Consider the following 70097-nt stretch of genomic DNA (forward strand, 5'->3'; position numbering starts at 1 on the left):
GGTCATGTCCCCGGGATCTGGAACCAGCCAGACCACAGGGAACAGGGACCTCAGGGGCTTCGGGGAACAGTGCGGGGGGAACACCTGGCCACCAAGGGGACGTTCATGGTGGGGCCGCTGGTCCAGGGCCAGAGGGCCCAGCTGGTGGCTCAGGGAAAACCCAGGAGCTGCCCAGCCCACGGCAGAGCTGTCATGGAGGCCGACGGAAAACACCAGAATGAAAATCGACTCTGTCACACTGGATGTCTGAGGTAGCTGCCTGGCATTGCGTGGAGACCGGGCCCTAAAGACGTCAGCCATGGAGATGCCCTGAAGACCGCAGGCCCCGTGCGGCTGGATTCTGCCCCGCACAGAATGAGCGACGCACCAGGTGAGGGAGGTCGCAGGTGCGGGAGGGAGACGTCGGGCTTTGTGATAGAACATGTAGAAGTAGGATGTAACCTTTGTGGAGCTGGACTCAAACAAGCCAACAGTTAATTATTTTTGAGACAGCCAAGCTAATTTAGAATAGAGAGCAGGCATTAAGTGACCGTAGATAATAATTACTAGTTTTGTTAGTTGTAATGATGAATACCAGTTCGATTAGTAAAAAAAAAAGTGTGGCTGGTGATTGGTGGATTGTGTTTGTAGTGGTGGATGTATACTGAAGTATTAGGGTAAAAGTGTGTGATGGCTTGGATTTCTCTCTCTTGGAATGAACAGATGAAACAGTGATCAGAAAATTGTTCTAATTTTTCCTGCTGAATAAAAGGACTCCCATGAATTCATTATGCTGTTCTGTCTCTAAACTTTCTGTCTGCAAAATTTTCCATAATCAAAGTAAAAAACAGAATGATTAAGAGATACTGTTTCTTGCAGTCATCAGAACCCAAAATATCACGGAGTGTGTACTCGATGCCAGGGACTTTGGGACGGGTGGAGAGACAGATGCTCGTCTTCTGAGAGGGGATTGTGCGTGTATTAAGGTAAAATGTCCTAGGAAGGAGTCCAGCAGCAAAGAGCACCCACGTGAAGTCAGGCCGACTGACTTTTGAGCAAGGGAGACAGCACCTCAGGAGAACCAAATGGAGGGGCAGCCGGATGATCAGAGGACATGGAAAATGATGGGTTGGGGCAAAATTCAATGGAGCTGGGGTAGAGATACTCTCTGCAGAGCAGATGTGCATGTAAAAGGGCTTAACATTGGGCCCGCTGGGGAAGCTGACTCAGAGTCCCCAAAAGTAAGATTAATGTGGGATGTTGTGTCCAAGGCACCCCCCCCCAACACTGAAGCTCTGCATGTAGTTGGAAACGGAGGCTACTTCTTTGTGTCAGAGCCCCCCCCCCCCCCCCCACCCTCTGGCTCCGATCTTGCAGGCAATAAAGGGATGTTCCATTCTTAATGACACGGCTTCAGATGGCGGAGATTTTACGGTGGGAGGGACTCTCAGCACAGTGTCCTTGATGTTAACAAGAACCACTGCCAAGTTCACGGTGGTATCCCCAGGATTCACCTGCCAGCCCTGCTCCTCCTCGAGAGCATTCCCCACATGCACCCCTGCCCCTAGTAACAGTGACCTTGAACTGAGCGCAACATAACTCATGCACCAATGACAAGAGCCCACAAGCCTTTCCCAGGGTTTACCACTTTCCCGGGACTGGCCAAACACGTGACAAGGTGTGCCCCATTTTCACTATCCTGTGTGAAGCCTTTAGACTCCGAGGTGTCTGGGCATGTTCCCGTTTGGGGAAATCTCAGCTTTTGGAGGCTAATTCCCCGAGCTCAACACCACCACCAATCCCAGGTGCCTTCACTGCCCTCGAACACGAGGTCCTCGAGTGGGCACAGCACTTTTAGAGGGGAGGGAGGCCTTCTGCCCTCCCAGAATCTCATCAAGCACACTGAGTTCTCCTTCCTATTTCTCCTTCTCTCCATGCACACCTGGCCACGCAAGGATGGGCAGATAGGGTCCTGGTCTCCGAGGAACTCCGCCCCCCAGTGGGCACCCCTAGCAGGGGTCCTTCACCCTCCATGTCTGGGTAGGACTTGTTCAGGCCAAGCGCATTCCTTCCTTAGAGGCAGGTAAGGAAAGCTGCCTGCTTTATGCTGGCTATGGTCACCGCGTGCTGCCAGGGCTCCTACTCCCTGCCCTGACCTCACCGGCCTGCGGAGGATCTACTGCCCCGAAAGCTTCCCTTCTGAACTGCAGCAACCCAGGGAGGGTCTGGAGCTTTGCTGCCCCCTAGAGGTCTGCCTAAAGAATATCACCCGGTGCTTCTAGGGTTATGCTTGCGTGCAGAACAATTTTTCATTTTTTAAAATTTGGTTTGCTTTTACTTTTGAAAAGCTACAGCAAGATATTGAACGATGTCATCGCTGTGTGGTAGCAAGAGCTATGGACTGGACATGTCATTCCAACAATACCATGCTTGTATGGGTAAACATTTCAGCTCAAGAGCCCTGAGGATGAAGTTGATGAGAACTCAACTTTATCATTTTACGGAGTTCGTTAAATTCACTTCCAGCTGGAGAAACCAGACACCTTGTGTCTATTCACTAGCCTAAATTATTTTTGGGACATGCATGTCCATTTTCAGGATTAAAATTGACTTTAAAACAAGGGTCAGTCTGTCTGGCCTCCTTAGGTCAGACTGCCCTGTCTTTGTGCGGGGGGCTTTGCGGCCAGGCCAGGCCTGAAACGCTCTGCATTGCCCAGACTCGGCTCCTTTCCATCTAAACTTGGCTCACCAGGCTCTCTGGAAGCCTTCCCTCCCTCCCTGGGCAGGCTGGATTGTTTTCTGTTCCGAGTCTCACACTCTCTTCAGGGGCCAGCTCCTTTGTCCCTGATACACCTGGCGCACCGACTCCCCTCACTCGACCCCTCGCCCCTCAATCCTGAGCTCTTTTCTGCTGCCTCTGCCTCTGCAGCATTCGGGGGGCCCAGCCTTGTCTGAGCGCCTTAATAAAGACCTGGCGATCAAGCGAGGGGGAGGGGAGAGCCGTGGAGGCGAGCACACCAGGGGATGGGACCCCACGTGCGAGGCCGGGAAGGGGACAGCGAGGTCGTGTGGGCACAGGACAGGACAGCCTCAGGGACCGCTCCTCGCCCCACCTCCCTCTGCCTGCTGTTCTTCCTTCTCGGCAGTCGGAGGCAAGCCCTTCTCGAGCTCACAGACTGGGGCCTCACTCGGCTCTGGGTACTCTTCCAAGTGTTGAATGTATTTGGACTAATTCTCATGTCGACCGTTGAACTGTGCCCCCCACCCCAAAGCTGATCCCTAGTACTGGAGACTATGCCCTTAGTTGGACAGAGGGTCTCTGCAGATCAAGTTAAGAGGAGGTCATTAGGGTGGGTTCTGATCCCATATGGCTTGAGTCCTTATAAAAACAACAGAGTCTGGGCCAGTAAAACACACAGGGAGAGCAGCCGTGTGAACATAGAGACCGGAGGGACACAGCCACACACCAAGAGCGTTGGGGCGGCTGGAAGCTGAACACAGCAAGAACACATCCTCCCCTAGAGTCTGCAGAGGGAGCGTCGTCCTGCTGACACCGACGGCCGCCTTCTAGCCCCAGAGCCACAAGTAAGTTTCTGCCGTTTCAAGCTGCCCCATTTGTGGTACTTTGTGGTGGCCGTCCCCGAAAGCTATTTGCAACCCTGTTATGATGTATGATCAACCCTGGGGCCACAGAGGCCCAAGGTCATCTGTCAGCAGGTGGGAAGCTGGAGCCCAGGCTGGAGTCTCAGCCACTGCGCTCTACTGAGCCTCAAGACTAGACTGGAACCTTCTTTCATCTCTCGTGATGGATGAAACGGGCAGGACACTCAAGCTCGCAGAGCTGGCCCATGACCCTGCAAAGTGGGAACAAAACCCAGATCCGAAGGCAGGGGACTCGCAGGAGCTCAGCTGCGGAGCTCAGCAGGGGCTCGGCGTGGGCAGAGCGTGCTGAGGAGCGGAGCTCCCTGACGGGGCACGGACTCGCCGGCGGAAGGGCCTGAGCGCCCCACTCCAGAGCTCGCCCACCCCACCAGCCCGCCTCCTGGTCCTCTTCCCTGAAACTTTAACCTGACCTCAAAGGGGCGAGGACGCATCTGGTCCGGGAGACAGTCTGATTCATGATTCAAAACTCAGAAGCTTCTTTCTCTCAACCGAAAGCCCGGTCCCAAGCCCCAGCTAAACAAGTTAACTTTTACATCTCTACACCTTAGAAGGAGGATGTGTAAGTAGCTCCATTTCCAATGGAAAACATTTTCCTATTAAGTAAAGAGTCACTTCTGCATAATTCTGTAACTTTCCATTTCCATGCTTAGTCGTAGTCTCTTCTCCACTGTTCTTCCTCCTGACCGCGTACGACTGCCTCTAACGAAGCAGAGAGAGGGAAACAGACAAGATTTCTTCCATATGCTTGTGACAAGAGGAAGCGAAGGTCTCAAAAGCAAATACTTTCAGTCAGCAAATAACTATCATAAAACAAGGATTTAAAAGTAAGGACAGTCATTACGTTCCTTTATTGTACTCGACCAGTTGCTTCATGTATAAAAGTCCCTCTAAAAGTATTAAATAAAAATAAAAATTTATTTTAAATTTACCACTGGTAAGTGTATACACAGTATAAGGAAAACTAGACCATTTCCAGATCACCGCAGTCCACACACAAACGGCTAATTCACAATCTTCATTCTGGTTTTGTCCTGAATCCCACGAAAACACCAGTTTTTTTGAGTCCTAAAGCCAGTATTCCTTCCTGTTACCAATGAACGCCCACCTTTTGAGGAAATAGTTTTCTTTGTAAATACTCCACCAATTCCACTCTTGATTTTAGCAACTCAATCTCATAATAGGGGATCTGTAAAGGGAGGGAAATAAAAGACATCATAACGGGTCCACACTGTGAAGTCACCTTGGTGTCCTGGTTTCCTGAACCCCCGTGGCAGAGTGCAGGCTCCCGGGGGGCGAGGCGCACAGCCCTTCGTTGTGTGGCCCCAGGGCCTCCGACAGTGGCTGGCACACAGTTGGCACATAGTCGGGGCTCCGGGAGCCAGAACACGCGGGAACAGTGGTGCTCTAGGGCCGGCAGGAGCGCAGCCGGAGCCGGAGCATGGATACTCAGAGCAGCAGGGTCCAGTCTGATGGGGGAGGCAGCCAGGGCAGAAGGAGAGCCCGTGGGGGCACTGGGAGCGGGAAAGGGGCCACAGAGCTCGGCGTGGCTGTGGAGGGTCCTGAACGCTCAGGTGCAGAGGGCTTCTCGCTTTCTCCTGTGAGCGGTGAATGCAAAATAAAGGCTTTGGACACGCAGTGGGGTGCGGGCTTGAGAACATCCGTCTGGGGACGCAGCTGAAACACGCGGTGGGGAAGGGACCAGACAGGACAGCAGACACCGGGCAGCTCCAGGCACCTTCCTCGCAGGAGCCCCTGGTGGGCCGCTGCTGACGCAACCATGAATGAGGGCCGAGGCACAAGGGGGTGGGGATCCTGGATTTAACGGGTCCTCCGGCCTACTCCCAGCCGTTGAATCGGGGGAACCGAAAGCAAAACAGGTATTCTACTAATTTAGAAATTCTAGAAGCAGAGGTTAGCATAGCTTATGGAGAATACAGGGACAAAAGGTGTGAATGTTCTATATTTCCAATATACATACAGAGATTAAGCCTAATGAACAGAGTTGGCCTTTAAACTAGATGTAAGATTCTGGGTGTCCACTGGGACCAGCACCGTGGACAAAGCCAATCACAAGCAGCAACTGCTCTCGCAGCAAAGGCACCCGGAGAAGCCGTACCTGCACCACGTGGAAACCCAGCAGGCGCAGGTGTCTCTGTTTCGTGGCTTCCTTTCCCAGTAAGTGTTTGGTATTCAGAGAAAACCTGTTTGGATCATCGATGCACAGCGCTACCCTGAAAGATTGAAGGGAGAAACTTAATTTTTTACTATTTTTTAAAATTCTTTATTTAAATTCAGTTTCGTTAACAGTGTATTGTTAGTTTCAGAGGTAGAGGCCGGGGACTCCCCAGTTGCGTGCATCAGCGCTCCCAGTGCTCACTACACCGAGCGCCCCCCTCAATGCCCATCACCCAGTTACCCCGTCCCCTACCTCCCTGCCTCCCCTCACAGCAACCCGGTTTGTCTCCAGTTAAGAACCTCTTACGGTTTCCTCCCTCTTTCCCCTGCCTCCCCTACGTTCATCTGTTCATGTGGTCGATTCCACATGAGTGAAATCATACAGTAGCATTTGTCTTTCTCTGGCTGACTTATTTTGCTTAACATAATACGCTCCAGCTCCAGCCACGTTGCGAATGGTCATCCTTTCTGACGGCTGAGTAATACTGCACCGTGTATGTACACCCCACCTCGCCCTTATCCACTCATCTGCCAGTGGGCATCTGGGCTTTTCCACAGTTTGGCTTATGTGGACATCGCTGCTATGAACACTGGGGGGCACGTGCCCCTTTGGATCACTACGTTTGCATCCTTGGGGTAAATACCTAATAGTGCGGTTACTAGGTCATAGGTCGCTCTATGTTTATTGTCTTAAGGAACCTCCTGTTTTCCAGAGAGGCTGCACCAGCTTGCATTCCCACCAACAGTGTAGGAGGGTTCCCCTTTCTCCACATCCTCGCCAGCATCTGTCATTTCCTGTTCTGTTAATTTTAGCCATTCTGACTGGTGTGAGGTGGTATCTCAGTTGGTTTTGATTTGTATTTCCCTGATCCTGATTGATGTTGAACATCTTTTCATGGGTTTGTTGGCCATTTGTGTGTCTTCTTTGGAGAAATGTCTGCTCATGTCTTCTGCCCATTTCTTGACTGGTTTATTTGATTTTTGGGTATTGAGTCTGAGAAGTTCTTTACAGGTTTTGGATACTAGCCCTTTATCTGATAAGAGGGAGAAATTTAATTTTTAAGACAATCCAAAATACTTATATATTCTTAGTGGCACAGATTCGCTTGGGATTCGGTTATTCCTATGTGTCAGCATGATTTCCAGTAGCTCACAGGTGTGCTATCCTTTCCTGTGTTGAAATGGCACTCAAGTTTATTAACATTAATGTCTATGTTACACGGAATTTCCACAATCGGGATGCTGCATGCCAGTGCCTTCACTTCTAGAACCTCGTCTCCTCTCCCACCCTGGGAAAACAGCATCGGTTACCAAGCCTGCCAAGTCTCGCCACATCAAACCACACCAGTTTTCTTTACCTCTTATGCACATCTTCATTGACTGTAAATGGCAGTACTAATCCTTCTTCGTCTAATTTAATTTCAACATCTGGTGAGAGAAGAAAGGAAACATTCTCCGTGTGATACCCTCACAAACACTACACGCCTGCCCTCCTCCTCCTCCTGTTCTGATTTCTTCCACACTGCGATGGGCCAGCCGCGCTGAAGTCTGCGAAGCAATGACCACACCAGACCATGGTGAGAATTTCACTTTAACCAGCTCTACAATCACCCAAGTCAGCCTTAAGTTAAGGAGGCTCCGCCATGAGAAAACCAGGAGTGGCGCCCTCTAGATACCGGGCAGGACAAGAACCTCGCCTTTCTTCTTCTCCTTCTGTAGAAAGTGGCGGGAATCCTTCAACCCAGAGAGTGAAGGAAGCCCTTTAAGCGAAGCACGAGTATAACCTCCGCAAGTCAGAACTTTCATCACTGCGGCTCCCAGAGCCTCCCCGAGCAACGCCTCCTGCACCCTGATGTGCGGTCGCCAGGCACAGCAGACCACCGCTTCCTTCCCTCTGACGTCCTGCCATTCCTTCTGTAGAAAGAGCCTGTGTGAAGAAGGTGAGCTATGATCACCTGAAGCCGATAAGGCACTGTCACCTTTGAGCTGATTTTCTTTTACTCATTAATTAAGAAAAAAAAACGTGACGGGCATAAGAATGTGAACTCTCTGGTCAGTGCTGTGCAACAGAACTTTCTGTCGCGAAGCAGGTGTTTTCACCTTTGCTGTCCACCACAGCATCCGCCAGCCTCCTGGGTGTTTAAGTGCTTGGTGTGTGGCTCATGCAACGAAGGACTGAACTGTGGATGGGTTTTCAATCGAAGCTGATGGAAACTTAAGTAGCCACGGGTACTACTGGCCGCTGCACTGGCCAGCGCTGCCCTGGATGACGACAGCAGCTAGCAGGGACGCAGCACGTACTACAGTCCCGGTACCACTCTACACTTTCCCTTGGTCCTTATGCAATTCTGGGTCACTGTGCTTCTTACATTCATTTTACAGAAAAGCAGCAAGCAGAGAAAGGTTACTCTGCCCAAAGACATTCCGCTACCACATGGGACTCCCCTGACTGTCTGGACTGCACCCCCACCCCACAATGTGCCTTCAGGGAAGGGCCACCCCTGCTACATTTCTAGACCTTGCAGGGGCGACTAAATCCCACAGATTCCCAAAGAGGACAGCATGCCGAGGCTGGTCAGGCACAGCAAACCCCCTACTACTTACCTATTGTGTAACAATACGGCGTTAACACTTTCGGAGCAAAATACAATCTTGCTCCCAAAAGGTCAACCAGTCCAATCTTCACAAATTTGTAAAGCTGGAAATCCACAGGCGTCTCCAGGGAAGAACATGGAGTAAGAAATGATCTCACTCGGTATTTAGGAAGAAGTTTCTGACCCTAAAAATTGGATGTTTAAACATGAGAAAGGAAGAAACGATACAAAACAAGAAAATAAATCCAATAGTTCAATGTATCTTATAAATATGTTTTAAAAGTAGTCAGTGGGGGCCCCTGGGTGGCTCAGTGGTTTAAAGCCTCTGCCTTCGGCTCAGGTCATGATCTCAGGGTCCTGGAATCGAGCCCCGCATCGGGCTCTCTGCTCAGCAGGGAGCTTGCTTCCCCCTCTCTCTCTGCCTGCCTCTCTGTGTACTTGTGATCTCTCTCTCTCTCTGTCAAATAAATAAAAAAAAAAAAAGTAGTCAGTGGTCACAGAAAGAAAGGGAGGGGTAGAACAATAATGCTATTACAGCTCCAGAAACATCTTTGGAACTCTTAGAATTACTTTAAGGGCCTTGAGGACACTCATGTTTTCAATAGAGGACAGTATGAAAAAGGTGACATTTCAAATCAGGGAAAAAAGGATAGCTATATAGTAAATGCTGCAACTGGTAGTCCACCTGGGAACGAGCTAAGTGAGAGTTCCAGCGAGCACTGTGGACTATCATAAATTCCAGGTGAGATAAAGAGCTAGATAAAGAAAGGGAAATGATACTTTTGAAAACTTAGAAAGATATTTATACTACCTTAGGACAGGTAAGGTATTCTCAGTGAGAGAAGAAACCTTAAAAGATGGATAGATTTTACTACAGAAAACTTAAAATTTTTTATATAATAGAAAGATACCATAAACAATATTAAATTAAAATTAAAAAGTAAGAACTATAGGGGCACTTGGGTAGCTCAGTCAATTAAGCATCCAACTCTTGATTTTCAGCTTAGGATCTCAGGGTCCTGAGACGAAGCCCGCCGCCACAGGCTGTGTTCAATGTGGGTCTGCTGAAGTTTCTCCCTCTCCCTCTGCATCTGCATCTGCTCCTCCCCTGCGCCATGCACACACACACACACACAACCTCTCAAAAAAAAAAAAAAAAAAAAAATTTAAGAGCTACAAACCAGGAGGGCACCTGGGTGGCTCAGTGGGTTAAGCCTCTGCCTTCAGCCCAGGTCATGACCTCAGCGACCTGGAATCGAGCCTGCATCGGGCTCTCTGCTCAGCGGGAAACCTGCTTCCTCCACCCCCTCTCTGCCTGCCTCTCTGCCTGCTTGTGATCTCTCTCTCTGTGTCAAATAAGTAAGATCTTAAAAAAAAAGAAGAACTACAAACCAGGAGAAAATATGTACACCATACACAGATATACAGGAACTAGTATCTCCATCTCACAATGTGTTCTAGGATGAGACAAAGAGCAAAAGGACAAGCAACCGAACAGGAGCGTGAGTAAAGACACGGATTCGAAGAGGATTCGTAGCAACTTAAATGACCATGAAGCACTGTGGAAGTACGTTCAACTCGTTATTGCTCATGAAAATGCAATTTAAACATGTGACACAGTAGTGTTCCTCAGGGAGCCGAATGGTAACAAGTAAAGGACTGATAACACACAGTGACAGAGGGGCAGGGCCATGGCCGGGGAAGGGACATCTACAGCCATCAGCGCCAACAAGTGTGTAGGTAACTCAGTCATCTCACTTTCAGGAATCTAGTCTCTAGATTGAAAAACAAAAAGGCTCCAGTAGGGAAGGACACGTAAGAAGGTTCACTACAGCCCGCTGATGGAGAGAAACGCTGGGGAAAAACCTGCGAGTCCAACAATGATGGAACAGAATAAGTATCTGGAAATGGCGTGCCATTCCTAAAAAGAGCACATGTCACCTTTGTGTACTGTCTCCAAGGAATGTCCATGATGTACTGTGTATACATAAAAGCACCCTGTCCTGGCAGTAGCCCCATTCCAAGGCAAGAGAGAAACCAGGACAGTGTTCGTGCCTTTGTGTCCATTTGGACATAAAAACTGCGGTCAACACTGCTCCCTCAGGGACGGAAGGAGGCTGGGCTAAGTCACTGCTCTTAAGCTGCCTTAGCACTGTTGAAGCTGCTTTAAACAAAATAGCTGGCGGTGGTGGGCGGGGGGGCGGGGGGGGGATGGGGTCGGGGTAGCCCAGTTGGTTAAGCATCTGCCTTCGACTCTGGTCATGATCCTGGGGTCTTGGGATGGGGCCTCGCACCAGGCTCCCTGCTCAGCGGGGAGCCTGCTTCCCCCGCTCCTGCTTCTGCTCCCGCTGCTTGTGCGCTCCCTCCCCCCACTGTCAAATACGTAAGTAAAATCTTAAAAAAAAAAAAAAAAAGAAGAAGAAGAAAATAGTGGTATCTCCATTTTTACACCTTACTCTGAAAGGAGCTACTCTTTTTATTAATTAATTAATTTATTTATTTGACAGACAAAGATCACAAGTAGGCAGAGAGGCAGGCAGAGAGAGAGAGGAGGAAGCAGGCTCCCCGACAGAGAGCCCAATGCGGGGCTCGATCCCAGGACCCTGGGATCATGACCTGAGCCGAAAGCAAAGGCTTTAACCCACTGAGCCACCCAGGAGCCCCTGAAATGAGCTACTCTTAAAGGCGATCCAATGTGACCCGGAGGACCAGGCAAAACAAGCAAGTCTGGAGATGCCATCTGGGACCCCACACACGGGGCCTGATTAAGTCAGGACAGTTACTCTCTAGAGGCCTAGATGGGAAGCACAACCTTCACCTCAACTAAATAGAGAAGAGGGAAATTTCTGGTCTGGCTTAAACATGTGCTTGTAATCATTTAAGATTTGTTCAGTCCAGAGATTCGCAGGTTTGTATCCAACAGCTGTGGGGAGCGCTAAAGCCCTTCACAGCCCTGAGGGAATCTAGGGGCGCTCTGACTGCGGCACTTGATGAAATATTCCAAGACACCCTGTCGCAGGAAACGGTCCCAAGTCGGCAGCAATGGGGTAATTTCTCAAAGAAAATGTTACCTGGTGGCAAGTAACTCCAAGTGCAGGAATGTTCCGCTTTCTGATGTGGTTACTGAGATAAAAAGAGGACAAGCTTCAAAGACTCGGGGCGGGGACACAAAGCAAGCTGCCGTCATGGCGGAATCAGGCAGCAGGGCTCCCGCTCTTACCTTATAGAAAGGGCATTCTAGGACTGCGCCTAAGAACAGTTGGGTCAGCTGTGCGAGGCTCAGTCTGTCCAAATGTGATTCTTCACCTGAAATAAAAAAGCGTTCCGGTTGTGGTTACATTTAGATTTTGTTCTGTGTGATGACAGAAAGGAACATCCAGGAACGTACAATGTATATTAACCGCCCCGGAAGTAACGTACTTTTAAACGAACCTGGCAGAAGAACGTGTCAGAGTTAAGTATGCTTGCCATCCGTGCGATCTCATTTTAACTTCCAAGGAACTCAAGCTCCAAATGACAAAATATAATTAAAAGAAACAGGTATGTTAAAATCAGTACGGAGTCCCTTGAACTGGAGACATGGACACCCGACATGTCTGGGTGGCCATCCACTGAGCTGACGGACGCCAGCCTTTCAAAACCGGGAAGTCTCCAGTTGCCCTCACAGCTTCTGACTGGGGCCACGTCATCCCACAAGACTCGGGCCGGCAGTCTGTTGAGCCGAAACTCTTTTCCCTGTGTGTATTCCATCACCCTGGAACTCTATGTTTTGATTCGCACCTGACCCTCTTATTAAGGTTATTACAAAAGAGGCAAGTGTATGGGCAGACAGGCGCCTCAAAAACCTCACACGTTCCAGGGTTAATTTCCCCACTTGAACTTATAACCAACCCACCTTGCAGCTTTTGAAGAAAATAAGGGCTGAATATTTTTGCCATGAAGTTGACCGGATGGCATTCAATTAGTGAACACGTATGGAGAATTTTCAGTAGTGTTTTGGGTGGAAAATAATTGAAATGAGTGAGCAACGTGTTTTCTAGCTTTCTAAAGAAAGCAGAGGCATTCGGGGGCAAGTAATTGAGTTTTCCAAATGGTTCGATTAACTCAGAGATCTGATGAGGTGAGAATTTTTCTGATTGGCAAACAAAGGTTTCTGCCACTGCATCGAGGATGGGTTTTGAAAGAATCCGCTTCCTACTGCAGTACTCCGTGACCTTGCTGACAACCTCAGGATCCAAAGTGAGACACACTGAGGCTACATGCTGCTCGAGGGCTTTTGTAAAAAATCTGTCGTTGTGCCCAAAGTATATGAAAGCCTCTAAGACTTTTCTGAGCTCTTCATTAGTAAAACGAGGGATATGCCTCACAACGTATTTTCCCAATTTTATAACCAGAGGAAGTGCCTGGGTTTGATCAAGAACCACCAGGGCACTGAGGATTTGGCTCATCGATGTCGGACTCAAGCTGTAAACTACGGACAGAGCAAAGTTGTTTAGCTTATTAAGAAATGCTTGGTGTTGGCCCACTTTTTCAGTACAAGCCTGCAGGATTCTATAAAGAGCCACGATACCCTCAGGGGTAAATTCTTCCAACTTTTCCCTTTTCAGCTGACATATCACCAGTTCTAGCGTCGTGCAGCCCGGCCCCTGCAGTTTGATCAGACTTTCCCCAAGAATACAAAGACTGTGGACTTCTAGGCCACCCGCTTTGAGGCGACGCTGGCATTCTGCCACCAGGCTCAGAACCAAGCTACTGTGGGGATCCACATGCAACAGAGTCAGAGCTTGCAAAGTGGTCACCAACACCGTGTCTGGCAGACCTGAGGGTTCCTGTTCACACTGAATGCACAGCGCCTGAAAGACACGGTTCTTTAGTATTTCTTTTGGCAGCTTTTCATCACCATCTTTTCTCTCCACTTCACAAATCCGCTGTAAGGCGCCTGCTGCTAGAGTATCAGGCAAAGTTTGCAGTTTGCAGCTTATAAAACTCAACACTTCTTCTGAGGACGTGAAGCTGTTTAGTCTCCTGTAAAACGTCTGCTCATCCACACTTGTAAGACTTTGTTCGGGCCTGTCCCAGTCGTGTGCTTGAGAGAACACTGCCTCATCAGCCGGATGAAGGTCATTTCTGTTTTCTGAATGGAAGTTTTTACAACAGCCGTGATGGAACCTGACCCCGAGAGGCTGAGCCTGCGGTGAACAGAACCACGGACACAGACGCTCCTCGGCTACCTTGTGAACATGAATCACAGGATGGTTTTTCAGAGCGGCCAGAGCTCGGTGGATCCGAAAATCATATAAATGGCAAAGGTTCCTCCACAAGGTAATTAAGGCCATGCCATCAGATTCTCCACACTTCTTGATTTACCACTAAAGGAAATTAAAAAAAAAAAAAAAGGTCAAATACATACAGTGCATAATCCAACCACATGATCGCTCAAGAAACCGAGCAGGGGTACTGGAGACAAGTGACTCATAAGCCCAAGTACCCAACACCAGTCTCCGCAGCGGCAGCTTGGAAAGGCGGCCGGCATCGAAGAGTCATACTCACCGCTACCTGGCATCCTCCCGCCTCCCCCTGCTTTACCGGCAGAGCTAACCCTCACCACACAAGGCATCAAGTACTTCTGCTCATTCTACAGATGAGAAAACTGAGCCCAAAGAGGTCTGCGCGGCTCATCCGCGGCAGAGCGGGGACTCCCCTCGCGCGGTCCGCACCCCGAACACGCCTCCTGCGCGGCGGCTGGCCGCACTGCGTTTGGGAAAACACACCCAAAGGGGGCCACGGTAAAACGGCCCCAGTCCGTAGGGTCCACGCAGAGCCAGGCTCCAGCGCGGGGAAACGCCCGAGGCGTCGCCCTCCTCGCGCAGTTCGGATCCGGCCAGGGCTGAGCGAGAGCGGGCTCGAGTTTGGGGGAAAAGGCAGATGGGAAAGAAGTGACACGACGCAGCGCACGGAGGGGAGGGAGAGCTCCGGGCCCACCTAAGCGCTCGCGTGGGACCTGGGGACACGAGTGGGCAGGCCAGGGGGACGCGCCCCAGGACCCGCGTCTTCGGAGGGAAAGGACCCCACGCGCCGGGCGCCTGTAAACCCGGCGACCCGGGAACCTGCGCTCCAGCCCGGGGAGTGCAGGGGCGGCGGCCGGAGAGGAGTGGGCGGGCCATGGCGACGCGGACACCTCGGCGGCGCCGCGGGCTCACGTACGCGGGGCCGGGACACCTACCGCGCTCAGAACGCGGGAGCTCCGAGCGGCGCCGAGCCACCGGAACCTCGTGGGCTTCCGTACGGGCAGATGCCCCCCCCCCAGCAGCTAGGCGCATGCGCAGAGAGAAGGCCACGCCCGCGCCGGGAGCTCTGTGATTGGCTCCGTTCCTTCCCGAGCTCCTTATTGGTCTTGGGCGCTGGGCAGGTGCGCGCCGTGACGGAGCGCGCCGCGCGGGAGCCGCCTTGCGTTCCTACTCTTGCCCCGGGCGCTTCGGGCTGGGCAGGTCCGGTGAGAGCGCTGGCTGCGGTTCCCGGGCTGTCGGTCCGCCCAGCTGGAGCCCGCGGGGAGGCGGTACGGCTGGGGGAAGGCACCGGCCTCTGCGCCCGCACGTCCCTCCCGCGGCCGGGGCTGGGCCCTCACGTTTGGGCCCGGTTGGAAGGAGAGCGGCTGGGCGGACTGCGCCGGAGCCTGGGGCTGGGCCTCCCGTCGCCTCCCGGGAGCGGGCGACGCCGGCCCCGCCGGTCCCTGTGGGCGCCTCCGTGGGCGTCTGTGTCCCGAACACTTCCCTAGACTGGGGGCGAGGGGACCCAAGGGGGCGTCGGAAAGGGGTGCGGCGGCGGGGGTCACGCGGGGTGCTGCTCCCCGCTTCTCCGCCTGCGGGAGCCGGGCGGGTGCCGGGGATCCGCCTCGGAGAAACGGGGTCACAGACCTCTGTGAGGTGGTGGTGGGCCTGAGGGGTTCCTCCTCCCCGGGAGCGCCCGGGGCTGTGCCTGGCGGCCCGAAGAGCCCGAGGTCCTTAGCTGTGGGGACAGTAAGCGGTGACATTTCCATCACTGCATTTCCACAGTTGCCGCTGAGCCCAAAATGTGTGTCGCTTCGTTGGTTCGGGTGACTCGGTGACCGCCTGCTCGGAGCCAGCCGGCGTGCCGTTCCGTAAGGGCGTTCCGTGCGCGCAAAGTGTAATTTACTGAGTAATGTCTACACCCGCTGCGGGTGCTGGAAGTCCACCCCCTGGGGGTCAAGGGTCTCACACTCTAGACTGAGCCAGCCAGGCGCCCTCCAGTGCCCCAGCTTTAGATCCTGGATGAGAGGCCCGTGTTTTACTCCTGGTTTTCTCTTCAGGAAACACATCTTCAGCTTGAGTGGATTGGAAATATTTCCTCTGTCTCCGTGCGCGTGCGTGTATACGTGTGCACTCGCGTGTGTCCGTGTCTGATACTGAAGCAGAGCGGAGTACGTAGCTTCGTGCACGTCACTGCTGTGATTAGCTTATTTGGCATTCGGAACAGGTAGGAACAGAATCGTATACTTCCAATGGAATTTTTACACTTTTTTAAAAGAAAAGCATGTATTCATCTGAGAGCGAGAGCATGCCTACAAGTTGAGGAAGAGGAGAAGCAGACTCTCCACCGCGCAGGGAGACTGCCTCAGGGCTCCATCCCAGGGCTTGGAGTTTACGACCTGAGCGGAAGGCAGGTGCTTAATGGACTGAGCCGCCCAGGCGCCCCATTGCATTTGTTAACATAAAAACATCAGATGTACTGAGCACTGCTGTCTCAGCTGCGGTTCAGATCTCCACAGCTGGCACATCTTTGTCGGGGCGGGGTGCTGTTACCCCATTTCAAGGGCGAGGAGCTGAGGCACAGACCAGTGGAAAAGCTTGCCCGCAGTTCTGCCGTCGTGCATGATGGGCGCCAGATTCGAGTGCGAGTAGTCGGACCCCAGCGTCCGATTTCTGAACCGTGGATGTAGAGCTTTTCTCCTGTATTCTCCCTGGTTGGATGAATTCTCTTTTTTTAGACTCGCTGAGTATGACGCTCACGTACTCAGAGAAGCCTGTTTCATGTTACGTGTGGATATTGTCGGAGGCTTTTAGAAAGACTGAGGGAGAACACCTGTGGTGTATGCCTCAGTTAGGAACAAAGAGAAATCCCTGTCTCTTCTGTTCCACAGTGTGTTGAAGCTGTAGCACATGCCGTGAGGCGATGAGGAGGTTTTTGTTACTCTATGCTACACAGAAAGGACAAGCGAAGGCCATAGCGGAAGAAATATGTGAAAAAGCATTCGCACATGGATTTTCCGCAGATCTTCACTGTATTAGTGAGTCAGATAAGGTGAGCGGCTGCTCATGGATTTTACTGTGTTTTATGCTCAGAGTATGTTGGTTGGGAGGTGATGTTAAACAGCAAAGTAAGCTGCTAAATGTCTCCATGCTTCCTTTTCTTTCAACACTTAGAAATTTATTTTATCAGCTCTTGTTAAGATTTGTCATTTTTTTAACATACAAGTGTACATTTGAATTTGACCCAACAGTTTCAAAAGCAAAAACAAGTAACTACTCAACTGTGAGGGGTAGTCGTAGTGCTTCCTTTCTCTCTCGTTGGCTGTGAGAACTAAACAGATGAGTGTTTGCTTGCACTTGTGTGTTTTTCAACTCACGAATCCCAAGTGCCCCGTTTGCATTTCCTCAAAATAAAGACTTTGCTGTTCATGTCAGAGTTCCTCCAAGTGAAGGACTAGGCAGTTCCTTTGTGGACTACAATTTAAAGCAGGAGTGGAAGTTCTAGAGAAGATTCAGCTTCTTTATGGCAGGGAATGCTTATTTTTAGGCTCAGTCTCTGCAGAAATTCCTACCTTAGGTCATGGAAGATTGTAACAGATCTGTATTCTTCTTTCAGTAAGTGTGATGGAGTTTTCTGGATTTTACTGTCTTCTACAAGTCAGTCTGTAGCAACTAGCAGGAGCTTTTTATATAAGGACAAGTTGATGTGCCAGCCACTAACACTTTAAAAATATCCCTCAGTACTTTAAAAATTCACCTCAGTGTAGCCGGTATACTCAAGTTCATAGTCTCCTCTGGCCTTTTCCACATCTGTAGTTCAAAGGACTAGACTGTCAGCAGCACAAGTGAATTATAAACTCCACTCATGGGAGAACCTTCATGTATCTGTATGTGTCAGGGTCAAGATGACTCCAGATGTAGCCACTCACCCCGCAGGGAGCATCCTGGAGGATTCCGCCAGTCAGCAGTTCCTGTAATCCTACAGCAACTTCGGTGTTGGTGTGGAGGGTGCCACACGCTAGAATATAATCTGAATCTGTTACTGTAAACAACAAGTTGTCAGCACCATATAACTAGCCCTGTTTGGCCCTTTGGGCTCACCTCACCACCTAGGCCAGCAGCTATTTGAACCTTAGGTGAATGCTGCCAGTCATGTTAGCGGTCCTGTTTGCTCTCCCCAGCTCATTGGTTTCTCTAGTTCTTGATCCACGTTTAAACAGATAGCTGTCTACTTGCTAGGTCATGGTAGTCCTTTTTAAGGCAAAGTTACATGAACTGTAAAAGTTCACTATACAGGGTGTGCTGTCTCCTGTAAGCATTGAATCACCTAGTAATCTGTTAGCTCAAATCCTTGTATCAGCATGAAGAAGAAGTGAATCCCTCAGTCAGATTCGATGATACACATGAGCAGTAGAGATCATGGAGTCATTAGGAATAGAGAGGGTGAAGTGTTCTCTTTGGAATATTTAAATTAGGTGAGGCTTAGAGTGAAGAAACTTATCTGTAAGTTGCCGACTTTTCTGCCGATGGTTTCCATTCCCCGCCTCCGTATTCCCAGCTCCCAGGATCCGGAGGGGGTGAGGAGTGGGCCAGGTTCCATGTTACCTGAGGAGTAACGCTTGCACTCCCCCTCCTCATCCTCTGCCGTGAGGCCTCGGGCAGCACACATGCCTGGTTCTTGATAGAGGAGATCTAGCTGGTTGCCTTGCTGATGTGTCAAGTCAGAACTATGTACAGCTGTAGATCCCTGACGCGTGGTCCTCGTTTTGTAGTATGATCTGAAAACTGAAACAGCGCCTCTCGTGGTGGTGGTTTCCACCACGGGCACTGGAGACCCGCCCGACACCGCGCGCAAGTTCGTGAAAGCAATACAGGACAAGGCCCTGCCGGGAGACTTCCTTGCTCACCTGCACTACGGATTACTGGGTATGGACCGTATTTGCGCTCTGCCGGTCCTCGGTTATTCCTGGTTTAATTCTGGTATCTGAATGTATCCTTCAAAACCATGATATAGAGTTGTGTAGATTTTGTTGTTGGTTTTCTGTTTACGGTTACATGTTTTCTATTTCTATGGTGTCCTGTGTTCTGTGAATGCCTCCCTTGTCTTCACTTCATAGCAGCTCCTCTGTGGAGCCCCTGGAATAGCATTTTTTTTTTTTTTTTTTTTTTTTTTTTAAGATTTGTATTTATTTGTCGGGACACCTGGGTGGCTCAGTTGGTTAAGCAGCGGCCTTCGGCTCAGGTCATGATCCCAGCGTCCTGGGATCGAGTCCCACATCGGGCTCCTTGCTCTGCAGGGAGCCTGCTTCTCCCTCTGACTCTGCCTTCCACTCTGTCTGCCTGTGCTCACTCTCACTCTCTCTCTCTCTTACAAATAAATAAATAAAATCTTTAAAAAAAAAAAAGATTTGTATTTATTTGACAGTGTAAGAGGGAACACAAGCAGGGGGAGCGGAGAGAGGGAAGCAGGCCTCCTGCTGAGCAGGGAGCCCGATGCGGGGCTCGATCCCAGGACCCTGCGATCATGACCTGAGGGGAAGGCAGATGCTCAATGGCTGAGCCACCCAGGCACCCCATTTACATTTTTTTAATTCAAGTTTTTTCTAATTTCTGTTTTCAAGAATGAACATGTATGTGTTGCTTTAAAAAATTCCTCAAAAAAGGTATCAACCATTCTAGTCACTGTTAGGCCATTTATGGACCTTCCCGTGCCCACTGCGATTGCTTACCCTGTTCTTTTTTTTTTTTTTTTTTTTTTTTAAAGATTTTATTTATTTGGCAGAGATCACAAGTGGGCAGAGAGGCAAGCAGAGAAAGAGCGAGGAGGAAGCAGGCTCCCCGCGGAGCAGAGAGCCCGATGTAGGACTTGATCCCAGGACCCTGAGATCATGACCTGAGCTGAAGGCAGAGGCTTTAACCCACTGAGCCACCCAGGTGCCCTGCTTACCCTGTTCTTTTTGTGAAAGTATGTGGAGATGATTAAACAACTGAGAAATTAACACTTTTAACCCTAAATTTTTAACCAAGTATGAAAATGTTAGTCCATTTTCTTGCCAGGAAACATAGGAGTTCCTATTTCACCTAACACAGAAATACAGGAAATTATACTGCAGACGTACCTGTCTATGCTCTCAATTAGGGGTCAGTAAAGTCTATAAAGGGCCAGAAGGTAACTGTCTTAGGCTTTGCAGACCATGTGTTCTTTGTAACAACTACTTAACTCTGTTGTTGTATCTGGAGAGCTGCCGTAAACTATGTGAACAAATGGGCTTGGCTGTGTTCCAGCACGACTTTATAAGGACAGTCCTTAGGGGGCACCTGGGTGGCTCAGTCCAGGAGTTGTATTTGGCCCACAGGATGTAGTTTGCACAAGATCAGAAGTCTGCAAATACAGATAACTGTTTTTTTTTTTTTTAAACCTATCTAATTTTTCTTTTAAGATTTCCATATTTTTTCACAGATTCATGGAAACAAAAATGTGAAAATATTTGTTAACAGTGGCCAAGAAGTGTTTCTATTTTGATGGGTCTGTTACTGTAATATTGTAAAATAGAAGGCAAATATTTGCATACTTAGTATATACCCAGGGCAAACCTCAGGAGACATGAAGGTGTGCATTATTAATCAGAGCATGGAATGGTATTGTTTTAAATATTTGTTCTGTATAGCTTCTTTAAATTTAAACCTTACCGTGTGTGCACTGATAACCCGTTTGGGCTCCCTAGGGCTGGGTGATTCGGAGTACACGTACTTCTGCAACGGCGGGAAGATCATTGACAAGCGACTTCAGGAGCTGGGTGCCAGACATTTCTATGACACGGGCCATGCGGATGACTGCGTGGGGTAAGAGCAGTGTGCTTCCCCTCCACATTTCCAGTCAGCCCCTCTTTCTACTACATGAAAGCTTGTGAGTTTATGAAATATGATGACTTTTGATTTAGCACTGAAGCTTTTATTTTAAAAGTTATTTTCCTTTTTTTTTTTTTTAGCTTTTTTTAGCCCTAGGACCAAAGATCAGCAAGGGCTTGATTTCTATATTCTGTTCACTTGAAGTGCCTCCAGATTCTGCTGAAAGAAGAAATCTGTAAAGATGCCCTGGAGGCATTTGTAGAAGTCCGCATTTTCTTTAGGAACTTCGATCGCCTGCATGTTTGCTTTCTGCCCTGCACACACAGAGACTGGATGCGGGTCCTCGCGCGGAGGCTGCCCATCCCGCCTGGCATCCCTGGCAGTGAGCGCAGGCCAGAAGCGTTCACGCGCCGGCACGCTATGGGCCCTGGCTCTCTCTTTACCGTCTTAATGGCTGCTTGCCCTCATGCCAGCCAGAAATCTAATTCCTGTTTGCATTAGTTCACTGGTGGTTTTACACCTCAGCATTTCACCCTCTGGGCCACCTTTGAACTCCTCTTGATGTGTTTATTCAGAGATCGAATGGATGTTGTCCTACAGCTAAGTTATCGTTCAGCCTCTGGCTATTTCAGCAGATGACAGCTGACCACCTCTTTTTTTTTTCCTACTTGGTGTGCATATTCTCACCGCTTGATCTTTGCTTATGAATGACGACAAATTCAGCACATGCTGTGCTTTTCTGCATAGCACCCTTGCTTGGGTATGCCGCAAACACTTCTGTTACTGCTTAGCCGGCCCTCCGCTCCCTCATGCTCCGTCTGTGAGGGCGACGCGCTGGTCTTTTCGCACGGCGCAGTGCGTATGTTCTTGATCGTGACGAAGCTCTGCCATATTGCCTCGCGTGTTCACCTTCTAGTCTGGTCTCCCATTATGTTGATTTCTTTGTGTGTGTTTTTGTGTTTCTTGTTTTTTGCCGGAGTCATGTTGCCTTTATTTATTGTCTTGTATGAGCCATGTGCTTGCTAACTTCTTACAGAACCCACGTGGCCTGTCACTGAATCCACATTTTCCTTCTCTTCAGTCTTTCAGTTGCCCTGTTCGTTTACTGGATCCAGCGTTAAAATTCCTGAAGGTGTTTTCATCAACCTGTAGCTCTTCAATTTTCAGCCTAACTACCTCGCTTGAGTTTGCCCTCTTCTAAAATTATTTTCAAGGAGATACCCTGGCGTAGTGTCGTAGCCCCCACACTGATGGGGACAAGGATGCAGAGTGGGGTCCAGTCGCCTGCCTGCAGATCCTTGATAGCCAACCGCCTTCACGGAGCACTGAAACCTTGGTCGTATTACTTACTTGTGTGCTCCACATTCTCCCTCTCTGAGAGGGGATAATAGTGTGTGTCGTGGAAGATTTGGGGGAGGAACAAATGACTTGATGCAGGTTGTCGTCTTAGAGTAATACTTGCCCTGCTGTAAGTGTGCCGTGAACATTAGCTCTCCTAGTGGACGTGTTAGCCACTTCGTGTTTTTGAGCTGCGAAGATGGCTTTTAAACGTAGCTGTCGTTGCTGAGCTCAGAGTTTTATGTCCTTGCTTTCCCAAAGGCTCTGAAGGATGGGTTTGTACTAACGAGATTATAGCCAGAGTCCCAGTAAGACAGAAGTCTGAAATGTGCCTTTTTCTGTCACTTAACTTTATGAATTAGGATTTACTTGACACCTCCTTTGAGTTGTGATTAAAAATGAAAAGGCTATGATTTCCAAGATTCTGATGCGTGGTTTCTTACTTGTTCAGTTAAAGTTTCTCCATTCGGGGAACGTAGGGAATATTATTGTTGGCTTGCCCTACTTTGTCTGTTAGTGAACACACTGCCACACTCTAAAACTTCTCTATGATTCATTCAGCTTTCCTACAGGAATATTAGGTTTTCTTTCTCTTGTGTTCAGACGCCCTGAAAATTTCATCAGAAATGTTCAGAACCCGTTAAAGGTTTGAACTCTTAGAATACCTAGCATTAATCCAGAGGGATTTCTTGGTGATATTTTAATTTGTAGGGGAAAAAATTCACTAAATTAGGGGGAAGAAATGATGTTGCATTTGACATATGTAATTATCACGTGATCCTAGAGTAGGCTTGGATTTGGGATAAGTTCTGTTATCCTCATCAGAATTTCGCAGGCCTACTTACAATTATAACTTCTTAAAATAGTACCAACTATATTTTAGGAAGTTAAGAGCAATCCCATTCATGCTACCTATTATTGAAATGGCTTCATTTCTGTTCTGACCTTTATGCTCAATTTTTTTACAGCTGAAGTTCTAACAAACACACTGTAATGCTTTTAACTTAAGCATAGGTATGTTTTGTATTCCGAATAATTATTATATTTAGTGTTTTTGACATTTGCATAGCGTTCTGCCAAGTAGACTGCCACTATCCCATGATTTTGTATTTAAATGGAGAACTTAGGCATTTTTTTTCCTTTTTTTATTGCAACAACCCAGTTTAGAACTTGTGGTGGAGCCATGGGTTGATGGACTCTGGGCTGCCCTCACGAAGCACTTCACGTCCAGTCGAGGAAAAGCGGAGAGAATCGGCGCTCTCAGGGTGGCATTGGATGCTTCCCAAAGGATGGATCCTCTGAAACCAGAATTACTACACATTGAATCACAAGTTGAACTTCTGAGATTAGGTGATCCACGGAGAAGGGATTCTGAGGCGCGGGGACAGAATGCAGTGGACGGAGGTCGGTCAGGTGCCCCAGTGGTGGAGTCGGAGTCCAAGTCCTCCTCGCTCACCCGCTCAGAACCGCCGCTCTCACAGGCGGCCCTGAGCATCCCTGCCGCGCCGCCCGAGTACCTGCACGTGCGCCTGCAGGAGTGTCCGGGCCAGGTAAGTGCTTTCCCCCTCCGGCCGCCGCCGGCTGCAGAACCTCCGCTTCCCAGAGCAGCCGCTTCGTCGGCCTCACTGCATTGCGGCAGGGCTCTGCAAGCCGGCCTGGTGGGCCCATGCGGCCTGCCTCGTGCCTCGGAAAGTAAGGCTTATCGGGACCCAGGCCTGCGCGTCCGTCCCCGTGTGGCCCGTGGCTTCTTCTGTGCCGCGGCGGCGGGGTTCGGGGGGTGGCAGAGGGGTGCCTGGAGGCGGGCGCGCCTGAGAAGGTTACTGTCTGGCCCCTTCCAGAGAAGGTGCCTGGGCAGAAGCGCTTGCATACCGTCATTTCTGTCTTTGAAGCAAGAATAGCTAAGAGCTCAGTTTCTCTGTCATTTTGGAGAATTCATTTGTTTCTTAATTTCTATGTGGGTCAGGTGATGTCAGGTGTTGTAGGCACTCAGGAAATGACCTCAGCTATATTTCTTGTTTCTTGATTTATTTTAATGAAGCACGGCCAGCATTTTAGAAGCAATTTAAGTACAACTTAGAAGCAATTTAAATACAGCTTTCTAGCCCTTAGAACTGTTGGCCAGCACCTGATAGGATAATGTTTTTCTAACATCTGCTTATGGTGTTTTCCTAGAGCATTCAGGCAAATGTGTTTATAGAAACAGCTGTCAGGTGTTGCTTTCCACTCACGCTCCCTTATTGTGCAAATTGCTTAGTTAAGTGAGGTACTTAGGGTAAGTATTTTTTCAGGCTTGGGAGTAGAGGGGAGTGAGCAGTGAGCCCCTGGCTGGACAGCGGGTGGGGGTGCGCGGGCAGGGTGAAGCGCCCCCGTTGCAGGCCGCAAGGACAGTGCGTGTGGCAGAGGCACAGGAACGTGAACGTTCCTGAGGAGGAGGGTCTGAGAAGGCTTGGGGTATGGCACAGGTCGTTAAAGAGGCTTCAGTTTCTGGTCATGTGGTGGAGAAATATTTAAGATCTCACCCAGTTAACGCATATTCGTGTACATTTACTCAAGGGGTATGCTTAGACTACAAGGGGTTGGAAAAAGATTTGGGGGGGCATCCTCTTGGGATCCTCACATTAGGGAACTGAGAAGGGGAGGAGGAAGCAGCACTGGGCAGAGTGGGCAGCTGAGCCTCAATGTCCTCTCGGCCAGGCCCGCTCCACACAGCGTCAGTTCCCCAGCGCTGTGTCTCAGATCCTGTGGGGTCTCCGGGTCTTGTGGTGCAGGCTGCAGGGGCTCTCGTCCACACCATTGCTCAGAACTGCTGCACAGCCCTTTCCTGCTTGGGCCCCCTCTCACAGCCGCTGCCCATTGTGTCCCCTGGTGCTTGGGTCAGCACTGTCATCCCAGGTGTGGCAAGTGCTGGTGCTTGCAGGACCTGAAAGGCATGCCAGCTCTTCTCCCGCTCTCCAGGAGACATGAGGTACAAGATGCACTAGCGTGTCCTGTACTGGAGGGGGCGTCCTGACGTGCCTCAGGCTGCTGGACTCCTGGAAAGTGGCCTCTCAGTCTGCACAGGGTCTGGCCTTTCCAGAAACTCCTACACACTGGCCACTTTGCACATTGCGTGTGAGTCGGTAGTGGGTAGTGGGTAGTGGGTAGCATAATGTTCCTAATGTCATGGGCTGACGTGACGTTCTGCGGGAGGTCCAGATGTTCTGCGTCGATTCAGGCTGTCCTGAAGCAGCTGGCAGGAGCATTATCACAATCTGGTGTCAAAATGGTAAATGGAAATTGTTCCAAGTGAAAGTGTGCCCCACTTTAGGGGTAGAGATGGAAAAGAGCCCAGCGGCTCACTCTGTCCACATGCCCTGTGCCTGAGGCCATTTTAATCCATCCTAGCAAAGGAAACCATCCATCGTGGAGGCCGTCACTGGGGCTACTGCTGGTGTTCCTTGCGCTTCATTGTTCTCCCCCAGCATCCGCCTGGTTGCGTGCAGGGACTGGGTTGGTGAGTTAGATGGAGACCATCCCTGGTCCTGTACGTTTTTAGGGGTTGTATTGATAACAGTATCGATACCTGCCATTCCTCAGGATGGAGTATTTTTCACTTTCTATTTGGGTGAGGGGAGAGGACAGCGTCAGATTTAGAGGCTTCCTCTTGGCCTCCCCCCTGTACAGCCCTTAGCCACAGGCCAAGAACTGAGTGGACCCATGGAACCAGCCCTGGCCCAGGATCCCCGTTTACAGCCTGGCCCTGTAGGTCGCACTCTAGTATGTGGCCCATGATGACACTTTGAGTTCCTGGGTAACAGCATAGCTGGACCCTCTTCTAGCAGTTCCTGGAGTATCTGGGTATTCCCCTTGGCCCAGTGTATCTTTTCTGCCTGAAAGAACTTGACCGAGTATGATCTCTGCGATGCTGCTGAGTCTCCCCCACCACCTCCCCTACCCATGGGAGACTGCGTTCAGCCACCCCTCCAGCCTTCCTGCTGGGATACTTAGGCCTCCCTCCAACACCCCACAGGACTTTGCTGACTAAGCGCTCCCACGTCCCTCTGGTCTTCGGTGGTCCGCCCTTATTCTTGGCCCGGTCCGTTAGCTCGGGCCGGCAGAGCGGCCAGCCCTGAACTCCTCCATGATGTCGGTGCCCCTCACCAGCACTGTCCTGTCGGCCTGGGCAATGGAGTGTGCTCTGGGCCCTCCAGGGAGCAGCAGCATCCCATAGGTTTTGGCTCTTCATAGTGTCATCCGTTTTACTCTGTCCACTTCTCTTTGCCTTTTACTCCTGTCATCTGGTGCTGGCCATGGAACTGTCAGCAGTTCTTCCTCATTTAGTGTGGACTTTAGCTTCCTCCTTGGCCTCATAACCATCTCTAGAGGCTGTTGCCAAGGTGCTAAAGCCAGTATCCTGAGATAGTGCTCCCAGTGAGCAAAACTTCTCTGTCCAAGTTGACATTCTACCCTTGTTGGCCCGGGACCTCAACGTTCCGTCTTGTGCACACGCTGCTGGTTTTTGCTGGTGCGGTTGCTGTGTCCTGCACACTCTTCAGAGCATAGTCCCTCTCCTGCCTTAGCTGGCCCAGCCCATCTGAGGCCTAGTGTGTCTGACTTGAGCCTCACTGGCCCAGCAGCCAGGAGAGGAGATGGGACTCAGGAGCGGGGATATGGGCCTGTCTTGCCGGACGGAGGTCTGAATGCGAGGAGGACATTCTTGCTCTTCTTAGGAAGAAGTAGTCACTTGTGCAGGCTCAGCAGGTTCAAGGACATCTAGGGAGTCGAGATTTTTGACCCACATGCCCCTCTCCCAGCTGCCAGCAGGCCATTCTTTGCCTCCCCGAGTCAGGTCTTAGCATTCTAGCAGCAGGAGATGAGCAGCTTCTTCGTGTGCTGCAGAGCTGTCCTCTGGCTTTCACACTTAGTGCTTAATTGTTCATTAATTGTTCTCAGTTTTTTTGCATTTTTTCCAGAGTTATCATGGAAGGCTGGCAATACCCACAATTCTGCAGGCCTTATCAGTGCCATTTCCCCATAGATCTCAAGCACCAGCTACTGCGTACACACTAATGCCTTCCCTCTTATGGTGTATCATCACACTTAGCTCGTGCACTGTCATCACCTTGTGCTCCCTCTCTCCCAACTGTCACCAGTGTTGTGTGCTCATTGTCAGCCAGGTGGGCTATGCAGCTCCAGACGCCCATGTAGCATCTTCCTTGAAACCGGGCTAGCGCCAGCTGTCACCAACTGGCTTCCTTTGAATAGAACTGTGTGATTATTTCTTAGGTTATCCCCTTGGGATCCTCACCTTGGGGAATGCAGAGGACAGAAGCAGGAGTGGGCACAGTGAGAAGTGCACTGTGATGTGTCCCAGCAAAGGCCCCGGCTAGCCTCAACAGGGTTCTCCAGAGCTAGGATGGCCCTTCAACATTGTCCTGAGTTGGGGCAAAGGGCTGGGCCTTTATAGTCCTCGATGAACCGTTGGATGTGGGCTGCCTCTGAAAAGGGGTATGACCTGGGAATGCTGAGGTCACTGAGATGACTCTGAGCTAGCTGAGGGCCATCTGCTGACAACCTTACCAGCAGCCTTGCCGAGGTCGGTCTTGGGCGGCATCTCCCAGTGTCCCATATGTCATGACTGTCAGGCTCTGAGTTTGATCCTTTTTCTAGTTTTTCCACATAGCCATTTATCCACTATTAACTGATGAGCATTTTGTAAGTTTCTGTCTTCAACAGAACTTAGAAATATCGAGTTAGAAAAGAAGCAGACGTAGTGCAATGAATTGGGTTTCTTTGCAGTTTCCCAAGACCTATGCTATCTAATATAAAAGCTGCTAGTCATGTGTGACCACTCAAATTCAAATAAATGAAAATAAAACTAAGAATTCAGGGGTTTAGGCACATCTGGCTAGTGGCTCCTGTACTGACGGACGTAGGTGTGGAACATTCCCACGCCAGGGCCCGCCACTCTGCAGCTTCTTGTGAACCTTTCTTCAGGCGTCTTCCAGCCCTAAATGTCCTTCCTTTTAGAATCTCCTTCCTGAAACTGTGCATGCATATGGTCTCCTTTTGCATGGTTTATTTTGGAATACTCTTAGACCTTCACAGGAAAATGCTGGTATCTGTTATTTTCAATATATACATCCCAGAAATTTAATCAAGGAGTTTAAGTCAAATGATAGTCAAGGAGTTTAAGATACGGATGAGCTCTCTCTTCTGAAAGATTGAGAGGCCTATGTCTGTAGCCATCTGTCTTAGATAAGAATACTTCAATATCTAGGACGTTTTATAAAATCCTATTGATCTTACCTGGTCACTAAGTGAAGCAATGGCGAATAAGATAGAAAATTGCATTTAGTAATATTTTATCACATTTGTTTCTCAAGGAGGAAAGCCAAGCATCTGTGACTTCAGTGGATCCAATTTTTCAAGTTCCAATTTCAAAGGCAGTTCAACTGACTACAAATGATGCCGTAAAAACCACTCTTCTGGTGGAATTGGACATTTCGGTAAGTTACAGAATTTATCTCTCAGCATTGTTGTCAGGAAGCGCGGAGACCTGCGTGCTGTCGTAGTCCACACGTTCGGGAGGGAGGAGCGCCTCTACAGGAGCTCTGGCCTCTCTACTCTTGACCCCTCGTTCTTCCTCCCCACCTCACACCCGTTCTTGTCACTTCAGGAAGGAGCTTAACATGAGGAGTGACCCCACAGGTGACTCAGTTTGAAAGACCAGCGTTGCTCCCTTACCCAGGAAGCCGCGGAAGAGTAATGGAGTCAGAGCAGCCTTTTCGGTGTGAGAGGAGTCCTGAGAAAGGCCCCTGCTCACCCGAGGTCAGCCAGTAGTTGGAAGTCGAGCTCAGGCCGGACGGGCCTACAGTGCTTCATTTTTTACAGTGATGGTCTCATTCCTTTGAGACTCTGGAAGAAGTCACAGCCCGCTCCCCACCCCGCAGGAAAATACTTACATAGAAACATTTTTCATGTAGCTTCGGAGGCTCCCGTGCTGCCTCTCACCTCCGTCCACGTCCACAAGCCCACCCCTGCCCCAAACCACTGGCCTCGGTTAAGAAGCCACCCGCTAATCCCGTAACCTCAGTAAAGCTTGACTTACGTCTTCGGAGTCACTCTGCTCTGTGTTTCGATGGAGGTGCTGGGAGGAGGGTTGTGCTTGCAGGAAAAGGTGTGTCAGGGCTGTGCGTGTAGATTTCAGTGAACCCCTCCTGGGGAACGGATGGCAGGCATCAAGACCAGGTGGTTTGCTTACATACTGTTGGATGTTCCACATTCCACATTTTAATATCCATATTGTTAAATACTCTTTGTCCACCAAAGCATTTGTTTTTTTATTCTGTTCTATACTCTTGTCATAAAGTGGTGAGGGTTGGCCAGTAGGTGGGGTCAGGCTGTGCCCGTCTCAGGCCAGGGCCGGGAGCACGTGTGGTCAGAGGCTGTCTCCGGATGCTGCCCTCGCGCTGCAGCCCTCCATAAACAGCCGTGCGGTGGGGGGCGGCTCGCCCAGCCCTCGTTCACGCACAGTGCCCAGCCAGGTGCTGCGGTGGCCTGTGCTCAGTCGGGAAAACTAGTGTCCTCTCCGACCCGTCGTCTTCCCCTACAGAAAGGAAATTGAGAACCAATGTGGGCAGCCCTAAATGGTTTCTCTCCCTCATCATGGATGTTTTCATAAGAGGGGTTTTTACATTGGTAAAACATTACTTACTGAGACACCTTAAATGAGAATAGTTTTAACTAATATGGTAAAAAATACTGAAATGATTTAAAGCAAAACACTGGATAACTGAGTTTTTTTTCTTTAAAGTGACTCTTTGGGTGCCTGGCTAGCATGTGACTCTTGATCTTGTGGTTATGAGTTTGAGGCCCGTAGTGTGTATAGAAATTACTTAAAATTAAAAAAAAAAATGATAATTTATAATGAAAGATTCAGGGCCACCTGGGTGGCTCAGTTGTTGGGTGTCTGCCTTCAGCTTGGGTCACGATCCCAGAGTCCTGGGATTGAGCCCCACATCAGGCTCCCTGTTTGGTGGGAAGCCTGCTTCTCCTTCTCCCACTCCCCCTGCTTGTGTTCCCTCTCTCACTGTGTCGCTGTCAAGTAAATAAAATCTTTAAAAAAAAAAGATTGTTCGGTTGGGCTCATTTGTTTTTTGCAGTTAGAATCATTTTGTTTCTAATTCATATTTTTAAAGGATCATATAGTAAAAAACATGCTTTTGTTACCCCATAACTAAAACTCTTTAACTCTTGGACTTTTTTTTTTTCTCTTTCATGTTGGTTGTTTCTAGAAAACAGATTTTTCCTATCAGCCTGGAGATGCCTTCAATGTGATCTGTCCCAACAGTGATTCTGAGGTACAAAACCTTCTCCAAAGACTGCAGCTCACGGACAGAAGAGAACACTGTGTCCACTTGAAAATTAAGGAAGACACAAAAAAGAAAGGTACACCCCTGATCTCTTCTTAGGATGTCATTGGGCTAATGGTGACAAGTCTAAGGACCCCCTCCCCAGCCCTTTTGTGATAGCTGCACAGGTGGTCTGAGGTTGGCCACGGGTTGGTGGACAGAATCCCAATACTCTCTCTGGTTTGTAGGTTTTTTAACTTCAGGTACACTGAATGAGAGGATGGTGGATTTTATGCTTATTTGGACACTACTGGACAGAAAAAATGTCCAGTAAGAATGCTGGAAACTCTGCATCCAGAATGTAGCTGTAGTCTTGGAGAAGCCGGTGGATTAGTTGAGTTGATTTGTTAGTTTGCTTTTTGAGTTAGCATTATTTTGTTTCTGAGTTATACAAGAGTAGTCCTAAAGTAAAAGTTTATTATATGAACCTTTTTAAAGTTTTTTTTAATCATGTGTATTTCTCATAGTATATTATTGCTGATTTAATATGTAAAACATTTTTTCATGATTAAAGGAAAATTTTGGGGCGCCTGGGTGGCTCAGTGGGTTAAGCCGCTGCCTTCGGCTCAGGTCATGATCTCAGGTTCCTGGGATCGAGTCCCGCATCGGGCTCTCTGCTCGGCAGGGGGCCTGCTTCCCTCTCTCTCTATCTGACTGCCTCTGTCTACTTGTGTTCTCCGTCTGTCAAATAAATAAATAAAATCTTTAAAAAAAAAAAAAAAAAAAAAAAAAAAAAAAAAGGAAAATTTTGGTTTTTTTTTTAAGTTATTTGCTTAGAATCTTGAACTGAAGTTCCATCAGTTTGAAATCCTTTTTGAGAATAATACGCAGTGTTAATGGACAAGTGCCATCTTTTGGGTTTTTGTTCCTTGGCTTTGGATAATTACCCTCTTGTTTGGCATACTTTGATTTGGTATCTTTATGAAACACACCAAAGATTTATCTTTGGTAGATTTAAGATGTGGCTAATAATGCTATTGAATTTATGATTCTTTTATTTATTTATTTTTTGTAAGGTATTTCTCCCCCCTGCATCCATTTTGAAAATTTTTTTGACTCCGCAAACATGGCCACAAATCATGTTTACATTGCTAGCACTGTAATGTGTACAGTTAATTGTTTTTTTAAGAAAGCAGAGATGTTTTGTTCTTTACTTTCTGTGTCACGGACTCTCTTCCTGTCTGTCTGAAAAGGAGCAGCCTTACCCCCGCACATACCTGACGGACGTTCTCTCCAGTTCATTCTGACTTGGTGCCTTGAAATACGAGCAGTTCCTAAAAAGGTACTTTTCTTTGGGTAACTATTTAAAAGTGTACTAGCGCTGTGTAGGATTTATTAAATCTGATATTTGCCCTTTGAAGGCTTCGAAAATAGGGCTTTCGAACCCATGTTTTCAGAAATGGAACCTAAAGGTACATTGTATTTTTGCAGTTGTCATAGATATTTTTGTGTTACGCTTGTATTGAAATTTTGTTTTGTATTGAAATAAGGTTTTTAAAGTAGCGCTTTTTCTTATTTTTACTGGATATCCACTTGATGTGCTACATTAATCAGTGATTCAGGTGACCCCACATGACCTTGTGTCACCCAGCTGCCCTTCACCTTGACCCTTTCTGTGACTGATGACAGGAAGCTTAGGAGAGTTCAGGCTTTCCCCAACTTGTCACCTGTTTAATGTTGAGATCTCTTCTTTGTGAAAGTACATAATTCTTTATTGTTAAGTCAGAATTCATCAGAAAACGTGAAAGATTCTGGGAGATTCGATTGATGTTTGCATGAACGTGGAGAGAATGAGGCACTAGATGTCAGCAGGGTTCCGGGAGCTGTCTTTTAAAATGTGCTCCTCTCTGGGCCTGTCCCTCCCATGGGTATGAATGGGGACACCTCCCAGCTGTGCTTTGCCACATTCGTATCGCCAGTGCCCGTAAATAGTGCTGTTATCAGGCTGCCCTCCACAAGGCCTTTTTTATGCTCTATCTTATTAATGTGCTTGTTGCATGCAGTCTTTGGGAAGCAAACTCCTTTAGAGAGAGGCTCAGACCTAGATATGATTTGAATAAATGTGGTAGTCACTGTGATGAGAACTTCTTGAATAAATACAGTCAGTTTCACAATTTTAGTTCAGCTCTACAGGTCATAAAGCACGTATAGGTAAACACGTTTTTCCTTACTATAAAAGTAACGCACTCATAAAAATTCTGGACACAGAATTAAGTAACTTGGGAAACAGAAGTCCTTTATAATCAAATCCTCAGGCTTAATGCTTGAATTTTGTTTTGCTAAGAAAAAAACGAGATCTTCTAGTATGTATGCTGTTCTGTCATGTCTTCTTTACCCAAATAGAACTCGGGAGTTTGTATACCCCAGCACGGAGAAGGTCTCTTACCAGAGGTCCGCGCAGAGACACGGGTGCACATTCATCCCACGCAGTTTCCCAAGATAGTTCCGCGTTTGGTTCTGAGCTGGCGTTTTGAAGAAGGCATGCGATGTGCTGGTCTCAGGGTAGTTTCGGCAGGGCTTCTGAGCAGGGCCGTGGGGACCTGTGGCCCTGACGAGGAGTGATCCCTGCTGAGGGAGTTCAGGACACAAAGGTGCTCGAGCCATGGAATAAAAAGTCCCTGTTAGCATTTCACTTAGCATTTGATGTAGTTTGTGTGCTTAATTGCTTTATTCTTAATCCTTGAGTAGTCAGAGCTATTTGGAATATGTTGAAACCAAAAGTCGTTATTGGCACGTTTGGTCTTTTGTCCAAGAGTTTGGACTTGGCTCTGTCTTTGGCACTTGGGATTCCGGATGTTGTTGCTTTGCTTTCTTCGTTTATATTCTCCTCCTCTTTCTCCAGTGAGTCTGAGATGACTAAGAGTCCGTGTGCAGGAGGCCCAGCTGGTCTTTTCAGCCTTCGTCCCGTGTCTGCATGCCTGGGGCCCACATGAAACTGCGTGTAGCCCCGGGAGCGAGCCTTTGCCTGCCTCCTGTGCCTTCCTGCAGCGGGGCCATCGGCTTAGCCCTGCTTCACACTTTCTTCCTGTGGGCAGCCCTCAGCCCACGCTTGCGTTCTGGCGCACCTTAGGCTTCAGAAGCCCCTGACCTCCTGGGTGTGCCCCTGTGTGCCCCTGTTGGGGTAGTTGGCCTCTTGCACGCTGTCCCTCGCCGGTGAGCCCTTGTCAGCATAGAGCTGTCATGCCCACTGCCTGTTTGTTGTATAAAGAGCACTAGCAGTTGTCAGATGGACGCAGAAGTCTGGCGTGGAATCATCCACTGAGAGAAGAACAAGCATTTCGTCTTGAGTTAAAGCAATGCGTTAGGAGATCGCTGGGCATTGTTACTCAGATATATCGGACACGTAATTTGAGATCATACTTGGGACTGATGAGGTTGGTTTAGGAAACAGGAAAGGTGGCTAAAAGGAGAACATGGAAGGTGATTTTTTTTAACAGGCTGACATTAAAGCAAATAAGTTAAATTCTCTTTTCTTGATCGAACTCCGAAGGGCGCTGTCACTTTTTCTTGGGTCACTGCGCACATCCCCATCTGGTTAGAATCCTAACCAGATTCTAGCAGCCTGACCGCACGAGGTACTTTCAGTCTGCTCCCTTTGCCTTGGCTGCAGGCGTTGCTACGAGCCCTCGTGGACCACACCAGCGACGGGCAGGAGAAGCGAAGGCTGCAGGAGCTGTGCAGCCGGGAGGGCGCGGCCGATTACAACCGTTTCGTGCGGGACGAGCGCGCCGGCCTGCTGGACCTCCTCCTCGCTTTCCCGTCCTGCCGGCCGCCGCTCCGTCTCCTGCTCGGTGAGTGCCGCTCCGCCGGCCCCTGCGCCAGCGGGCCTTCTGGCGCACAGCCCTCTGCTTGTCAGCCTCCCGCCAGAGGCTGTCTGGCACGTGGGGACACGTCTTACTGGGGAAACATCCGAGTGTGTTCAGGGCCTCCTGCGAGTGGGAAGGAATCCCTCTGCCGAGGTGGACTGGCTCCTGCTGCTTCCTCACCATCCTCACCAGCCCTTGCTCCCTCACCATAGCCAGCCCTAATTCTCTTTCCGGGGGTCAGTATGCAGCATCCTGTCTACTCAGCGGGTTTTCAGAAAGCTTTGTTGTTGTTGTTGTTGTTTTTTCAGTCCAGTGTTACCTAAAAATGAGTTTCCCAACGAAAAGAAAAGACATTTTTTTTTCTTCTTTTTCAAAGCTGAGGAACATTAGATGTAATTGACAGAGGTTAATGCAGTGTGCTGTCTGTGCGGAAGACAGAAAGGCTGCATCTGGCCAAGCTCATCTCCGGGATCGGTGAGGGCAGTGGGGGGAACCCCCCACCGCCGGCCATGCCAGGGCAAGTGGCCTTGTTCAGAGTGCTCCAGGCTTGAAGCCGGGACACGACCTGTCACCAAATGCTCAAATGTAAGGCGATTCTGGTTTTTGTCCTCACTGGCCCCTGGGGTCTTCATGCCCACAGAAGAGAGAAGATCTGCCTGAGGAACTGGGGTCAGCAGAGGGGGTTTTGGTGGTGACCTCGCTAGGGATCGGGGGCATTTATGAGGGGCAGCGACTGTGGGAACTGGACAGGATTCTTAAACCTTGAGTACTTCCTGCGCTGGCAATTTTCTCCTCTCCTCTCTCCTTCCCTGTGGGGACAAGTAATAAAGTCTCCAAAATTTGCATTTGTCTTCGGTGATAGGAAAATGTGTGTTGTGCTTTTCACTTTAAGGCTCCAGGATCCCCCGATGTCCAGTACAGTTCGGGGTACTCTCCTTTATTAAGTCAGATCCTGCTTTCTCTCCCTTTTATTATTCCTTTTCCCCCTCGAAATGGTGACGTTACTAAATGACGTGGCTCTTCCCACTTGCCTGTATTCAAACACACACTCCTCTCCTTCTCCGTTTAGAATGAATGCAGGGGTCGGGAGAATAATCAGAACAGATGTGGGGAAGTTGTTAGAACTCTTGTAAAGCTGTCCTGCGTATGACAGTGTTTCAGTTCTTTGTGTGGATTTGCTGTGTTGGTTTTTTTTTAAGCTTGTATATAACATTTATTATGTAGTTCTATAAAAAACTGATAAAAGCATTGAGACTTAAAGAAATTTATTTTCCACTTCTTTAAGTAAACATATTTAGAGCTTAGTATTATGTTGAGCTCTCTATTAAGCTTATTCTTTTATTTATTAAATTTTAGAAAGGTCTTTCTGAATCTTTGCCAGATAACTATTGAAAATATAACCTTGAACAGAAAAAAAATTCAGAGTTTGTGTGTGGGCAGTTAAGTATTCAAAGATCGATTCTTTGACCTGCTTTTACTTATTTATTTATTAAAAGATTTTATTTATGTATTTGATAGAGAGACAGTGAGAGAGGGAGCACAAGTAGGGGAAGCAGGAGAGGGAGAAGCAGGCTTCCTGCTGAGCAGGGAGACCGATGATGTGGGGCTCGATCCCCCGACCGTGGGTTCATGACCCGAGCCGAAGGCAGGTGCTTAACCGACTGCCACCCAGGCGCCCCTTTGTCCTGCTTTGAGAAGAGCCCCAATGTATGAGAAACCACTGGGGCCTGGGTAACTTAAAGGTTTTATCATGATGCTCTCATTTTGTTTTTATAGAAATATAAGAAGGAAAAATATTTCCTTTTTTTATTAAGAAGGAAAGATATTTTAAGCTTAGGTATTTCCCATTTCCCATAATCCTTAAAATAGTGATCTTTAACCTTCTGGGGGGGTCATCATCTTATTTCAAATATGAAAACTCTGGACACTTCTGCAGAAAACTGTGTACACACAGAAAATTTCATGGGTTTCTTGATTCTGAAACCCATTCGTGAATGCTTTTATTATCCTTCGGTTTAAGAAACCAGCCTTTAGAATGACACTGATTCCAGGTAAAGAAATTCAATATGTCTGGTTTTTAACGTGAGGAATTGGAAAAAAATAATCAGTAGAGACTTACTTAGGTACAGTGAATTTACACTTGCTCTAAAATATGATTTAAATTAAAATGTTATTTTGGGTGTTCTAAATAAGAAAAATCCAACTCAGTCTTGAATTTTTACAAACCCTTTCATATAATTCTCAGTAGCAGTGAATTAATTGCTTGTGTGTGTGTTTTTTTTTTTTCCCCAGAACACCTTCCTAAGCTCCAGCCCAGACCATATTCATGCGCGAGGTACTGATGTTTATTAGCGTACAACATCTTTAAAAAAAAAAAAAAAAAGCCAAAACATAGAGTATCTTTCTCCCAAAATGTGAATCTCTGGCTTCCACATCCTTATTACCCAGGGAAAATATACCTGATTTGTGGACAATAGCCGGCATGGTAAGGAATGGAGGAGGCGGGTGTTGGGACTCCCGTCCTGTGGGCGTGCAGAGAATGTAGAGTCTCCAGCAGCACAACCACATTGTGGTCCACAGCCACGTTTCCCCAGGTCGGGCTGCGAGTGCCTCGCGCCTCTACCTGCTGCCTTTACGGCCGTGCCAGGCCATCTCCACTGGGCACCAGAGGGGGCAGCGGGGAGATGAAAAGTTGTGTCAATCTTACGGAGTCTTAAAGCAAACAGGTCGTTGGAAACTTTTCTGAATATCACAAAACGGGGGCAGGAGAGGAGGAGCTTTTAAGTAGCAACAGAAGTCTTTCCCCTGAAAAGTAGAGGTAGAGGACAGCCCACAGGAAAAATCCTTCAGTTTAGGAAAAAGGCTGCATCTGGCCTGTATGCATTAGTCCTGATGCAGAGTTTAAAACTGACCTGTGTGTCTCTGCAGCTCAAACCTGTCGCACCCAGGGAAGCTTCGTTTCATTTTCAACATTGTGGAGTTTCTGTCTCACACCACAAAGGAGGTTCTGCGGAAGGGCGTGTGCACAGGCTGGCTGGCCGCGGTGGTCGCACCCGTTCTTCGTCCAGACATGCGAGTGTCCCGTGCTGAAGGCGGGAAAGCCCCGGCTCCAGAGGTACTGGGAGTGCACGGTTTGGGCGTTACTAGAATGACGCTGTTCGCCTAGTTAGGAAGAACGATGTGGTCTCCCCTGTGTTGCCCGTTACCATCAAGATTATTCAAAGGAAAATGTTTGTCCTACTTGAATTTTAAAATCTCTGTTGGAAAGTCGGGAAAACATTACTTTTTTCATTTACTATTTTTTTTTTATTTTTAATTCTTTTAAAGGTTTTATTTATTTATTTGACAGAGGGAGACAGAGATCACAAGCAGGCAGAGAGGCAGGCAGAGAGAGGGGAAGCAGGCTCCCTGCTGAGCAGAGAGCCCGGTTCAGGGCTCGATCCCAGGACCCTGAGAGGCAGAGGCTTAACCCACTGAGCCACCCCAGCGCCCCGTTCATTCACTATTAAAATCTGTGTGTTTCTCGAATATATAAAGTGTGAATTTTCCATAATACTCTTTTCTCCTTCCTCATCATATTCATAGAAAAGACAGTCTTTGGTTAATACTCTTGGAAGACTGAGCACAGGAAAAGAGCCAAGTAAAGACTGAAGTAAAGTCTGAAGGCCGGTGTTGAGAGACAACCTCGTCTTCTGTGTAGACCATACCATGTCCCAGGTGAATCCTTACTTGGCAGTCCGTTCACAACCAAAGAGTAACTTTGTCCTTCAGTTTAGGGTAGTAGGATTTTTGCCGTTTCTTCCCTTTTTGTCTTAGTGTGGTGTAGAATCCAAATTAGCGCTCTTCGTGTGAAGGCGTAATGAAGGGGAAGCACTTTTGAAACACGTAGGAGAAGCGTATTCCTTGATAATTCTCGAGTGAGTGAGTGACCAAACCGTGGACACATTTACATGCAGACTTAGTGCCATCCTTCATGCTTTGATACAGCACTTGGCAAATCTCACTCAGGACCACAGCGTAAGGAACAATTTAAAGTCCCTTCCTGCCCATAAGGATGGTTGAAATAAAACAAAACCTTTCAGGTGTTATCATGAAGTCGTCTTTTTCTGTGGTATTGAAAAAATGAACGTGTCGTCTGTAGCATTATCTTAGGACTGGTTTGGTTACTGTAAGTTATTGGAGTTGAAAAGTTCATGCCCTAAGGGGAAAGTAAGACTTCAGTATATGCCTGAGAGGGCTCATGGGAAGCTGCTGCTTGAAATTGCCCTTTTCCGTGGCATTTTCCCATAATGCATCAACAAAATATTAAGAACTTGAGACACTGTTCCTTTTTTGAAAAGAAACATTATGGTATGGACAGAAAAGTATTATGTCATTTTATGATCCTGTAAAAATGGATGCTCTCCAGAAAGTTCAAGAAATAGATCTACCCACGACCTATTGCAGACACCCGGCATGGGCGCCGTCCACGCATTCATTCTTTCCTTCCTGCTGCCTTTTCTCTTTTCTCCCTTTTAACAGATCTTCATCACAGACTGCCTACTCTTCAGGCACTGGAGGTCTGGGAATAAGGATACAATTTAAATTGGCGCTTACTGTCGTGCATAATTTATAGGAAGTGCGGAGAATGTTCACATTCACATGACCCACCCACACTCTCCTCCAGCTGGCGGATGTTGAGATACCCCATCCGTGGGAGGCTTAGGGCGCCCCCCCCCCCCCATGGTGTGCGGTCTGGCTGCGTCCCCTCTGAGCGGGAGCGCCGCACGCCTGCTGGTGGGGCTTGTTTTTCCTTTTTGACAGGAGGCTGGGCGGATGCGGGTCAGGGACGCCCCTGGGGCTTGGCTGCCAGTAGGAGGTACCTGGGCTGCAGAGCTGTAGCCCGCCTGTGGCCATTACGGCGACCAGGCAGAAAGAAGTGTTTGCTGTTGTCAGCATTTGAGGTGACTGCGGCGAGAGAGGGCCAGTCCTGGTCTCCGGACAGCCCCTGGAGCGCAGCCCCTGGAGCGCAGGCGGTGTGCTCTCGCCACCCGCTCCGGTCCGGCCCAGGGTCTCCTGCTCTGGTTTGCTTCATGGATCTTATTCCCAGTCATTTTACAGATAAATGTTTGATTATTGTCTCTTCCTCCCAGTAGAATGTAGGCCCACGAGGACAGGGTTTCTGTTCATTTCTGTATCTGTGGTGCGTGTCATACTGAGTACCGTCCGTGGGACTGGTAAGTGGTGGGTCAGTGAGACTTGTGTGAGACGAATGACAGTCTCATTGCAGAAGGCCAGCACTCCTCTCCCATCGCTCTGCCTGTTCTTTCCTGTCCATCCTGTCAAAATTCGAAAGGTTTTCTTTATGTTAAAGGTTAAAATGTGCACCATTACACTCAGAACAGATTCTGTGACTTGGTGTAACTCACTCATGGCGAAGTGACACGGGAACTGAAATATTTTTAGATGGATTCCTCGCACGTATCCCTAGCACATGGTTTAGGAGAAAAATCTTTTGAAATTTTAGCAAAAAGATTGTCTTTATCTGTGCGTGCTGCTTATTCCTCTGGTTTTGCACAAACACGTAACATTGAACTTAGATTAACAAACATGACACAGTCCTTCAGCATCTTTGGAGCGACCCCCTCAGTTTTCCTTCAGGTGCCAGTTTGCCCTTGAAGCGCTCACTCCATCTGGATGCTGGTCTTTGTTGCCCCCTTATGTGCAAACACAGAATCCCAGCTGCGGTTTGCCCGCACTTCTCCAGGGAGCACATGGAGGCTGCCTGCTAGGAGGTGTGTGCTTCTCACGGGCCTAGGAGAAGGACTTGTACCAGTGTCCTCCCTTGGAAATACGCTTGTGGTTTTTGAAGCACCTTTGATTTTGATGGAAAAGAAAAATTTGCGGGGTACCTGGGTGGCTCAGGGGGTTAAGCCTCTGCCATCGGCTCAGGTCATGATCTCAGGGTCCTGGGATCAAGCCCTGCATCTGGGTCTCTGCTCAGCAGGGAGCCTGTTTCCCCCTCTCTCTCTGCCTGCCTCTCTGCCTCCTTGTGATCTCTGTCTGTCAACTAACTAACTAACTAAATAAATCTTTAAAGAAAAAAAGAAGAAAGAAAAGAAAAATTTAGAAGATAGATTTTGTTTTTCTCTGTAATGACAGATGTGTTCATGGTTTCAGTAAGATTTAATGCTGCTGTTTTCTTTAGCAAAGATATCTTGGTTATATGCTTTTGCCTAGGTTTTCTTTCAGACTTATGAGCATTGGTTTAACATTCCAGATATCCATCTCTCCTCGAACAACCAATTTTTTCCACTTACCGAGTGACTCCTCTGCCCCCGTCATAATGGTGGGTCCGGGAACTGGCATAGCGCCCTTCATTGGTTTCCTGCAACACAGGTATGAGCTTTCTTTGACTGCTGAGAAAATGTATCCCTTGTGATCCTCAGTGGAAATATGGTAGCCTTTTTGTCTCTTTAGAGATTTTCTTTTAGATATCAGACTTCAGTTGTGAAGTTCTTATTTTAAAAAATTACTGTCGAATGTGTGATAGAATAGCATAATTTGTCACCATGGGAAAAGTAAGCGTGATGGCTTCCAGAGGTTTTGTTTTGTATTAGAACTTCCCTTTCTACTATAGCACTTTCTTTTCCCCCAGCTGCACTATAGTTTATAACGTATGTAGCTGGGGACAAATTTCAGACACATCTTTATGCTGTGATGATGTACAGGCTGTTCCTTAACTAGATAAATTTGCTACTAACAGAGATACAATTACACCAGAAGTTTCCAACTTAAACCCAAACATCAGTAGTTTTCAGCCGATTGCTATTCTAGAACTATATGACATAAAAGAAATCGTGCTTCTCTCCCTGTTTGTGAGATAATGAACAATTCTTCATGTGCCGGTCCACATTTAGTGGTGTAATAGCCTTTGGACAAGGTCTTTTTGTTGTTTTTATCCTTGGTTTTTTCCTTTAAGGAAGCAGAGAATAATGGCAGACATACTCAGCAAGTCTCCTTGCTGGGTCATTCCTGAAACCGTTCACGGCAAATAGTTCTACCGTTTAAAACCCTGGGCCACTTTCTCTTACATTGATTGAGAGTTAATTTTATTCATAAAGTTTCTGTTAATTTTTAATGTAGAAATTAGTGTAGGTTTCACACTGGGATATTTTGAATTATCCTCATAGATGTCGTACAGAGCTTGTAGGTGTCCGTAACCAACAGATGCACGTGCTTGTCCGGGTGTCTGCTGGGGCGCTTGGGTCCCTGTGAACAGGACGACGGTACCTCAGTGGCTAAACTCAACAGTGACGGTGAATCCTGTCTGGATTGGTTGGTGACGTTTCTGACCAATAGATGGGTTTTACATATTCTTTCTATCCTATCTCTGCTTTCTTTTCCACGTAGAGAGAAACTCCAAGAACAACATCCAGATGGGCACTTTGGAGCAATGTGGTTGTTTTTTGGCTGCCGACACAAAGATAGGGATTATTTATTCAGGTACTGTGTGATTCTGGTACTGGAGGACTCAGCAGCGGGCCTACAGTTCTCGTTTCGGACCTTGTAACCGTCAGTGACAAACCTTTCAGTGTCCCGTTACATGCTGTGTTTCAGGGAAGAGCTCAGACGTTTCCACCAGCGTGGAGTCCTAACTCACTTGAAGGTTTCCTTCTCAAGAGATGCTCCTGTTGGGGAGGAGGAAGCCCCGGTGAAGTACGTGCAGGACAACATCCGGCTTCACAGCGAGCAGGTGGCGAGGCTCCTTCTTCATGAGCGCGGCTGCATTTACGTGTGTGGGTACGTGGCCGTCACCCAGAGGCTGGGCAGACAAGGGCAGCTGATGGTGTTTACTGAATGGACCGGGACCATTAATCTAGACAGGGACGAGAGGTTTGATTCTTAAGTACTGGAATAGAAATACAAGTTCTGAAATGACTTTAATATACATTTCATAGCCGAGATGTTATCATTATCATGTAAATAGAAGTGAAATCGGCTCTTGCATTTCAGAGTACATGGTGCCGTATGGATACATGTTTTAGCCTCCAGAAGTTCTGTTTGGTGTGAAGATGCTACTTTAACTTGAAGTCTCAAGATTGATTTGTTGTATGCAAGAATACGTGATTTGTGCATTTGACCTGGCTAAGAAAACCGTGGCTTTGACTCTGAGAATGGAGATCTCAAGATTTTTTTTTAAGGCATAATTTGTATTGTCAAAATTGGCAGTAAGCGAGGAATCATTTTTATGTTAAGTTTTATATACTCTCTGAGGCAAGATCTGTTACGGAAACTCAAAATTGCCGTGAAAAATGAAAGTTTTAGAAACTTACCAACTTGTTTTAATGGAATTCAAAAATACTGTGTTAATTAAAAAGGTCTTTTGAGTAAGAAATAGCTCTTTTTAATTCTGACACATCCCAGGCATTTAGAAACTTATATACATCACCAAATTAGGTGTGGGTTTTTTTTTCTTTCTCTCTCTCTCTCTTTTTTTTTTTTTTTTTTTAAGATTTTATTTATTTGACAGAGAGAGAGATCACAAATAGGCAGAGCAGCAGGCAGAGAGAGAGGGGGAAGCAGTCTCCTCACTGGGCAGAGACCCCGATGCGGAACTTGATCCCAGGACCCTAAGATCGCAACCTGAGTTGAAGGCAGAGGCTTAACCACTGAGCCACCCAGGTGCCCCTTGTTTTGTTTTTAACTGTGATACAAAGAAGAAATACTGGTATATGACCTAGAATAGATATAAATATAATAGAAACAGGTTTTATAAAACAGAACTTTTTCTGTTTACTTCTCATGACATAGTATGATAATTTTTGTTTCATTGTTTTTTAAACACTGATTTTGCCTTCTCAGTTGACTTTATGACCTGTTCATGGATTTTTGACTCTCAGTTGAGAAACCCTACTTTAGGTTGATAAAGGGCATAGATTCTGGACGTTGTGCTGGTTTACATTTTCATTTAGCTTTTAAAGAAGTGTCTGACCTTCACTTTGTAGAGGATAGAGCTGTCAGTGTTGAAGAACTGGAGTTTTAAAGATTTATTTATTTATTTGAGAGCAAGAGCATGAGCACAAGTGGGGGGAGTGACAGAGGCAGAGGGAGAAGCAGACCCCCATCTGAACAGGGAGCTTGATGCAGGAATCGATACCAGGACTCTGGGATTGAGACCTGAGCCGAAGGCAGACGAATAACCGACTGAGCCCCCCAGGCACCCCCAGGCTGGAGTTTTAGATGTGCTAGACGTCTAACTAATAGAGGCACAGTCAGTTGTACAAATACATGAATAACTGGTAAATGACAGCTTGGGAACATGTCAAATGTCCCAACACATTAGCCCAGAAATTGCTTTACAATCCCTGGTGCTTTCATTCTTCTGTCTGTACAGTGGAGTTGATAGTGTTCATGGTGGTCAGTGGTGCGGGCTCGGAGGGAGGCCCCATGGCCCCCTAATGCAGACCAGCCCCTTGGAAGGAGTGAATTTGTCCCTGAGTCCAGGGGACACTCCCAAGCAGGGGAGCCTTATGCTCTGATAGTCCAGTAAGAAAACGGGGAGGGGGGGGCCTGGGTGGCTCAGTGGGTTAAAGCCTCTGCCTTCAGCTCAGGTCCTGGTCTCAGGGTCCTGAGATTGAGCCCCACTTCGGGCTCTCTGCTCAGTGTGGAGCCTGCTTCCTTCTCTCTCTCTGCCTGCCTCTCTACCTATTGCGATATCTCTCTCAAATAAATAAATAAATAATATCTTTTATAAAAAAAAAAAAAAAAAGGAAGACCGAGGGGCTGGTAGGTTTGGCTGCTGGCGGCTGCTGGTGCCTGGGGAGCAGCTGTGGGACTGGCTGCTTCGTCGTGCTTGAGGGGAAGCATGATGGAGGAAGTTGCAGTGGCCCCTGGAGACCCCCTTTTCAGGAAATGTCACTGTAAGGGACAGGACAAGCTCTCTTGCTGACATATTAGTGTCCTGTCCAGTTTTCGTCATTCCACAGCATTCGGTGCCTCCCGAGTGCTGTGGCCTGGCTCAGGTGTTGAGACAGCGAGGCCCGCCCCTGCCGGCAGGTCGCCCGCTCTCTGGCGGGAAAGTAGGCGCCATGGCGGGGCCGCAGGGGGACTCGGGGGCCCCTCCCCAGTCCTGTGAACGAGTGCGCTGAAACCCGTCAGCCCTGAGAGCCGGGCCCACAGCTGGGGTGGCGGAGATCACGTCTGTTGGTGATTGGACGCGTGTGTGTGCGCACAGTGTGTACATGAAGGCTTGTAGGCCTAAAAGCCTGTTGCCCTTGGGAACGCAGGTTCCGCGTGTGCCCGGGGGATGACGGGCGGGGATGACAGTGACGTGAGGAGCCAGGTCTGTGAGGTCCCTCCACACTATAACCGAAGACTCAGCTGCTCCTGGGACAGGACGCCTGTGAGGGGCTTTCAGCTGTGAATGACGGGGTCGGCTTTGCGGATTGGGTTGGTCCCTGGGGAGAGGCCTGACGGGTGACAGGCTGGGACACCTGTTGAGACGCTTCCCAGAGAACTGGAGGCCAGGCTGCGGGGTGGGGGAGTCAGTGGGAGTTAGATTTGTGAATTATGGAGGCTTTGGTAAAATTCTTGTTTTCTGAACAAACACAGATGCGGTTCTTTTTTCTAGAGATGCTAAGAATATGGCCAAAGACGTCAGTGACACCCTTGTGGAGATAATCAGCAAACAGGCTGGAGTTGAAAAGCTAGAAGCACTGAAAATGTTGGCTACTTTGAAAGAAGAAAAACGGTATCTTCAGGACATTTGGTCATAAAATCAAAAAATAAAGGAAGAGTACGATGCTTTTTTTGGCTGAAAGTAGTAAAAGACTGGCTGAAACAGACTTTCCATTTTTAAAATTAAAAATGAAAATTTTTGGAGCAGGTAGAGTGGAGCAGCCACCTTCCCGCGGCAGCAGCCTCCCGATCGGGTTTTCCCGCAGCGCTGGCTTCAGCCTGGAGGCCGCCTGAGCTGAGGGGCGGCCACCGTGTCCTAGAGAACATCACAGGTGCCGCCTCCGGGTCACAGGAGGCGTGTGATGAGGCTTCCTGGTGTGGATATGGGCACGCGCGCCCACCGCATAGATAGTTACAGCCTCTCAACTTCTGTTGCCAGTTTTTAAAATAAGGACAAAATAATTTATTTTTTAATGAACTCTCCCATAAAGAATGCCTATTAATGTATTGAAATGAACTCGGTACAGCGTATCTGATTACTTGTTCACCTGGACAGCGCCGGACGTGCGAGGGACAACGGTGTAAAGCCGTACTCGGTCAGCAGAGACCGCCCGCGTTCGAGCTCGAGTTCGAGTCCTGGGCTGCTGGCGACTGATCACCTCCGCTCTCCTGGCGCTGGGCAGTGGCGCCGGTCTCCAGGGCCAGCAGCCGTCGGCGCCCACGCAACCGTTCTGTCCCGTCCTGCGGCGTTCAGTCAGTAACATGGGATCCTTCCCGTTAGGTGACTGCGGGCTCCGTAAGGCTCTGAGCATGAGTGAGGAAGGAGAGGCCCAGCTGTGGTGTTCGGTGCCTTAAGTGCCTTTTGACCTAACGAGATTTTCAACTTACCATGGATTTATTGGGATGTAACTTCACTATAAGTTAAGGAAAATCTGTATAACCTTATCAAATGGTTATTTATTACCAAAGCTATATTTCTGATAAAATATTAAGGTAACGCTTAGAGATATTTTTAAAATGACTTTAGAAATGTGAAATATGATTTTTATCACAATTGATAATATCACAGTTTTAGAATTTAGGAAATTTGTACCCGGTGTATAGGTGCAAGGCAGTACATATTTTAGTAAAACTACAATCCCTCCTACTCTTCCTCTGTGCTCTTTTTGGCATATTTTTTTAGTTTTTCTACATTAATCCCATGATATAAAATTGTATCCTGGGCTTAAAATGCCTGCTTAAATTAGTATCTTTGTATTTTTAAAAGTTCTACCATTCTGAATATTTGCGTCCCTCCAAATTCCTACGTTCCAGTCCTAACCTCCATTACGATGACCTCAAGAGGTGGGGCCCCTGGGAGGTGCTTAGGTCATGAGCGGGGAGCCCTCCGGCCTGGGATCAGGGCCCTGATGGGAGGCCCCCCAGCGCTTGGGCTCCTTCTGCCCACCCCACCCACAGCCCACTCCTGGACTTCCAGCCTCCAGGACAGAGAGAAAGAAATCCTTATTTATGAGCCGCCACTGGCTGGTGTTTTATTACAAGCCGCCCAAATGGACTATGACAATTCCTAGTGACAGATTCTCTTAAAATTTGTCAGAACAGAAGACAGTGTAAAAGGGTATGATTAATTTTTCTAGGCTCTGGTGTATATTGGTTTTTTATTCAAGAGATTGGCATTTCAAAAACATCTACTTGTCAAAGGTTTCTGGTCATTTTGAAAAAATAACAGTGTTAAGATTTGATAAAGCTTTATGGCTGTTTAATGTCTAGTCATATGTCTTACATCTTGTAATGGAAACAGACCTACAAAGTAGAACATGTCAAGCAGATCTGGTTACAGACCTAATTCTATGCATATGCTGTGTACATCAGCCAAAGCAGATGAGATGAGAACATTCAAAAGGACAATGTTCTTCACTGGTAAGTGTCACAAAGTGGAACAAGAACTTGTGTTCACCTGCCGTGTTGTCTATGAACATGGCCCCAAAGCTGACCTGGAAAGAGAAACTGACAAATACGCCTTCCCAGTGGGTGCTGGCACCTGCCCTTAGCCGTCTCGTCTCCCTCCGGCAACCCCCTTACTTCCTTAGGCAGCGGTAGACGCCCAGCGTGCTTAGGTGTGCTTAGCGGCATTAGGTCTCTAGAAGGTCCACGGCCTGTCTTTCAAGGTGGTTTCGACTTTCCAGGGGCAGGATTATGTCCCTCTTACCACAGTGGGCTGGACACAGTGCTGCTGTAGGACCAAGCCTCAGGCACTCCCCGGGGTCCTCGCCAGGTAATCTGAGCTGTGTGTAGGGGTGGGGAGCGCCCCGCCTACCCAAACTCCCATCAGATCTTGAACACCACTGGTTCCACCAACAAGACATCCTTTCCAAACTCAGTCATTCCATCAAGCTGCTGTCGGACCCGTGGTTTTCAGTACCAATGCTGATCACCGAGGAGCTGGGCGGCCAGCTGTCTGCAATGTGGGTTTTTTTACTAGAGTGCTAACTATACCCAAGCGTTCTTTACTCTGCGTATCTGGGCCGAAGTATCCTGTACTGAGTCAGATAAGACAGGATTCCAATTTGACAGTTAAAAAACTAGTATATGCCACATCTGGAAAAAGAGTTCCCTCACTGCTTTCCAAGACACGTGATTGGAAATGGATTATGAGCTAGGCCATGGGGAAAACAGGTGCATAAAATAAGGCAAGTTCTCTGACCCTAGTGGAGTTAACACTAAGCTGTAGAAAGCAATCCACAAAGCACATAATAAGAACACAGGCCATTGACTCATGGCGTAGGAGGAAATACCAGATCACAGGGCATTTGGGACTGATTTAGACTACTAAATGAGTGTGGGGTACAGCTAAAACAGTACGCAGAGGGGGCGTTCCTGCATGCCACAGGTGGTCGAGAGTGCTTTGTCAAGTACTGCTCAGTACTGCGGGTACAGCCGTGAGCGAAACCAAGCCTCTGTTCTCAGGAAGCTCACGTTCGCAAGTGGAGAAGAGACCTGTCGGTGAGTAAGCGATGGCCTGGTTACATGCGTCTGAGGAGGTGGTCCAGGGTGCGGTGGGAAGGAGTATTCCAGGGGCCAGGCAACCTCGGGGGAGTCGGGGACAGTCTCACGGGAAAACTTGAACAAGAGAGCTGATGTGGGAAACAGGCAAAAAAAAAAAAAAAAAAAAAAATGTTCTTACTACTTACAGCCCATTGACAGGTCCTTGAAACAGGCTGAGTGATGTTCCTCCAGGAGCTCAGCTCCTCAAGGTTAATACCTTGCTAAGGGCAAAAGGCGATCTTGGCCAGACTCTCCAGGATCCCGTGAGTCTACTTTACTATATAAAAATTCCTTTGGGAACTTCCATTATTTCTACCCCCAAGATACATATTGGCAGTCACCCCCGAAGCATATGACCCATCGATAGACATCTGAAGGGTCTCCGTGATCTGGGAAACAAAGGCAGAAGAAAAACTTAAATGTCCTTATTACCTACAGCCCATTGACAAGTCCTTGAAGCAGGCAGAGTGACATTCCTCTAGGGACTCAACTTCGTTGATGTTGACCCTTTGCTATGGGCAAAAGGCAATCCTAGCCTGACCCCTGCCCCTCCCCCCCGCAAGATACATGTTGGCAATCACCCCCCAACCATATGACCCACCGATATACATCTGAAGGGTCTCATGACTTAGGGTTTTATCAGGTGGTAATAAATGACCTTTCCCCAACAATATCTAGCCCCCTCTGGTCCTGGAAAACTTGCTTCCAAAATTCCTTAGACTTGGGAAGTCTATCTCTAAACCCTAAGTCTATCCCTAACCCCCTCCCAACTTGAAAGTGTACAATCAGCCACTAATGACCCCGGTGCAGCTCTTTCTGCCAATCGGTGCTGTCCCTGTGCTTTAACCCCCACCACCTTTTTACACCAAATAAATAGTGCTTTTCTGGCCATTGGTTTCAAACCTTAACGTCTCTCCTACATTAGAGCCAGCCACTGTGGATTTCTTCAGGCTGAGGGGAAAAGACAAAGGCCTTGAGGACAGTGTCTGATCATGGGAGGAGCAGAGAAGGGGAGGTCTGATGGTGCATGCCTGGAGGTCATTGCAGATTAAGGCGTCTACCCTGAGCGTCCAGAGAGCCACTTGATGGAAGGAGTAATAGGATCTAGCTTCCACCCTGGAGCGCTTCCTCTGGCTGTCCTGGGGAAGCCAAGGATCAGAGCAGCAAAACCTCTTGGCAAGCTGACATGATGCAAACAAGGGGTCAGATCCTCGAATCAGACTCACGAGATCGATTGTACCTTTACTAACACCAGGTGTGTGCAGGTAATTTCAGGACACAGGTGAAGGGTGGAGAAATCTAGGACCCCCCTCCACTGCTCCCTTCTTCCTTCTCAGGTCCTTAGGTCCTGGCTGAGAGTTAACATATCCATAAATCACAGAGGGGGCATCCCTCATACAAAAGGAGTTATTTAGGTCACGAAATGTCTTCATTTTACATGAGAAAAATCACACAGTGAATGTAACACTTTCTGGAAAGCCAAGCCTCATAAATTTTCCATCCTAGGTTTACTTATAGTGTGCGTGCTGGACACCCTGAGTACACCCTGCACAAAGAATTTAGTAATTGCATTAAGAGTATGAAACAATCCAAGGAAAAGAAAGAATGTTAAGCAAACCCATCCATATGCTGTTTAGAAGAGACAAGCTCTACTTTATGTTTAAAAGCTTGGAATGGGACATGCCACGCACACAAGAAAGCAGATGCACTTAATATAAACAGGAAACTTAAAGCAAGAAATGCTAGTAGAGATATTTTCATGGTGATTAGAGTTAATAAGGAAGACAGGAAAAATCCCAAGTATGCATTAATAACAAAACTCCAAAATACATACATTTGTCAGAAAAGCTAAGAGGAAGAAAAGCCAAATCTAAAATCCCAATTGGGAAATGCAATACACCATTCTTAGTAGCGGAAAGCACAAGCAGACAAAGCAGTAAACATTTAGATTTTTAGCAACAAAACCAATGGGACTGGTAGACATAGAGAGCATTCTGACACCGACCCCTTCCGAACTTCTGTTCTACTTTACACTGAGTCTCTGCCAGAGTTGACCAACTTCCAGAAAGATGGAGACCATACAGTGGACTTTCTAAGAATCGAAAGTCAGTATCTAAATGAAACTAGAAAACTCCCCAACCATTAAAAAATAAGTAACACACCACTCCCAAGTAAAAAAAAAAATCACAAAGGGATTTAGAAATTATTTTGAAGAAGAAAAAGGGACATACCAAATTTGTAGTTTGCGGCTTGATCAGTGCTCTGGGTCTCCATGGGTGGATCTGAATTCTTATTAAAAAAAATCTTAGGCTGGAGCGCCTGGGTGGCTCAGTGGGTTAAAGCCTCTGCCTTCAGCCTAGGTCATGATCCCAGGGTCCTGGGATCGAGCCCCGCATCGGGCTCTCTGCTCAGCAGGGAGCCTGCCTCCTCCTCCTCTCTCTCTCTCTGCCTACTTGTGATCTCTGTCTGTCAAGTAAATAAATAAAATCTTAAAAAAAAAAAAATCTTAGGGACGCCTGATTGGCTCAGTTGGTTAAGCGACTGCCTTTGGCTCAGCGTCCTGGGATTGAGTCCCACATCAGGCTCCTTGCTCTGCAGGGAGCCTGCTTCACCCTCTGCCACTCTGTCTGCCTTGTGCTCACTCTCTCTGTCTCTCTGACAAATAAATAATTAAAATCTTTTAAAAAAACCCCAAAACCTTAAAAGTCAATGATTTAAACTCATATATTGGGAAGTTAGAACATGATCAGGAAATGAAACACCAAGAATATGGAAGGATATTTCGAAGGTGAGAGAAGAACAGAATAGGAAAAAAGGGCACAATAGAAAAAATAATCAGAAAGCCAAAGTAAATTGTTCAGGATTTCCCCAGCTTTACTGAGGTATAATTAACAAATAAATTTGTATGTATTTAAGCGTACAGTGTGATGTACTGTGCGAAGCGATCACATTTACAAAGGGTACCAAGGTTACGAAGGGGAACGCGCTTTTCTCCTCACATGCTTACCACTGTGTGTGAGTGAGATGAGAACACTTCATTCTTTTAGCACCTTCAAGGGTACGCTGCCACATTCTTGACAGTCACCACACAACGTGTGAGAGTCCCCAGACCCTATTCATCTTCTAACTGGAGACTTTGAATCTTTGACCAGCGTCTCCCCATTTCCTCACTCTCCAGCTCCTCCCCGACAATCCCCATCCCACTCTCTATTTATATGATTTTGACCTTCTGGGTTACGTTAGATTCCACATATGAGTGACACGTGTCTTTCCTTGCTTACTTCAGGCTTACTTCACTTAGCTGCATGTCCTCTGTGTATATTCATGTCACAAAAGGCAGGATTTCCTTCTTTCTCGTGGCTGAATAATATTCCCTTGTATAGATTTGGTAAAGATAAACCGAGGCATAGTGAAAGTTCCAAGATTTTATTTGAACAAAAATCAGTTCAAATCGGACAGCACCAAAACAGAAGTCGTTAGGAGTGCTCCCCAGGATGGAGCTAGGCTTTTCCAGAAATGCTTTTCCAGAAAAGACAGGGAAGCAAAGCGAGGACATTATTGGGTTGGCTATGGCTTCAGGCGCTGCATTATTTGGGATAGCCTGGCTGCCTGTGATTGGCTGTCCTTCGATTTTCATTTCTTAACCCCGAGGCATTACAGACCATTTCCCCAAAGAGCCCCAATTCCTTTTATTAGAGAGCCCTGACGACCACTGATCTCTTTTCAATACTTCTCATTTTGCCTTTTTCCAGACTGTGATATGATTAGAATTATACAACATGTGGCTTTTTGGGTAAGTCGCCTTTCATCTAACGAAACGGCTTTAAGGTGCCTCCATGTGGCTCCGTGAATCGGTATTGAGTCCCACTTTATCACCAAGCAGCATTCTGTTGTGGGAATGCATGACTGCTCACTCATTTGCTGACTGAAGGGAATCTTCTGTGTAAACACAAGACTTTAGTTCACTTGCAGAAACACACAGGAGTGGGATTTCTGGGTCAAATATTCAGTTTTCATTTTATTTTCCTTTTTTAGAAACACAATCGTAGGAAACTGCAGAGCTGTCTTCCAACGCGGCTGTCTCATTTTGCATTCCCACCAGCAAGGAGCGAACGCTCCTGCATTTATTCTGAGAGCAGACTGGTCGGAGCTCAGCGCTGTTAGATCTCGCTGTGGGTGCCCTCCAGGCCCCCAGCCGCACAGTGACGGATTGCTGCATTTAAGCAGGGAATGCAAAACTTGACGTGGCAGCAATAGTCACTAGAAACACAAAGAAGCAGAACTTGGGTTCCTTCAGTGCTGTTCGTCTCTATGACCATTTGAAGTTGTGCTTCCTGGTGGCTCTTTTCAACCTTTGGAAAACAATCATTTATTCCTTTCCACCTCTTTATGTAAGTGGCCAATGCTCTCAGATAGAGGTAGAATCATGAAAAGGCTCCCCCTGCCGGAAACATGTGCTCATTACGAGGCTCCCCACAGAGCACAGGCCAAGGTTGAGGTCGGCCTGCACCTTGCAAGGGCGCCGCAACCTGAACATGGAGAGGCCGGGAGAGGTGCCCCTTCGATTTTGTTCTCTGCTCTACGCCATGTTTTCTCCGAGCCATCTTTTTTTCTGATGTGAAATTTTAAATCAAGTAAATCAGATAAAAAATATTTACAAATATCCAGAACTGACCCTAAAAATCAGAGCGAAACACAAGCTTTGAAATCGTTCCTCGAAGATCAGCGCACAGTCCCGCCAGAGAAACCCATTAACTCTGCAACCAAAACCAGAAGCAGATGGAAATTTACACAGAAAGAAAAGAATCAGATTTCAAGGCAGAATGTCGGGGGAAAGGAGAGAAGGTGTTGGCCTCGCGATGGCAGAAGGAACGGCGGGGCTTATTTGAATAGCTTTATTAATGTCCCCAAGAACAGGCCACTTCTCCTAAAGTGACAGCTTCAATATTCTCAGTGTCTGTCAACCTTCAGCCGTATTCTCAGGTTCTTTTGGATGTTTTCCCTTAATAGAAATCGATGGTGAGGGGGCGCCTGGCTGGCTCAGTGGGTTAAAGCCTCTGCCTTCGGCTCAGGTCATGATCTCAGGGTCCTGGGATCGAGCCCCGTGTCAGGCTCTCTGCTCAGCAGGGAGTCTGCTTCCTCCCTCTCTGCCTGCCTCTCTGCCTACTTGTGATATTGATATCTGTCAAATAAATAAAATCTTAAAAAAAAAGAAAAGAAAAAGAAAAAAAGAAATCGATGGTGAGGTTTCTGGGGCAGGTATCTTCGGGGAAATGCTTCAACGGCAGAGACATCGGAAGGCTGTTAGAATCAACCCCGAAGAAACAGAGATACCAACACTATTGCCGCTTCTGGAAATTATTGTGAAACGTGATTTGTATAAATCTCTGACAAACTCACGCTTGTACTGGAGACTTGTCCTAACAATTCACATGTCTGTTCCCTCATGTGAAAAAAGATTTTTTTCAAAATTAGAATTTAGAAAGTATTTTTTGTTAGCTATGGGTGAGGAGGCAGGACAAATCTTATTTTATGTCTGTTGAACATGAATGTGCTAAAACGCTAATTTTGACAAATACATAGAACTTAAGGATTGAAACTAGACATGGCGGTGTAGTTCATTCAGGTGTTAGACCAATATGTAGCTACAAGTCTCCCTTGTTTTTCAAAAAAAATATATTAGCGTCTTAGTGTATTTTGTATTATAATATTTATTTTACCTTCTTTTTAATTGGCACAATTACATACACATATCAAATTCAATAAAGGGGAATTTTCTCTGTGTTTCTTGCCTGCTATTATTATTATGTGTTTCATTAACGTAATTACTGCTGGAAATAATTTGCACAGAGGAGGTGGGATCTGCTCCGGGTGTGAAACGTGCTAGGTAGGTCACTGCTGGCCCAAAGCGTGGTTTCAGAAAGAGGGTGCGGCCTGGGGTCATAAGAATAAAAAACACAGCGTTCTGAGGCAAGGGGTTTCTATCACGTGGGAGGGAGAATTTTCTTAAAAAAAAAAAACAACAAAAAACAGAAAGATGAAACATGTAAAAAGGCTACCATGCTTTATTTCATGACTGTGTTAAAATACAGAAATTGAATACAGATCATCTAACACGTGACTGCTACTTATTTCGCCTTTTTCACGGACAGAAATCGCACTTTTTTCATTGTTCAGCATCTGACACTACCTGAAGAATGACAGACGGTGAGTGTGAGGGGCTGAGGTCCGCTGGCGTCTGTGAGCCCCACGAGGGAAGGGGATTTGGTCGGGAATCCTTCACTCCCTTTGACGTGTCACGTGGCCATGTCAAAGGGGTCACCAGCTCCACACCAGCTCCAGTGAGCCAGCTGCCCGCCACGAACACCAAGGCGGGGACATAGGACTGTGCACGGTCACACACGTGCTTTCCCGAGATCCTGCCATGGCATGGCCTGCTTGGGGGAACGCAAAACACCGAGGTCCGGTATACCGAGTGGTGACCGGGTGGTCTCCACTCCCGTCCTCTGTCCTCTGATAGCAAAGCAGACAACCCAGTATCTTTTAAATCATCCAAGTGAAGAGAAAATGCCCCATTACTTCTGTGTGTATTAAATTACACTCTGATTTCGGAACCTTTTTAAACTTCTGTTTTCAGATACTTTAACCAAAGCTGATCTTTGTTGTAAATATCAGACCAGAAGCCAAGCACACAAATACTCATTTTCCAACGGGGTGTGAGGAACATGGCTTCAAAAGGCCAGGCGAGTTCGTGTGGTTTATGGCTTCGAGTTCTGCTCACCACAGTACCCACACTTTGGGTATGGGTTTTCTGAAAACAAACAGCAAACCAATCAGCCACACACCAAAAACAAAAACAAAAACAAAAACAAAAAACAAACCCAGGACACTCCTTGACTCTGACCACCCAAGATAAGACTTAATTGCTCGGTATTTCTTCAGTGGTTAATGATGTATTTGCCTCTTGGTCTGCTTCTCACGACTGAGGCCTCTGATTGGCAGACTGGGCGAGAGTCTGGGTCACCTTGTCTACCTTACAAGAACATTTTTACACCCGTATTGATCTTGGCAACCGGGTAGGTGTTCAAACCTAAGTGAGCAAGAGTTTTGATGATGGCCCCAGAAAGTAAGCATTTAAAACGGTGTTTGTATGGGGGCGCCTGGGGGGCTCAGTTGGTTAAGGTTTCCGCTCTCGGTTTCCGCTCAGGTCATGACCCCAGGGTCCTGGGATTGGGCCCCGAGTTGGGCTCCACACTCAGCAGGGACCCGGCTTGAGATTCTATCCCTCTGCCCCCCCCCCCCCACGTACTCTCTCTAAAAAATAAAGCAATCTTAAAAAAACTAAAACAAAACAGTGTTACTCTGCTTTATCGCTACTGTTGCTACTCCTACGAGGATTACTGTCGCTGCTGCAGTTGTTCCCGGAGGGACATTCTGGGGATGGGTGTGCTCCGAATTTCAGAAGAGTGTTTGATGTATGGCAAGGTCACTCTGGTATGTTTTCCGTTCCCTGGCGTGTGTCCAGCCCACCGCATGGCTCCGGAGCAGACATCCGTCTCCGTGGCCCTTGATTCAATAGCAGTTAACTCAGCACCTTCCGCCAGCTTTAATTCACTTTCCAAAGGTTAACAGGCAAAGGAACAGGTTCAGAAAAGGTCTAAATCATGTTTCCATTTTTCCGGACGGATGACTTCAACACAAGAGCGTGACTCCATTGTGTATAAGAGCAGTTAAATCTTGCTTTTATTTCAGAACATATCTGGAGGTTGTTAAGATTTTTTTCTTCCGGATTTTCAAGGGGAGGTGAGATACTTGTATTTTCTTTGTAAGAAGTTTCTAAGTAATATATGTGAACTCTGTATCACAAGACCTGCTATAGCTCTGGGACTTTTCCACATGGAAAAATTGTGTCCTCAAGTACACCCTGGTTTGACAGCAACCACAGATACATACGCTAGAGTGGGGCAGCTTGCTACGGACCTGCATCTTTTTGTCTTACTGATGGTCAAAAGGGATGGGCTGGTAAGGGTCAACTTGGAGTTGGACTAGAAGATTCCAGACCATGAATCTGACTTGTTTTATGGTAATATAATCCGATAATCCCCCACATCCAATAATTTGGGAACACAATGCTATTCAAGCAGCCTTGTGGGTCCCTTAGTGATGCATGGAAGTACTTCAATAATTCTGGACCAGGTGTCCAGCACTGGTTGTACAATTCCATGAGACAAAGTCATTGACTATTAAATCCAAAAAGTCAAAGGGAAAATGGAGGAAGATACTTCTGGTCTACTTTCTTTCTAGACTATCAGATCGGCAGATCTGCAGTTCTGCTTGCTGGCTAAATGAAATTTTAGTAACTAAAACTCAAAATAGTCCCCCCTGCCCTGGGAACTCTGCGTTTTCCATTTAACTTTCATACTCATTCATCCGTCCATTTGTCTGTCCGTCCCCCAAGCCGTCCGCCCGTCCGCCGTCCATCCATCTGTCCCCACGCTCCTGCTCCTCTCCACTCATGCACCCGTCTGCCCAACAGAGGCTCACTGAGCCGCTGTTACAAACCTGCGAGGTGCTAGCTGACCCTCGGGGAAGGCTCACTCTTGAGTGGGAACAGTTATATGAGTTGATAAATAATGTGATAATCAATTCACAAGTACTACATAAATCAAAGCACAGTATACTACTAAGTACCGGAAGGATCGAAAATATGTGTCCCTAAAAAAAAAACAAAAAAGAAAGAAAAGAGAAGAAAAAGGAAACACACGCCTCTGCCCATCTGCTCCATGACTCCTACAATCCCTGCTCCAATCTCGTCTCCTTCTCCAGCGCGACTAAATTGCTTGTACCCACCGAAAAAGAGGTTATGCTCACACATTTCTCTGCACCTGAGGTTTGGAATGACCCCTCCCTCACTCCCCATTCCCTTCCTCTATGTGGCCAACTCCTGCCTCTCCCTCAGGCTCCAGCGAAGGATGACTGATGGCTGTCCCGTGTGTGCCAGCCTGTGCAGGGAGCTGGGGGTGCCGCAGTGAGCGGGACCATCATGGAAGTTCCTGCTGTTCCGGAACGGTCATGGGGCACAGTCAGAGGCAACATGCAGAGCCCTAGACAGCGCTCGGGTGGCCGTGAGGCGTCGATGAAGGGGTCTTGGGTTACGGGGAAGATCAGGTGCAGTGAGTCAGGTGTGAGGGCTGCTCCCAGGACTCGGCAGGAGGAGCACAGAGAGGACTAACGCACTGACCAGGACAGCCAGCCTCAGGACTGCATGTGCACGCAGCGTCCTGTCCAGGAAGACAGACGCTCTTCCCGCTGACGGAATCCCCGTCGGCTGCAAGGCAACGTCCAGACAACTGGAAATAATTGCTAATAGATGGACCGGGAAACAAGTGCAAAGGAGCACAAAGCAAAGCGTCCTTGCAAGGGGAACAAGCATAAAACTGACGGGGCTCTCCAACCTCCACGATTACCTGAGCACTGGAAACAGCCATCTCCCTAGCTTCTTGGATTTAGCCCCAAGGGCAGTGCAATTGAAGACGATAGCTGGGTAGCGTCGTGTTGACTTTGAATTTCACATGTGGGAATGATTTAGGACCTGGATTGTGTTACAAATGTCACATAAACCTCTAGGGCTCCCTCCTTCGGCTCACATTTCACACAGCCCTACGCTCTGCAGCCCCGGGAAGCCGCTTTGCACGGGGAATGGATTCCGGGCTGCAAGACCGGGCAGGCGATGTGTTCGGTCAGATCACTTACAAGCTGGTGTCAGAATTCCTTGCAAAACGGACCGGGATAAGCACTGTTGGGAGCGTCACAGGGGTGACTGGATGCGTCATTTGTCTTGCGCAAGATCTCCTGATTGTAGAAAGATCGTGAATGCACACACTTACGCTTTTATCTCTAGAGACGTCATGGGATTTAGAAGCCAAGGAACCCCCAACTACAGGGCTGGTTCCAAAGTGGACTCTTCTACTCTCTCCGTAAGTCAATAAATCCCTCTGAGACCCTGGTCCTTTGTACACTTGTATACTCAGGCAGCCAAATTTTTTGACCCCTGGGATTTCCTTCCCGTAATAGCGGCAATGGTTTTCCTGCTCCTTAGCATGTGGGTGATTCAAGCTTGGACTAATATTATAGTCAGAGGGGAGAAAAGATACCAGAAAATCTGTTGAGATAGAAAATTTTGTGGGATTGTTTTTGAAAATTACAAAATTCTAGGCAAACGCTTGTATTCTTACTACTGATACAACTTTTGTCAAATGTTTGATTCCTCCTTATTTTCTTACATATATTGTTAGATAATAAAAAGTCGAGTAGGCATTAGAAAGGGAAACGTCAAATTCTGCAAGTTTATGCAAATTATTGCAATAGTCTCCCAAGGCTGCCTTAACACAATTCCACTAGGGGCTTAAAATAGCACATTCTGGGGTCATGGGTGTTAGGACTTCAACACAGGAATATTGGGGAGACATTACTTAGCCCATAATAGTTATTGAATAATAGACCTTTTACTTAGGAAACAAATTACCTTTTTTTTTTTTTTTGAGAGACAGAGAGAGAAAGATAATTTTGTAAAGTGGGAAAGGGGGAGAGATGACCTCAAACAGGCTCCAGCCCAGTGCAGAACCCAATGTGGGGTTTGATCTCAGGACCCTGAGATCATGATTTGAGCCAAAATCAAGAGTTGGACACTTAACTGACAGAGCCATCCAGGCACCCCCCCTTTTAGTTTTATTGAAGGATAACACACATCAAATGAAGCGCATATACCTTATGTGCACAATTCGATGACCTTTGACATACATGTACACCTGTGAAACTATCAAAACATCAAGATAATGAACTCCAAAAATTTTGTTGTGTCCCTTTGAGATAGATACATGCCTCCTTTCACACCAATAACCCCACCTCAACCACTGAGCTGCTGGATGTCATTATACATTACTTTGCATTTTCTAGAACTTCCTGTAAATGGAATCATACACCATATACTCTCTTTTCTTTTAGATTCTTTTGGTGACCATAATTATTTTGAAATTTATTCATATCATTGCATGCAATCAATAGTTTATTCCTTTTCCTTGCAGAGTAATATTCCACTGTATGGACATGCCATGATTTGTGGATTCATTTACCTGTTGATAACCAGTCACATCTTTCCAGCTGTTGGCTCTTCTGAATAAAGCTGCTATGACATTGGCATACAAGAACTGTGTGGCCATGTGCTTTTCTACTCTTCAGCAAATGCCTAGGTATCAAATAACTGGGTTATACGAGGATGTGTGTTTAACTCTGCCAAACTGCTTTCCAAAGAGATTATACTGTCTTATGTCCCTTTGGCGGCATGAGATCTCCATTCCCCAGTTTTTTAAAGACTTTGTTTTTACAGCAGTTCTCAATTTACAATGAAACTGAGAGGCAGGTACAGAGATTTCTTACTGCCCCGGCCCTCCCCACCATCGTCAACATCCCTCAGCAGAATGGATCCTTTGTCTTAGCCTAGGATGAACCTTCACTGACACAACACTCTCACCAAAGTCCATGGTTGACGTAAAGATTCACTCTTGGATTAGGACGAATGCATAACGGTGCTTGTCCATTATTATAATAGGGTGCAGAATATTTTCACAGCCCTAAAAATCCTCAGTGCTCTGCCTATTTCCCTCCGCCCATCTTCCTCCTCCCATAACCTCTGATCGTTTTACTGTCCCCGTACTTCTGCCTTTTCCAGAATGCGTTAGTCGGTATTGTACCTTATGAGCCTGTTCAGATGGACTTCTCTCACTGAGTAGTATGCACTTCAGTTTCTTCCATGTCTTTTCACGACTTGATAGCTCGTTTCTTTTTAGTGCTGAATAATATTCTATCGTCTGGATATACTTCTAATCCATTCACCCACTAAAAGACATTTTTGCTGCTTCCAAGTTTGGGTGATTATGAATAAAGCTGCTCCAAACCGTGTGTACAGGATTCTGTGTGGACATGTTTTAAGCTCCTTTGGGTAAATGCCAAGGAGCCTGATCGCCTGATTGTAGGGTAAAGGTCTGTTTAGTGTTATAAGAAACTGCGAGACAGTCTTCCAAAGTAGTTGTAGCATTCTGTGTTCTCCAGGAATGCATGAGAGTTCCCATTCCTCCACATCCCTGCCAGCATTTGGTGGTGTCAGATCTCCGGATCCGGGTGAGGCAGTCACCGCGTAGTGGCCTGGCCTTGTTTGCACTCCTCTGATCACACCAGGTGGAGCATCTTTTCATGGACTAACCTGCCACTTGTGTATCTTTGGTGAGGTGTCTCTTAATGTTTTTGGCCCATTTTTTAATCAGGCTGTTTGTTCTCTTACTGTTGAGTTTTAGGAGTTCTTTGTATATTTGGGAGAACAGTCCTTAATCAGATGTGTCTTTTACAATTTTTTTTTTCCCCTAGCCTGCGGTTTGTCTTTAATTCTCTTGATACAATCTTTTGTGGAGTAGGAGTGTGTGTTTTTCATGCAGTCCAGCTTATCAGCGACTTCTTTCATGGGTCACATCACTGGTGTTGTATGTAAGAAGCCACTGCATGCCCCAGGGCACCTGGGTTTCCTCCTGTGATCTGCTGGGAGTTTCAGTCCTGTGTTTTACATTGAGGACCGTGATCCGTTCTGAGCTGATTGTGCGAAGGGCTTGAGATCTGTGTCTAGTTGCATTTTCTCACTGTGCTTGTAATTTGCATTTGCCTGATGAGTAGTGATGGTCCGCTGATTTACAGGGGCATCTTGAGATCTCCCGGTCGGTTCCCCTCTGTGGGCAGTGGGGCAGCAGGGCTCTGATGAACCAAAGAGCTGGGGCAGGGAGCACCGTCCAGGATTGACAGCTGGCAGTGAGATTCCACCAGAAATCCAGCATGGGGGATCTGACTCCGGGGCCATGGTTTCAGCTCCAAAGGCAGCAAATGGCCACATCCTCCTTCTCTTTCCTCAGGGCATTTCTGACCAAAATCAGCCACAGAAACACACAAATATAAAACACAAAGTAGAAAAAAGAATCGCCACCTACAGATTGTAATTTTTATCATAAAACAAGCTTCTAGAACTTCAAGTCATGTAAAAAATAGGTATTCTTTTACACATATATATTTTTAAGAGGGAGATAGACTTTGTTTCCTCGACTGGGAAGGACAGAGGGAGAGAGAAAATCTCAAGCAGACTCCACACTGAGCACGGAGCCCGACATGGGGCTCGACCTCACATCCCTGGGACCATGACAGGAGCTGAAATCAACCGTTGGATGCTTAACCAACAGACCACCCAAGTGACCCCCAAAACAGGTATTCTTAAAGTGTGAAAGTCATCATCCTTCCATGACTTTGTTCTTCCAGAAGGATCTGTGGCAAAGTCTGTGAGTAGAAGAGAAGAGGCTTAGAGGCAAGTTTTTCCCTCAAAGGTGAACCCACCTTCTGACACTTTATGACCATTCCCCACCCCCTACCTTTTGTTCCTTCTGCTAGGGACCAGGACTGACAGAATGAAGATGCCCCATGGACCCCCCAAACCCCGTATATAATTGTACACATGCCGGTGCAAGTGCTTGGCCTCTAGAGAGCGCCCGGGAGTGAGACGGCACCGGAGTGTTCAGGGACACATACCTGGAAGATCTGCGGGAATCCACCGAAGTCTCCAGTTTGGCGTGAGAAGTAGAACAGGGCCTGATGTGCAGTAATAAGTTAACTTACCGTTAACTTTCCATCGCCCCGGAGGGCAAACAGCACACTCGGGTTCAAGTCCACTGTGACTTGGGACGTTTCAGACTGTGCCGTCCGGAGGGCACCTGAGCACTTGTGTGTCTCTCACGCGTGCCGGGTAGGAGGGCTGATCGAGCCCCAGACCATCCGCACTGGCTCGCTCGGCGGTAGGACAGCGGAGTCCAGCAAGGGCCTCGCCCACCAGGACGACATGCTGCAGAGCCCACTCCTGTCCGCAAATGCTGCTTCTGCACCAAATACGGGTACGGCCCCGAAGCATGCCTCGCCGCGATGCTGCCTGAAGCGACAAGAACTTCACAGTCGCCGGAAAGGCGGCGTGACCGCTGAGGCTGCCCACGTTAACACATCCACAGAGGCTGGCGGGAGGTCAGTGCATCTCACTGTCAGCCCGATGCGTGAAAATAAGCAATTATTCAACAGTGATGGTTGAGAAGGCTTAGGAAGACAATATACACTTCTTCCTTTTTTTCATTGAGAAATAAATCAGACTTTGCTCAGAAAATCGGTTCCCTACACACCTACCAGTGCAGGCAGGGGGTGGTTCTAGGTCAGCTTACTGACCAATAACAGCAAAAAAGCATATTTAAAGGAAAGAGCCTCACTAAGCAAATTCAAAAGAGATTTACTTGGCACTATTTTCCCCTTATCCAGAAAAGTGTAGGCTCTAGTGAAAATTTCCAGCTTGGCTATTTTTAGTTGCATAGACTATGTAATCCTCATAAAGATGTCGGTTGGCCCCAGCCCCCACCCCCGCACCTGCACCCATGATTCATCCACGATGACAAAGTATCCGCATATGGCGAGCACCGTTCGTCTCCGTCTCCGCACGTTATAATCAAACGCCATCAGTGCCGCAGAAAGCACTCTTCTCGGTAGGTGGCGTTGACCCTGGGGACTCAAAGTGGCTGCAGTATAAAGTGATGACAGCCCATATGACATCCGTTCTCGCGTGCCTTGAGCACAGTTTCAGTGTTCTCGTGGACACCTCTAGTGGCTGGTGGGCTGCCCCCCGGGGCTTGGTCCAACCCATCCAGGTCCAGCTCTGGAGGCTTCAGACAAAATCCGGAAAGGTCAGAGAGTTGTGAATTGCTTCCATTTTGTTAGACCAGGGACCAGAGAATCAAGAAGTGAGAAACAGCTGGAGGTGAGGGAGGTGATGCTTGTGGAATATTCTAGTCACGTCCGGCCGGATGATCCAGGGCCTGGAGCTGCCGGCTTGGACACCTGCGGCAGGAATGGGGGAGGAGTGGGCTGCAGCTTCCGGTGCGCCCCGCCTCCGTGCATGCTGGCCGCTCCCCTGGGGACGCCGCTCTGTCTCTCAGGGGTCCCAGGAGCGCGGCGTCCGGGAGTCGTAAAGGGACACGGCATAGGGGGACGTCAGGGTGTGGAAGGTAGCCCACTCCTGCTGTGGATCCAGTGAGGCCGTGGCGCTCCCCATGGGCCTCGAGCCCCTCCGGGCTCAGGAGGGACTCGGCAGAGCCCTGGGGCCTGTGTCTGGGGCACCTGCACACACCTGCCTGGTTCTGCTCCTGTGGACGGAATCGTCCAGGTTCCGAGGGAAGGGTGCACGTAAGGGAACGACGGAGCAAGAGGCCACCAAGGTCAGGGATGGGCAGCGACGCCTGCAGCCAGGTGTGCAAGGAAGGCAGTGGACCCTGGTGGCTGCTGGCAGAACCCAGTGGCGCAGGTGTCAGGCTGGCAACGGTGATGCCCCCGCCCCGCCCCTGACCCACTCCCTTTTTAGTTCTGCTTTGCTCCCCACACCGTGGTAGGCCACATTAGTTGCGCACATGTAGAAGAACAAGCGAAACACAAGAAATGAAGACTTCCTCCGTGTTGGACAGTTGTCCGACGTCCAGATGTGTCTAAACCCCAGACTCAGGTGCTTCTGGGCAGGAAGTTGTGCTGCGCTGGCCGGAGGCCCGCAGGCCTGCCCGGCAGTTGAGAGCAACGAGGAAAAGGGTGTCACTTCAAGGACTGTCCCCTAGATGGCGCCCTGAGACAACGTTTGCAGTATTTTCACCGGCATCAACCTCTTTCCAAGTGCAGGGAAGGTTCTTTGCACACTGTAAGGAGATGCTTCCCGTTTCTGGTGTGAAGTGGTGCATATTGCTATTTCTTTTCCCAGTGGGCAATTAAACCGTGAGTTTTTAAACCAAACAATTGTGTAGACGGCCAGTCTCCTAGTTCCCAGGAAGAGGTGGGGGAGGGAACATTAACTTTGGACTTGACTGACCTGCATAACCTTGAGAAAGCAGCTTGGACCTTCCAAGCCTCCATTGCTCTGTCTATAAATTGGAGATAATAGGGCCCGGCTTCCAGGACGGCTGCAAGCATCGAATGAGAAATTCTCTATAAAATTCCTCGACCGGCGTATGGTGCATGAATGCTCGTTAAACCGGGGTTTCGGGATTTGAGTGGTGGTTCAGAGCACAAGGCTTGGAGCAAGACTGTCTACTGTCATTTCTTTTTTTTTCTTTTTTCTCCCCCAGTGGTCATTTCTATTGTGGTGCTGGGAAACTTATTTGGCTTCTTTGTATCTTGGTTTCTACATGTCTAAGAGGTGCACCACCGCTTAGGACAACGACTTCCGTATTGCAGTAAGGTTTAAATGGGTTCAGCGCATAAAGCCCCGTGACCAGCAAGGAGGGTCCAGCCTTGCTACCAAGTGTGCACAAGTGGCGATAAATGTCCTTGGAAAGGCATCAAGGATGTCCAACCTCCACGGCCACATACAGGAGAGAGGGGAATTTTCCAGAATGGAGTAAACTAAATATTGATGTTCTATTTCATTTGATGATTCAAAAAATACGGAAGGAGTGTTTGGATGGCCTCTCTGTTCCACCAGTATCATTTCTGTCCCTTCCAATCCGTTTGTGTTTCCCCGCGGGGCCTCTGAGGGAAGCAGGATCCAGAAGCCATGGGCGCCTCCTAGGAGTAACATGCTTCTCACAGAGCCCCCCGCAGCATGAGGAAGAGGAAGGAACTCACCTCGTGGGGGCGGGGAGGCACTCACACCCACACCTAACAGATACTGTGGAGTTCTCCAGAACTTTCCAAATGAATTTCCAGAATGATTAAAAAAAAAAAAAAATGGGATTTGTCTAAATGGGATTCCAGCAAAAGGGTCCCAGATCCCCATTACGTTGGGCATTTGGACAAGTGATTCACTGGTCCTTGGGGTTCACTCAGGGCACAGGAACCTTCAGAGTTAATGGGAAATCTTAACGCAATATACATTAAAATCTCATCTACATCTTTGTGAGGCTTCTTAGCATTTCTTTTTACTGCTCAATAATAAATGCCCCATTGTATGGATGTACCTTGATTTGTTTATCTGTACACCTACTGCAGGACACCTTGACTGCCTCTAGCTTTCCCTAATTATGAGGGAAAAAAAGCTGCTATAAACTTCTGAGTGCCAGTTTTTGTGTGGCCCTAAGTTTTAGAATCAGTTACGAAAAAACCAGGAGGAACACTGCTGGATGATGAGATAAGGCTGCTTGGAGCTTGGTACAGCGCTGCTCCCCGTCTTCCAAAGCGGCAGCAGGACCTCGTTCCCGCCAGCAATGCATGAGGGTCCCCGTCACTCCACATCCCTGCCAGTAATGCTGCGGCCATTACTTGTAGTTTAGTTTTCTTACTGGGTATGTGGGGGTATGTCCCTGTTGTAATCTTTTGAAAGAATGCCTTGGGGAGCCTCAGTCAGATGGGCTGCTGACTCTTGATTTTGGCTCTGATCATGATCGCGAGGTCAGGAGATCGAGCCCTGCATCAGGCTCCGCACTGAGCATGGAGTCTGCTTGAGATGCTCTCCCTCCTTCTCCCCTGTCCCTCCCCGCACATGCTCTCTCTCTTTCTCTCTCACATAAATAAATAAATAAATCTTTAAAAAAATAATAAAAGGATTCCTTAACACAAGAATGATTGGTTTAGAAGAATTTTAGCTAGGGGTGCCTGGGTGGTTCAGTGGGTTAAGCCTCTGCCTTTGGCTCAGGTCATGATCTCAGGGTCCTGGGATCGAGCCCTGCATGGGACTCTCTGCTCAGTGGGGAGCCTGCTTCCCCCTCTCTCTCTGCCTGCAGCTCTGCCTGCTTGTGATCTCTCTCTCCCTGTCAAATAAATAAATAAAATCTTTAAAAAACATTAAAAAAATTTTTAGCTATAATCAAGGCATTTTCACTCCTGGGGAGTATCTCTGTTTCCCCATCCCTGTACAGAGGCTGCTCACGAGTCTGCCCTGGTCTCCCCACCCTTGGTGATTCCTTGAGCCCCAAGTGGGCTTTCAGCACGTCCGCCACTTCCACCCACCCCTTCACAAAGCAGCTCTTCTTTGGGTTGGAATGTTTGGGATTCCTGCCGAGAACTTCTGGGATGCTTGTCATATTTTTAATTTCTTTGCGACTTTTTCATTCTTTTCTCTTTTCCTTTGTAATTAATTTTTTTTCCCAACATGACAACTGTGCACCTTAATCTTCATGTATTTCTGCCATCCCCCCTCCCCTAGGGTAACCATCCATGTGTTCTCTGTGGTTAAGAGTCTGTTTCTTAGTTCGTCTCTCTTTTTTTTCCTTTTGCCCATTTGTTTTGTTTCTCAAATTCTACATATGAGTGACATCATATGGTATTTATCTTTCTCTGACTTATTTCGCAGAGCATAATACTCTCTAGTTCTCTCTATCTTGTTGCAAGTGTCAACATTTCATTTTTGATGGCTGCATAATATTCTATTTTATATGTGTCTTCTTTATCCATTCATCAGCTGATGAACACTTGGGGTCTTTCCATAGTTTGGCTATGGTGGAAAGTGCTGCTATAGACATTGGGGTGATTATAGACTTTGAATCAGTATTTTTGTATTCTTTCAGTAAATACCAAGTAGTGCAAATTCTTGGTCTTAGAGTAGTTCTATTTCTAACTTTTTAAGGAGCCTCCATACTTTTTTCCAGAGTGGCTGCACCAGCTTGCATTCCCACCACCAGTGTGAGACGGTTCTTCTTTCTCTGCGTCCTCGCCAACACCTGTTATCATCCTTTTTTCTTTTTACTATGTGAAACACAATTGGAGAGTAATACTTTCAAGCTGCACCAACCAATTTAATCCTGCTAAAGGAAAAATCAAATGCCATTAATATCAAATGACACTATCACAGTTTAATCTCTAGGGTTATTTCTGGATACAGTTGAAGTTTTTTTGCTTTTCATTAGGAAACTGGCTTTCCTGGGGCTCACATTAAATTCTTTGGAAGCGATTCCCAGAGGCAGGGCTCAGGGTCTTTTCTCCAGAGGGGACAAGTCTCTGTTTTGAGAAAATAGACTGTGGAGGCCACCATCCTTCGGAGGGAGACCTCAGCACAGTTTTCTCAGGGAGCGCTGTGGACCAGCGGCTGGCATGAACATGGGTTCGTCACCCCTGAGCGATGGGACAGCGACTTGGGAGCAGCTCTGCCCCACGGAAGCCCCTCCGCCAGCAGACTCCGTGCTTCTGCGCTCGGTTGCCAGGCTCGCTGGAGGCCCATGTCCGTGATGCTTTGGGGCGGTCTCTGCACCCCACTCCCGCGGGGACGTCCAGCAAGCCCACTCAGGTGTGTCCTGACCGCCAGTGGCGCTTCCCTGTGTGCGCGCCGGGCCGGGCGGGGTACCTCAGGGCCTGCGGAGGAATGGACGGTGCGGGACGAGCATCCCTGCCCCGGAGTAGCCCTGTCCCTGGGAAGGGGTCGCCCCCGTGCTCAGGGCGGACCAGGGTCTGGTCCCACGGACTCACGGAGTGATGCCAGAGGGCAGAGAAGCAAAAGTGAGAAAAGGTGACAATGGGGACCCAGTGGCTCCCGAGCTGAGTGTGAGGGCGGGTCCCAGGTGGGGAGCCGGGATGCGCGCACAGTTCTGTGGGTCTGACGCTGGGACTCTTCCAGAACCGACTGTCCTGAGGGCGGGAGTTTCAGCCGAGGATGGCCTTATTTCCTTATTTCTCTGCACAGGGGTGAGAGTCGTGGGACTCAAAGTCCAGGACGGTGAGGGTTTCCACTGGAGCTTTGGCAGAATCCATGGGTCAGACCGCCATTCTGAGTTAGGGACACAGTCTCAGCGGAGGAGTCCCGTGTCCCCAGGATACACCAGGGTCTACTGGAAGATCAGAGGAGATTTTATGTTAAACATGTAGCAAGTCTGCACTCAGCTAATCATTTTGCATGAACACTGCCGTAATGCACACTGAAGGTGTAGTGTTGGTAGCGTCTGAGTTCACAAATATCCTGCTGCTTCTTTATGACATTTTCCTTGCTTTCAGAATAAATCGTGAACCTGTCTTCAGCACTGTGAAAACACCTTCAGGATAGACTTTGCTGACGGCCATAGACTTTCTTCAGCCCCAGGATGCCTTGTATACTCCATAAGGGTTCTTTTTTTTATACATACGTTTTTTTTAAGTATCTCTATTATGTAAGAATTGAGCATTTTTATCTCAAAAGATAGCTCTGGGGCAAATAACAGGTGTCATGGATGGATACAGTAACTCTCTTTGCCTCAAAGTGGCTGCTCTCCATGTGGAGGGCTCATGCTGTAGTCTCATTGCTACAGTAACCAATTTCTACATAGGTATTCAAATGACACTGTTAAACGAACTCATTTGCAAACTCTTTGCTACTCTTTTTTAAGATGATTGCTTTGGTCACGCCCAGTACATCCATTCATTCATGGTGTGCTTGGCAATTTCTACTGACATGGCATGGCCAATATTTGATTATTCTTCTGTGAATTATCTATGGCAGATACCAGAAGGCCATACCAATCAGTCCTCGTGAAGTGAGATAACATAAAATAATATTTATTTGCACCTAAGAAGTGCACCAAAGGTAAACCAAATATTGCACAATGCATTCCCATTTGGGTAAAATATTTGCAGGCTGGGTACCATTTTTGATGTTATTTTGCTGTTTTCTCTCGTTGAGAACACTACTCGTAATTGATTTATAATCGAGTTAATGATTTTGTAACTCAATAAATACTGGACCAAAGCATTCAGGGTATTTGTTTCAAAACTACAAAACCAAAGAAAATATATTGCTCTAATCTTTGCTTCCTTTCTCTTTTGAATATTGAAAAACAATAAATGAGATGCATTATTCATGTCTGATTGCCTCTCTGCAATGCTCAAGTTCTGATAGTGATTTTTAAAATGATGGTATTCCTACTCTTTTTTAAAATGGACTTATATTAAATATGAATTATACATTTCTTTTAGCAGATGGGTTAAAATTTTATTCAACTTTAATATAGTCTATGATCAGAAATTTGGCATTAAAACATCAGGAATGGAGACCTGCTCTCTTTTGAAAATCTAGTTCACACTGCAAAGTGACTTACAGCATCATAAAAACCTAATCAGAGTATGATACCAATTGTACAGTTTCTAGCAAAAGTCACTTCATATAGTCTTTTCTAAAGATCATATTAGCTCTGCCATTGGAAAAAAAATAAGGCTTATTACCCATGATAAAAGTTGATATCAGATCTAATTCAGATAAACCTATTTTATTGTGTTGACAAGATAGAGTTAGCCAGCACATTTTCAGACCAGAGAGAAGAAAAGTGGTAGAATATTCACTACACATTGCTAGCAGTTGAAAATGTCTTAACTCAGATGTAGGTTGGCCAAGAAACTGTGCTCCACTTCTCCTAATTTAATCAGAGATCAGAAACCAGGCATTCAAACGTGCTTTCTTCCTTTCTCGACTCCTGCTAATTTAATCCTCCACAACAAGAAAAACTTGAAATGACTCAACGTTACAGACTCATAAGCTAAGGAGGAGATCTGGATTCTGGAACATCAAACTGTCCTCTCTGATATTAGCATACCTACTGTAGATAGTTTAATATCCTATGAAAAGTTGCCAGCACCCTGTTTAAGATGATTAATCATTACTCATAGATACTGTTGGTTCTAGTTAGAAGCAGATGATTGACTGGATATACTTTAAGGAAATTACTCATGACTCTCTTTGAACCCGGGAATAGAAAACCACTGACACAACGCCCATCCGACTCTGCTGGGGAGGTGGTACTGGAAAAAAATCAATTTAAAATTTAGGCCAACCCAGCCTCAGCCTCCAGAGCCTGACTCCATTCTAATTTTTACATTTTCCAGAAACAGACAAACAAGCCAACCAATCTCATACCACTGTAGTGTTTGTTCTGTAGTAGAATGGGAATGTGATACCTGGGAAATCAGAGGACTTGTTACTCTTCTTCCTCAGGAAAACCATAGCTACAGGGAAGTCAGACACTGGCTCTTGCCTGCCGCAGACATGGTGACTGGCCATATGAGAAGCACCTAGAACACCACCTGATTTTTTTAAAGGTAAGTGTCAAACTGCTTCGCGAGTGTGCAACAGTGTCCTCCTTAGCTTTGACTAAGAAAGCTAATGTTTATCCTGTTAAAGTTGATTATTTTGGCCTATACCATGACTCGTAACCACCACCAGACTCGAACTTCTGCACTTTGAAGGGAAGTACAATATGAACCTCCAGTCTGAGCATCCAGAATCACCAACGAAATGACATCATCCGCAGAAAACATGCATACACTCGGTCCAATGTA

General features: G+C 47.6%; 2 protein-coding genes across 12 annotated transcripts; one reads left to right on the forward strand and one right to left on the reverse strand.

Annotated features, from left to right (window-relative positions):
- Nucleotides 1-4536: 4536 nt before the first annotated feature.
- Nucleotides 4537-14715, reverse strand: FASTKD3 (FAST kinase domains 3). Of its 3 annotated transcripts, none has more exons than XM_059416861.1 (7): nucleotides 14635-14715; nucleotides 12307-13780; nucleotides 11632-11717; nucleotides 8422-8596; nucleotides 7176-7245; nucleotides 5759-5873; nucleotides 4537-4828 (listed from the first exon to the last, which is right to left on the reverse strand). In XM_059416861.1, the coding sequence occupies exons 2-7, from the start codon at nucleotides 13745-13747 to the stop codon at nucleotides 4730-4732; spliced, it is 1986 nt and encodes a 661-aa protein (XP_059272844.1). In that variant the 5' UTR covers nucleotides 13748-13780; nucleotides 14635-14715; the 3' UTR covers nucleotides 4537-4729. The 3 variants fall into 3 exon arrangements, with proteins under 3 accessions (XP_059272844.1, XP_059272843.1, XP_059272845.1); XM_059416860.1 differs by lacking the exon at nucleotides 14635-14715 and adding an exon at nucleotides 14394-14610; XM_059416862.1 differs by lacking the exons at nucleotides 4537-4828; nucleotides 5759-5873; nucleotides 7176-7245; nucleotides 14635-14715 and adding exons at nucleotides 7252-7744; nucleotides 14394-14619.
- Nucleotides 14716-14805: 90 nt separating this feature from the next.
- On the forward strand, nucleotides 14806-46492 carry MTRR (5-methyltetrahydrofolate-homocysteine methyltransferase reductase). Of its 9 annotated transcripts, none has more exons than XM_059416869.1 (17): nucleotides 14818-14904; nucleotides 15464-15549; nucleotides 15739-15905; nucleotides 16570-16730; nucleotides 18451-18604; nucleotides 20404-20521; nucleotides 23028-23415; nucleotides 28231-28353; nucleotides 30142-30295; nucleotides 31452-31540; nucleotides 33869-34049; nucleotides 36357-36399; nucleotides 36993-37179; nucleotides 40324-40442; nucleotides 41457-41549; nucleotides 41664-41846; nucleotides 44677-46492. In XM_059416869.1, exons 4-17 carry the CDS (start codon nucleotides 16602-16604, stop codon nucleotides 44819-44821), a joined length of 2106 nt encoding a protein of 701 aa, XP_059272852.1. In that variant the 5' UTR covers nucleotides 14818-14904; nucleotides 15464-15549; nucleotides 15739-15905; nucleotides 16570-16601; the 3' UTR covers nucleotides 44822-46492. The 9 variants fall into 9 exon arrangements, with proteins under 9 accessions (XP_059272850.1, XP_059272851.1, XP_059272852.1 ...); XM_059416866.1 differs by having other exon boundaries at nucleotides 14821-14967; nucleotides 15464-15575; XM_059416864.1 differs by having other exon boundaries at nucleotides 14821-14967.
- Nucleotides 46493-70097: the final 23605 nt, after the last annotated feature.

Source organism: Mustela nigripes, chromosome 12, assembly GCF_022355385.1.
Source record: "Mustela nigripes isolate SB6536 chromosome 12, MUSNIG.SB6536, whole genome shotgun sequence".
Classification (NCBI taxonomy): Eukaryota; Metazoa; Chordata; class Mammalia; order Carnivora; family Mustelidae; genus Mustela; species Mustela nigripes.

Coding starts and splice junctions, on each gene's coding strand:
- FASTKD3 (XM_059416861.1), bottom strand. CDS start 13,747: ATGGCCTTAATTACCTTGTGGAGGAACCTTTGCCATTTATATGATTTT. Junction 8,597..11,631: donor TAGAATGCCCTTTCTATAAG/GTAAGAGCGGGA, acceptor TCCAATTTTTAG/GGTCAGAAACTTCTTCCTAA. Junction 7,246..8,421: donor GCCGTATTGTTACACAATAG/GTAAGTAGTAGG, acceptor TTCTCTCACCAG/ATGTTGAAATTAAATTAGAC.
- MTRR (XM_059416867.1), top strand. CDS start 16,602: ATGAGGAGGTTTTTGTTACTCTATGCTACACAGAAAGGACAAGCGAAG. Junction 31,541..33,868: donor TACGAGCAGTTCCTAAAAAG/GTACTTTTCTTT, acceptor CCTTGGCTGCAG/GCGTTGCTACGAGCCCTCGT. Junction 36,400..36,992: donor AGACCATATTCATGCGCGAG/GTACTGATGTTT, acceptor GTGTCTCTGCAG/CTCAAACCTGTCGCACCCAG.